We start from the raw sequence: 52687 nt of genomic DNA, 5'->3' as shown, positions 1-52687 counted from the left end.
TACCTAGCAACTTACATTGGAATGGGTTTTACCCACCTACCAGCGAGGAAGAATGTAGTGTGAATGTGTAGCGCAAGAAACAGAGATGAGCCAGAAAGAGACTTCCAGTGTCTGCCAAGTTGGCAGGCCAGCAGAGCGGCTGGCTCCCTTTCCCAAATCCAGGCTGGAGAAACTACAAAGGGAAACAGGGACTCCAGGAATCAACAACAAAAATAAAATAGCAGCAAGGTATGGAAAAACCCCTGGAGAGATGGCTCAGATAAGGGCCTGGCCTTGGGCACTTTCCTGTACACAGTACCAGACTCAGCAGCCTGTGCCCCCGGGGATACACACTCCAGAGTGGGCGCTCACTCCTTCCGAAGAGAAACAGCGAAGCACACCAGCCATTCGTGCGATCTCCTGTGATCTGAAACAAGGGTTAGAACAAGCACAAATAGACCAAAAACCTAAAACAAGCCTCAAGTAGAATTAAAGAGATAAGACAGAAGCAATATGAAACAAGAAATTTAAAGGACAAGTAGAAATATTGGGTATAAAAACTCTAATAATAGTGAATAACAGGCACTGATCCAGGCTTGGACTGAAACCAAGGACCAGGCAAAAGAGAGAACAAAGTAGGCGTGGAGAGGCAGGTTGTGGAGGTGCGCTCACCACCCCATCCTTCCCTGACCCAAGTCTGGGGTTTGCCTTGAGAACTTTCTCAGAAAAGGGGTTGATGGAGAAGCTAGTATAAGATTCAAAACAAGGCAGCCTGGTACATGCCTATGTAGTATGTGGATTATTTTGAGCCAAAGGCAACCAAAGCCCTACAGGTTCACAAAAAACTTTGACCTCCCCCTTAAAGAACTTATATTAGGAACCTTGCCCGTGGTAAGAGTTATCACCAGAAATACATTTTTTTGACCTATCATAGGGAGGGGCAGACTACTGATTACTGAACATCTGCTCTTCTTATCGTCCTGCAATGACCCTCTGAAGCCCCAGTGTGCCTCACCTCCCCACGCTGAGCTCGAACATCACGTGTTCCTCATTTTCCCTTTCTGTCCGTGAACCTCTCACACAAGTGCGGTTTCTGACTCTCTCATATATGCACATGAATACATAGGTGATTAAATTTGATTATTTTCTCTTGTTAATCTGTCTTGTGTCAATTTCAATATTAGACCAACCAAAAGAACCTTGAAGGGTAGAGGGACATTTGCTCTCCCCCCACACTGTCATCCCCTGTCTCCAGGGCAGTTGCTCTGCTTTGCTCGCTGCCACTGGACCTGCAACCTGGGGGTCCCTCTCCCTTTCCACCTGGCTCGTTAACCCAATGAATTCAGGTAGAATTTCTTCCTTCTGATACCCTACAGGTAGGACTGGCCACAAAATCTGTAGGTCCCAGTGTGAAATAAAAATACAAGGCCCTTTGTTTGAAAAAATTATTAAGAATTTTAAGATGGCAACAGGGGAGCATTAAACCAAGCATGGGACCCTTCGGGCTCAGGGCCCTCTGCAACTACAGGAAACCTACTCAGCCCACAAGGTCTGGGAGGGGGTTGCTGTCTGGCCCTGCCCCATCCCTATCCTCACAGTGAGGGTGGGGGTAGCCCATGGAATTATGACTTTGCTCTGTTAATGACTTCCTTTCATCCCCTTGGCCATGTGCCGGGAGCTATGAAAATCCATTCTCCTTGCAGGATTCAGGCCAAAACCTCACCAGAAATTTCTTTCCTTCTCTCACCAGCCTCACTCAGACCCACTTATCCGCCCTGCCCCTCCCCACCCCCCACCAACAGCAGGGGCAGCAGACTGCCAGCAGCCATTGGGGTGGGGTGGGGGGTCTCATTACCAAGAAAAGGAATAAAAAAGAAGACTCATCTTCATTAGGGATGCCAGTCCACAAAACTGCACTATCGAAAAGTCACCAGGCTTAGAAAGGACCCCAGTGAAAAATTCTGAGTCAGGCTAGAGAACTTGTTTCTTTGATAATTTTTTTTAAAGTAGAAAATGATACAGTAAGTAGTTCAGAATGTGATTAAACCCCACAGCGAAAATCTAAGGCCTGGTAATCTGCATCCTGTAAGAGTGGTTTCTGATTTGGGCAGTGAAAAGGCTATTGTGTTGGGGATGGGGAGGAGGCAAAATATACACATGTAAAATTTTGCTATTTTAACCAATTCAGTGGCACTAAGTACAACCATACCGTTATGCAACATTACTGCTATCCATTTCCAGATCCTTTTCCAGCAACGTTACCGCTACCCCAAAACTGAATTTCTGTACCCATTAAACAGTAATTCCCCACCCCCCACCCACCAGCCTTTGACTAACCTCTAGTCTATGTCTCTACAAACTTGTCTATTATCCCATGTAAGTAAAATCATGTAATATTTATCCTTTGATGCCTGGCTTATTTCACTTACCATTATGTTTTCATTTAGCAGACATGTGGTAGCGTGTGTCAGATTTCATTCCTTTTTATGGATGAATAATATTCCATCATATGTACATATCACATTTTGTTTATGCATTCATCTGTTGATGGACAACTGGGTTATCCCATCTTTTGGCTATTGTGGATAATGCTGCAATGCACATTGGCGTACAAGTATATGTTTGAGTCCCTGATTTCAGTTCTTTGGGTGTATACTTTGCAGTGGAATTGCTGACTCGTACAGTAATTCTATATTTAACATTTTGAGGCATCGTCAAACCATTTTTCTCAGTGGCAGCACGAGTGGACATCCCACCTGCAAAATACAATGGTTCCAATTTCTCGATATGCTCACCAACACTTATTTTCCACTTTTTTGATTATAGGCACCCTAATGAGTGTGGAGTGGTATCATATTGTGATTTTAATTTGGAGAAATACCTACATTTTGTCCATTTTTGAACTGTACTGTTTTGTTGTTGAATTATAGTTCTTTATATATTCTGGATATTAGTTCCTTATTAAATATATGATTTGCCAATATTTTCTCCTATTTGGGGGTTGTCTTTTCACTCACTCGATAGTGTCCTTTAACACACACAGCGGGAAGCTTTTGAGGATGTAATACTACCTTGGCAGACTACTGCTCCTGGAAAGCTGCAAGAAACTTTTCACTGCTCCTACCCCTCCGATCCACTCCTCACCCTCTGCTGCCCTGTTCCAGGCTCCAAGCGGCTGGCCTCTGCGGACAGCCGCACCAGGCTCCCTTGCCCTCTGGCTCCCCCATTAGGTTAAGCAACAGGAGTCACCATCAGGGCACCCGCAGGGCCACAGGTTGGCTGTACCTCTATCAAAGATGACACATCACTCCGGTAAGGTGACCCAACGATTTCCAGGTTCTGGTAACTGCTTCACCCTCTTGCACAAGGTTGGTTATACAGACTTCTCGGCTCCAGATTCCTTATCTCTAGTGATAAGAATGTCTTCCTTCTGGTACAGCGAGGATACCTGTCACATGGGAGTTTTATGATCTGCTTCAGGGTGGGAGGGGAGGGGAAGGGGGGAGGTCAGAGTGCCCTTCCTATTTCTGCCATTTTCTCAAACTCTTTCAGCTTAAGATATTCGATATGCCAAGGTGCTATATTTTGAGATGTGTGTGTGTGTGTGTGTGTGTGTGTGTGTATCTCCTATACCCCATCACCTGCCCACAGTTTTGAAGTTAGCTGCTTTGTTACATGCTTCTCAACTACTCCATTTGAGCATTTCCTGCTGGAACACTGACTGATACCACTGAAAACACTTTAGAGCCAGGAAGACAGAAGTTGCATCCTGGCTTTACTCCTCAGTAGCTGTGTGACCTGGGACAGATGCATCTCTCTGAGCCGCCCCTTGTCCGACGGTCAGGTGGAGACACTGACACCCATCAAATAGGGTTGGGAGGATGAAATGAAAGAGCCAACGTGAATACCCAGCACACAGTACGTGCTCAATAACTGCTAATCACTCATCCTTTGCTGGACAAAGTTGGTCTTTGGCCCGTCTCCCAGCTTCCTTCTGCTTCCCTGATTCTGCTGCCCCTGACTACCTAAAGTTCCCTCACTTGGTGCTCCATCCTTGGTCTGGTCAGTCCTCAAAATCTTGTCTCTTCCTTGCCACCTAAGTAGCCCCATACACCTCCTCACAGATCCTGTTTAAAGCCAGCACACCCGATTGTCCCATTCCTTTAGGAGTCTTTCTGCCTGAAGATGTAGCTGAAAAGATGTTTTCCAACAAGCTCATCTCACCCCTTTACTCATGCAAACAGTACAGTCCCAGGTAAGAAACTTGCTTCATTCAATTAAAATTCCAGCTCCTTGAAGTACGAGGTTGAGCAGAACTGGTCAGGACACTTGGCTAGGAATTTTCCCAGGGGCTAGGCTATTACGGCTTCAGAAATCCTGCCAGACAGGTGCTGGAGTCCTGGGAGGCATCACAGCAAAGAACCGGGGCTGGGAGTGGGACCCTCTGGAGTCAGTCTGCCTGGGCTTAAATGTCAGCATTCCCCATCACTAGCTGTGTGACTTAGGCAAAGAACTAAGCCACTCTGACCCTTGGTTTCCTCACCTACAAAATCAGGGTGTTCATAACAACTTCATGGGACTGGGGTGGTAGTTACTAAAAGAATCCATGCAGAGTGCTCTGTACGGTCCTGGGAGTGTGATTCATACTCAACACAAAGTCAGGTTTTTGTGGGACGTTTTCCATTTCTACTCCATACTAATATACTTAGGTGGATCTACAAGGGGACACAGAGCAGGCAGGGACTCCTGGCGGATATTTTATTGAATTTTTTTTAAATAAGGTTCTTTTTTGTTAGAAAAGTAATGAATAATCATTGTGTAAACTTTAGAAACTATAAAAATGTATAAAGAAGAAAATAACAGTCACCTGTAATCTTAATGCACAAATAAAACCATTCATTCTTTTGGGTGACTTTCCTTCCAAACTGACATACATTTCATTTCTTTCATTTCTTTCATATGTGTATATATATTTACAGTTCAACAGTTTTTATGGACCAAACACTTTTATACTGATTTATAACTGCCATGACCTTTTCCCCCACATCACTGGTCTTCTAAAACATGATTTTTAACTTAAACCATACATTACTTTTGTTGCACATACATCTTTAAAATCACATGCTGTATAAAATAACATACTGAGGTAGAAATAAGACTTGCTTCCACTTCCCCATTTCATGACCTAACTACTCAAACTCTTCTCGTGTCTCTTTCACATTAGTGTCTCTGTCAGTTTCTGGAGTACATTACCTTCTCTTCCTTCTCCGTTGTTTTGAGTTACAGCACTTTCTGAATCTATTTACTGTCACTGGAAATTTTATTCTAAACCACAAGTGGAACAGTTAGTTCCCCCTAAAAGAGTCACGTTTTTCTTTTTAAATACAGTGTTAACTAATAGGTAGATTTTTCATGTGCCAGGGGTGTCTACAACATACCGTAACCATTTACAGTTTTGTGGGTTTCTTCTTAATGTTATGTTTCTAACAACTATTACACAGACATGAAACAATATTCAAAAGGAAAGAATTTTTCATTGACCCATAATTTTCCTTCTTAAGGGAAATATACTTTATTACTGGATATTTAGGTTGTTTTCCATCTTTCATGGAGTTTATTTTTTAAACGGCTTGGAGAGGAACTGAAAGAGAAAACAAATCAGAATCCACTTCAAGATAACTTCTGTTTGACTGTTCTCAGCAGCATCTCTCCACCCTCCCTCCAACCCCTTTAGAACCGTTCTTGTTCTTTAACTCTAACTGGAGCTCAGGGGGCTAGAGGCCCAGGCCCAGGTCCAGGCATTACTGGGGCGTGGGGCAGGCCAATAATTCTTGAACCAGCTTCTGCTCACCCCCGCTAAATGCTAGGTGCCCAGAGGGTACCAAACAAAGGGCACTCTTTCAACTCAGCAGGGAATTTGGCCGGTGGGGTATGTTCAAGCCTACTCATCCCAGAGTTTCTGCAGGTCAGCTTCCCACTGCAGGGAAAGTTCTTCATAAAATATAAATCAAGGTCTCAGGCCTCCAGGGAGTTGCCAGCTGAAGACAAGTCAGGACTGAAAAAGGAAAGAGAATTGGAACAGGGATAGCCAAGGAGAGGCCTCTAGCTTGACAATGTGACATCCAGGATTGGAATATCCCAACAGAAAAATTCACCCTTGACAGGGGACAATGAGGGAGATTGACAATTGACACTTTGGAGTCTGGGCAGGGGGTGTACAGACCACCTCTCTCCTGAAAAATTCTCCACAGTTACTTAATATCTCAAGAATCTGCTCAGTTGCTTTTGTAGGAGTCATCTAAACCTAGCAGAGAAGTGGGTAATAAATTTTTCCTGGTGATTGAGAATTCAGAATGCTCGGAATGAAGTTAGAGCACAGAAGCTGTTGAGGAAGTTGGGGGTCTGCCCAGTGGTATGTTGGTGAATGTTTAACAACAGGCTCTCAAAGGAGAGAGTCTGCCAGTTTTCAAGGTGTAAAAACTCCCACCAGGCAATTTCAAGCTGTGAACACGATGTCACTAAATGCAGAGTTGTGAAGAGATGTGCATTATATAGCTTTTCTGCCACACAGATACAATAAATATAAAGAACTTCAAGAGCATAGATAATAGTAAAATGTAGTAAAATATTTAAGATGTGATAAGTTATAATATAATTGATTTAACTATAAGCTTATACAATTTGATATTTAATAATGGGTATATAACTGACAGCTCATAAAATTCCTTAGCCAGCCCACCATTCTGCCTTCCACTGTCCCCTGTCACTAACATGTCCTTAGTCCCCATTTCCCCGCATAGTCAGGAGAACAACCTTGAGCAGGGTGGAAAGGTCATGTTGAATGTGAATGGCGTTTGGACACTTCCCTCATTTTTTCATTTCTCTGATGACCCAACCGTACTAGCCAGAGAAACAAAAACAATAAGATAGATAGATGATAGATAGATAGATAGATAGATAGATACGTAAGATTTATTATAGGAATTAGCACACAGGTTATGGAGGCCAAAAAGTCCAACAATCAGCCATCTGCAAGCTGGACCACCAGGAAAGCAGGTGGTATAATTCAGTCGGAGTCTGTAGGCCGAGAACCAGGGAGCCACTGGTGTAAGTCCAGAGTCCCAAGGCCCTACACCAGGAGCTCCAATGTTCAAGGGCAGGAGAAGATGGATGTCCCAGCTGAAGAACAGAGAGAATATTCATTCTTCCTTGACCTTTTTCTTCCATTCAGGTACCCAGTGGATTGGATAATGCCTTCCCACAGCGGTGAGAGGGGAGTCTTCACTCAGTCTACTGAACAAAATGATAATCTCTTCCAGAAACACCCTCACAGACACAACCAGAAATAACACTTTACTAGCTCTCTGGGCATCCTTTAGGCCAGCCCAGCTGGCACATAAAATTAACCATCACACAACCCTAAACCTTTCTTTAAAATTTGTTTTAATTATAAAGTATGGAAGATATGCAAATAAAAAAGGCATAGACAATGATACAATGAGCATTTGTGAACTGCCCAGTTTGAAAAGACAAGACATTATAAATTCACCTGAAGCTTCCGTGTGTCCTCCTTGTCACACCCCCTTTCTCCTCCTCAGAGGTGACCACTGTCCTGAATTTGTTGTTTACTATTCCCCACTCTTATCTTCATAAGTTTAGTATATGTGACATAGTACATATGTATGTGTGTATATGTGCATATTTCCACACATGTATATACATATGTATGTGTAGATATAATATGTTTCCAGTCTCTTTTTACAGATAGGAAAACACAGAGAACTCAGAGTCCAACTTGCTTGAATAAAGATCTCCTGTCATTAATTTTCTCTAAGTTTCTAATTTTGAAGAAAGGACTTAGAGGTGAAACCGGCACTTCTACTTCTGGCGAAGGGCAGTTCAGAGGGATGGGTGCATGGCTGCCTGTTTCAGGGCTGGATCAATGGGGACGAGCCCAGGGGCGTCTTTTTTAAGACTTCCAGATGATGGCCTCTCCTCTGTGTCCCTGTGAATGTCATCAGGAGGAGACCATGGTTGCCACCAAAGATTCCATAGTCTGACTTTTCCTGGTCATTCTTTATAAATGCCGCTAAGAAGATGTCTTATTCAATGAGTCTTTCTTAACAGTAATTTCCATCCAACAGATAAGAGCTTACATAGTATTTCTATTTTCTTGCTTTTTAAAAATGACAAATATTGACAAACATCACGGCAGGAAATGTTATTTACTGAGATCGCTATAAGCTAAAAATCACAGATGGAGATGTGTGCTTCTTTATCGGACTTGATTATGAAAGTTTTTATTGAGCACTGTCAGATTCGTAAGCTGGAGAAAGAGTTCGGATTTATAACTTGGCCCTAAATGGGCAACAGCAGATATAAAATCTCAAAATTTAATATCAGCTTTGAAAATGTTAAATGGAGAGTTCGAGCCGTTTTCACTTTATGAACTGGCACATTACAGAATGCAAAGGCTGTATTGATTTCTGACAGAAAGGGCTGTCTCTAAAATGGAATTGAGCCTGTTCATATTCCATCTCATTCTACAGGCATGGTTTAAGCAACGTCCTCTTCATTTCCATTTAGTGTGTGAGACATAGTTGAAGAAGAAAGAAAACAGCTTTACAGAGAAGGACCTCTTCCTGAGAGCCTGTTGGGGTCACCGCAGGGGTGGAGAATGGAACTAAGGAAATCTGCCAAATGACATGAAGCTCAAGTCATGAATTATTTCCCCCCCAAGTATTCCAGTTCAAAGCAGATTCAAAGCTCCTTCCTCAGGCTACTTTTGCTATGGAGTGCCAAGAGGAAAGGTGTCCTTTGTGTCACTTCTTAATTTTTCTTGCCCATCACCCCTGCCTGGAGAGGCCTCCCTGCCACCTCTGCCTGCCTCTTTCGCTGGCCTTCCTGGGAATCTGGGGCTCTCGACTCGGGAAGGAAGAGGCCCCAACCACGCCAGGCCCGCTGAGCACTGAAGCACAAGGTCTGGGAACACGCTTATCGGGGTAGAACCCCACTTTAGCATCAGTCGTGTATGTCATGGGACCACATTCATCTTTCTGCTCAGGATTTCCAGTTCACCGGTGCCTGTGCAGAGACCCAAAGTTGGCCGGAGGGAGAAAAGCATCCTAAGAAGTTTTCAGGCAACCTGTGATCATAGGATGTTGGAAAGGAGCCTCTACCCCCAAAATATCCTCTGTGTGAGTTTTCTGTGACTTCTGACACAAATTGCTACACATTTAGCTGCTTAAAAGAACACACGTTTATTCTCTTACAGTACTGAAGGCCAGAAGTCTGAAATGTGTCTTACAGGCTGAATACCCAAGGCTATGTTTCCTTCTGGAGGCTCTCGGTGAAAACCATTGCCTTTTCTAGCTTCTAGGGGCCTCCTGTACTTCTTGGTTCGTGGCCCCTTCTCCTTCATCCTCAAAGGACATCAATCCAACCTCTGCTTCTGTCGTCACATCTCTGTCAGCCTCTGACCCTCCTGCCTGCCTCTCATATAAGAACCCTGGTAGTTACACTGATCCTACCCAGATAATCCAGGATAATCCCCACATCTCAAGATCCTTCATTTAATCACACTGCAAAATCCCTTTTTCATATAAGGCAACATATTCGATAGGTTCTGGGGATTGGGATGTGTACAGCTTTTGGGCAGGGGGGGAGGTCTATTACCCAGCCCATCACACCTCCCCACTACTAAATTGAAACTTTGCCATTTGAGACCATTTGAGAGACATTCCTTTGGGTCTTAAATCTCATATGTTTAAGAGTCCTTTTAAAAATGCACACACTCCTAGTAAATGTGATGCCAAGAGTATTTGAGAGAGCCCTGACCTGCTCTTGAGTTCCCTCTGCCCTTAACTCTTCTATCCAATGAGGCTGAATTAGGCTGGCTTACGGAGGCTCCTGTGAGGTGCCCACACTCTGGCCCTCAAAACCGTGAGAAAACAAGGAAGAACATAAGAATACATTAATGAATTCATCACTTAACTGATCAGAGCAGAGATGCTTGGAGTCATCTTAAAGAGAGAAAATGGCTCTCGGTGCAGGGAGAACCCTTTGTAAACAGATCCCAGGAATTACTCCTGAATGTTTCAGGCAGTAGCGGGTGGTCTTGCAAGGAAGCATGGGAGAGAGGGGACCTAATGCTTGCAAGCCCATGTGCCAGGGATCTCTGCCCATCTACATCCTCTCTCTGCCTCTTCTGCTTTGCTCTGTGATCTGAGAGGCTGGCCTCTACCAACAGCATCGAGCCTCCTTGCTTCCAGTTGTGTTCAGCCAACAAGAAGCACAAGCAGGATCAGAGGACAGTGGGACAGAGAAGCCAGAGTATTTCTTCCCCTTGTCCCCTCCTGGCCAGACTGTTTTGACAATGGCTGCTACCTCTACCAAAGGTCACAGATCCTGTGGAAATGCCCTTCCTTAGAGCCACAGCTACAGCTCTCTCCAGATTCTGGTAACTGCTTTCTCCTTTTGCCCTGGGGACAGTAATTACTTGCAGGGTTGCTAGATTGGGACTAGCTGGGGAGTGATCCATTATCCCTTGCTGGTTTTGAAATACATGGAAAAGAATCCCTTCTTTAAACTCTCTGCAATCACTACTCCCTTTTGAATGTGTTATTTCCTTGCTGAACCTGGTCTGATACCTGCCATATCCTAACATTGTCCAGGAGAGAGTATGCCTAGTTTGACAGGCGCATGCGCCTTGCCATTGTGGAGGGGGCAGCCCCAGACCTTAGCGCTCAGTGCCATTAAATTCTGGTCTTCTCTACCTAACTTCCCTTGCACTGCTGCCAGGAGCCCTGAACGAGCACTTGCTACCTGATTCTCCACATATCTCCTCACCCCACAAGACAGAAGGCACTGGTCAGGTGAAAGTCAACTTAGCAGATTTATGTCTTACTGAACATTAATATATTGGCTTTTATTGTTTGTGCTTCTTTCTTTGAGCTTTGTGGCTCTAAGTCACCATTGCTGTATCTGGTCAAAGTTGGGGCATCAGAAGACAGAGGGTCTGGACTAGCAAGGCTGGGAACGGACCAGATGTTTTACCATAGTGAATGCCCCAAGGGAAATGCCACCTTGCAAGGCTGCCGCATGGCCAGGCCTTCTGACATCTCCTGCAATGTCTGTCTTGGGACACAGCTGCATTCAGACTTCTCCAGCCTTTAATATCCTCTGCTGGGCTACCATTTTGTGATCTTCCCATGGACTCTTATCAGCTAACACCTTGCAGGGATTACAGCTGGCTCAGAGCAGGAACACATAGTAATGGAACACAACTCGACTGCTTGCAGACAGAGGGAGGTGGGAGGGGAAAGGTGGGGTGAATTTGAGGAGGCGGAGGCCGACAAGAAAGGGGCAGTCTACTTGACTTGCTTTACTCCTTTACAACTGTCCCTGGCACACTCAACCCCTGTATCCCCTCTGTGGGTCCAGGTTCTAGTCATAGCTCTACCAGGAAACACCCGTGTGACCCTTGTCTTCAACTAAACAAGGAAGGTTAAAATCCATGGGTCTGACCTACATACATGTGGCATGTTTTCTTCAAGCATTTTGTTACAAATACATCCCAGTAGTGTTTAGTTGGGAAGATTCTATTTGACCATGTGTTATTTAGGCTTCAGGTTTTGGGCACAGTAGATCAAATGCATGTAGGCTTGGAATCCAGCTCCACCACTTACTGTGTGACCCTGAGCAAGTTATTTAACCTCTCCGAGGCTTAAATTCCCCACCTCTAAAACAAGTATCATGCTGCCCACCTTGCATAATTGTAAGATTAGTCATTAATCTAAATTAGTCTAAATATTAGACTAATATTAGACTAAAAATCTAAGATTAGTCTAAATATTAATGACTAATCTTACAATTATGGACAGGCACCCCAGACTTAAGCCAGGACCCCTTATCACCCAGTCTCTACGTGGAGTTACATCTGAAGATGGTTCTAAGACCAAATGTAATTTATAAAGTTTTCTAATCTCACTAGCATCACTCGAAGAACATTAAAGGGAATCCAATTTATAAATCACAATATTTGTTAAAATATCTTTTCCTCTTCTGCCCAATTCTTCCCCCTACCCACCTACTGCTCCAGAATCTCAACTCCAGAAACCTCACCCAACTCTCCCCAACACTAGACTAGCCAAATTTAGCAAAACAAACAACAGAAAGAGTGCCAGTGCCCAGTTGCATTTGACTTTCAGAAACGTGACAAATCTCTTTTTCAGTCTAAATATTTCCCATGCAATATTTGGGACATATCTGGTGTTTGTCTGAATTTCAAATGCAACTGGTGTCCTGTATTTTATCTGGAAATCCTACCTAACCCACAGATTTTTTTTTTCCGCTTTCATTTCTCTGCATCCCATATTTGTTATGTAGGTTTACTTGTCGCACTCAGTAAGTTTCTCTCATTCGACTTTTAAACGTTTATGTACACTTTGCCCACTACCAGCATTCCCACAACAAAGGAGAGCTTCGGAGCTGCACCAGCAAGAAGAATCTTTCCCCTGGCTCCCACCCCACCCCGCCTCTCCAGTCCTTCCTCTCTATAACCCAATCCCCCTGGCTCCATACCTTCAAAAGCTCAATAGCCAGGAAAACCCTGAGAGGGCAGGAGAGAGAAAAAAGCTAACTGGCAAAGAGTAAATTTTGTTAGTGTGAGTGAGTGAAGGCATTGCTCTCACACTTTAATAAGTAAGGTACTTAGCCCAGAGTCTGGAATATAGTAAACACAGAATGCCTGCTCTTACTCTTGCTCCTCCTCTTCATTACTGCTGGGTAGACATCCTTTCCCAACCTCCCATCCCAAATTGAAGTCCTCATCCCTTAGAGCACACTCCAGAGAGCTTAAAAGCTTAAAAGAAGTCTGCCCACCCTTCTGCTGCCACAGAGATACTGTGCTGGCCCCAAGCCCCTGAGTCAGGATCTGGTTTCCTCCACTCCAAGAACATCCCAGCTCCATTACTTGGAAGCCCCAGATAATCACAGCATTACTCTGTTTACAAGGTCCCACAATCCCCTCTCCTGGCCACCTAGAAGTTTAAGATTTGCAAAGGCCCCCAGTGAGCCAGGGCTCCCTTCCAGGACAATGGCCTTGGCTCTCTTTAAAGATGCTGCAGCCCCACTGCTGCTAAAGGCTGTAATAGTCCCGCATTTGGGAACACCGAGGGAGTTAAATTCCCATTACAAAAACAAAGCCCACTGAACTGGAAGAGAGTTGGTCCTGAGAGCCAGCAAGAGCCTTGCCTCATTCCCAAAGGGGTGCTGGGTCCATTAAAGCTTTTCACAGCTGACTGCTCACCTGTTCTTCATTTCCCACTTTGATCGGTGCACTAAACGGTGTCCTGGAGAGAAAGACCCAGCAGAACAAACCAATAAAATTGAACATTTCCCCCCTCAATCCTCTTTGAATCAGCCCCTCCAGGCTGACTAGATGGTAGATGCAGCTTCATTTCTTTCCCTCCTTCCTTCCAAGAATGGGAATTTAATCTGGGACAGATAAGACTCAGGGCTTAAAAAAAAATGGCACCACATTCATTTTCCTGTATAACTACCAAGAGGTTTCTCTATGGTTCTTTCTTCCTATATCATTGCTACTTCCCAAAAAGCATCACATAAGAAATGGGGGGGGGGTGCTAAAAAAATAGGCTGAGTGAGATGAGACATTTTCCAATTTCAATTCCCTTCAACAAACATTTGCTCTGTGGGACCAACTCACAGGGGGAGATGGAGCACAGGAAAGCCAGCACCCGCCCTCCCGAGGCCCACAGTTTCGTGAGAGACTCACCCATAAGCAGCACAAACCAGGCCAACTGGCCACCACAGAACAGAGCCGTGAGCACCAGGGGAACGAACAGGGTAGGGCCGAGAGCTGGACTGAAGGCCTCCCAAAGAGGGTCAGTGTTGTGTGGGTGTGTGTTTTGTAATTGTTGTGTTTTGGTTTTTTGTTCTGTTTTCACTTTCTCTAGTTTTCTATCCCGCCACTCCCTTATCACCAAGTTCATCCTCCAGGCTGCTGGAATGGCCAAACTTGATTTTCACGATCCAAACCCTCAACATTTCCTCCCACCTCTGACTCTAGAAAGCAGATGGTTTTGTCTTTTCTATTCATAAGAGGTGCAGCATGCAATACGTATGTATGTGTGTACATACTTCTTAACTGAGCACTTATTGTGGTAAGCATTGGGAAAATGGCCCTGGAAACAGCCGTGAGCAAAATGCCTAGACCCCACCTTCACGGAGCTGAGAGAGCAGTGGTGGAGCACCGAGTTAGGGTTTTAAGTGCACATACTTTGCAATTTGAAAGAGCTGGGTTGTTTTACCATGAGACTAGATGCAATTAAATTCTCCGTGACTCAGTTTGCTGATGTGTAAAATGGGGACAATAATATGTAACCATAGGTTTGGTAAACAAAATGTGCATAAGTGCTTGGGCCCGTCAGCATCTACTGAGTAGTGCTGGTTGTGGATTACAGCATCACCCACTTTGGCACCTAATGATAATACTGACAGCATTGCGTGCTTTGCTGTTTTCAGATTGTTCTACATGTGTCTGTTTCATTGCACCAACCACATTATAAGCCTCTTGAGGGTATGACAAAACAAAGCCTATCGTAAGTATTCAACAAATAGCTGTTGAGTTTAGGTTTCAGAGATCATAAAATTTTTCTATAAAGCCACTGAGGTTTCCGTTCTAGGAGAGAGCAAGGGGGCTGGAGAATTTCCACGGCTGAAGTGCCAAATGCACGTGTTTGCTCAGTGAAGAGGGCAAAGGGAAAGATAAAGTGAGTTCTAATTGGGCTGTGACAACCTCCTGTGACAGATACCCTGCGGAGCAGAGGAGAACAGAGCTGAATAAACCCGGATGTAAAGAGAAATGAGTGCAGCCCGGGGGGACACTCAGCAGGATGAAAGATAGTAGACGGGTGGTAGACTAGAAAGGAAACTTCCGTTACTGCCCAGAGAGAGGCAGGGGCTGCTCTGGAGGTGGAGTGGTGGGCAGGGAATTTCAGAACATGGTCGCATGGGGATCGAATGAAACAGCTACTATATATCAACTACCAGCCTGGAGGGTGGAGAATGTAGGTGCTTAATAAATGCATAATTAAGCAGAAGGATGCTTCTCCCCACCTCCCATCAGTCCCCTGTCACCCCTTACCCCTCTCCTACCTACCTTGAAGAGAGAGCTGGGCTGTGGCCACTGGAGAGAAACCTGCGTGATACTGAGAGATTGGAAGATGTTTCTTTTGCTGAGAGATGTCTCCAGGTGCCTGGCAGATGGAACGTGGTCAATAAACACTTGCAGTGATTATGCGAGTCCTGAGAATCGGAAACCTGTAACGCAGCGGTAGAAGGGGACTATGCCACTTCCTTCATTCTGTCGTGTGGACACTGGCATCCAGAGAAGTGACGTGACTTGCCCAAGGCTGTGCAGGTACTGAAGAAGCTGAGGATCAGAGCTCGGCTCTCCCGAGGGTGGGCTCACCGCTCACGCTTCGGGCAAACCTATCTGCCATTAGCAGTGTCCTGCTGCTCGCTGCAGGAGTCCCAGCTGCAGCTAGACCCTCATTCCAGCTAGGACGACTTCAACTTGGTGCTGTCCTTCTCCCAAGTTCTCTTCCAACCTGGGCAACGTGGTTGCTTTGGCCTTGTTCCCACCCCTTGGACTCTAACCACATATCTTTCAAAGCTGAAGATAACTTAGCAATGAGCCACTATTCCTCCCTTCGCAGAGCAGAAGACTCAGTCGAGCTCTGCTCTTGTTATTAATACTGTCATTATCGATATTATTATTTGGTCACCAACCACTGGCTAGGCCCAGGCAGTGCCGCGTTCACAGCTAAGCTGGCCCCTATGCCGGCGCCGAAAGCAGACCTGCCCCTCTGTCCGTAGTCAGACCCTGCAGACCTCCCGAAGCCTCCTGCAGCCAGGCCCAGGAAGAGAAGGAGCAAGCCCACGCTGGCCTGGGCTGAGTCATCAAGACTCGAGACTCGGAGGGGAAAGTCTGAGGGAAGGCGACAGGAGCACTGGGGCTTGGTGGGCGAACAGCTCAGACAGAGGCTGTAGGAGAGTCGCCAGTGTAGAAGACGGAGCCCCCAGGTGATCTGCAGCGTGCAGGGTGCGCCAGGGCTCCTCAAACTGGCATTTTATTGCTGATTTGAAAAAACTGCTGGTCATCACCAATTCTCTGTTTTATATCTTTTAATTGTTTTAAATTGTGTGCTCTGTGCCCTGAGGCACTTTGAACACCAAGGGTAGCACTTCATAGAATAAACAGATAAGGAGCTGTTTTCACCTCCCTGTGGGATGGGGATGGTGGAGCAGGAGCCACATGGGAGGAGACACACACACAGGAGTGTTCTGAGGGTTTGCAGGCAGGGCCGGGCTCCTGCCAGGACCCTCCGCCCCCATTTCCCCTGCAGTGCCATGCTGGGCTTCCGAGCACCAGAAGAAGCCAGGACATTGGAAGCTAGAAAATTGCCCGTGTCATATAGAACCATCTGGGAGCTTCGCTGCTTCCCAGGCCAGCCAGGCAGCGCCAGCTTGAGAAATAGGGTACTCCGATGGAGTGTGTCCTTCATAGGGTTCTACAGAACACAGCCCCATACTCAGGGGCATGTGCTCACCACCTAGAACCAGGTGATGAGGTCATTCCATCCCCAACCCCATAAACGGAATGCGGGGAGGTGGTTCCCTAAGAAGAAAGGCAGGGTGATGTTTCCAACAGGAGGGGGAAGGAGCTGCTGGGTGGCAGATGTCCACTGTTGGCAGATTTGACTATTATATTTTCTGGTAGGATGTAGGGGAAAGAAACGAGAGCCAGACAAAAAGTCTCACAGAGCCACCGGACACTTGGTGGTCTGTGGTTCAATCAACACTTTTTTTCCCTGGAAAACTCTGCCTGGTAATATGGCTTCAGGAAAATGAAGGTCCTGGTCCATTTGAGGGAGGGAGCCCTACTGTTGCTGAGAGACACAGCAATAAATGATAAAGGGAAAGAGAACTCTACTTCCTGACTCATTAAAGCAAGAGAATGTTTCATAAATACCATTTGATGATAAAGTTCTGACAAGGTCATTCGCTTAATAACCATGATTCTGACTCTGTTTCCTATTCCACTTAAGACTCTGCATGATGCCCTGACTGGCGTGGCTCGGTGGGTTGGGCGTCATCCTGTGGACCAAAAGGTCACTGGCTCAATTCCAGGTCAGTGCACATGCCTGGGCTGTGGTCCAGGTCCCCAGATTGGAGGGCGGGGCGGGAGGGGTGGTGTCGGAGGCAACCAATCAATATTTCTCTCTCACACATTGATGTTCTCTTTCTCTTTCTCTTCCCCTCTCTCTAAATACAAATAAAGTTTAAAAAATGATTTTTAAAAAGAATCTGCATGTGCCCAGATTTCAGCTGCTACTAATAGAAGCCATGTGGTGCGCAAGCTGCTAAAGAGGTTCTGTGCATGCGAGGGCAAGCACCTGATGGGGGCCCCAAGAAACCACAGGTATTTCAGTCTCTGTCACAGCGTCATTTCAGCCCAGTTCCACTTCCCTCCGGGGCCTGACAGACTTTCTGCCATCCCATCCCTACGCCGCCTCCTCAGCATTTCTCTTACTGTCGTTACCATATTAGAAAAGCTATGTACATACGGCAAAAACATCCCCTAATGTTGTCAGTAGGCTGTGTGAACTTTAAGGAAGAGGACACATAATGAAACCAATGCCACCATAGGCTAAGTGGCATAAATAAGAGTTTAGTTCCTATGGCATCTCAACAACATTATCATGAAGTGACATTGAAGGAAATAATGTTATTTCTTTGAGGACCTGCTGTACTTAATTCAGGCAACTCAAATAAATGCATAGGGTCCACATATCCTCTGCAACCTTGTTGCAAACCCTCACATCGTTTTCTAGGAATACATGATTGTTGTATATAAAATTTTTAAATGGCATCTTATTGTTTCATAACATATACTGGGAATATCTCTCTATGCCTCTGATACCCTTCTATAGCATCCATTTTAATAAATTTAAGTTTTTTTTATTATATGGATGTTCTATAAATTATTTACCCAGTCCCCTAGTGTTAAACAGCTAGATTGTTTACAAATGTTACTATTATGATATTCTCTGGAGACATTTAAAAGTAAAGGACAGCACCCCTGGAGACTGGGATTACAGCAGGGAATACAATGGCCAAAGAGTCAGGTTGGGATCTGGGGCACAGTACAGAAAATGGACTATAAGAGAGAAGAGTTCCTCTCAGAAAAAATAGTATTTCTGTCTGACATCACACAGACCACAGTTGGAATTCTGGAGTTTCTCCGGGCTCTGCTTCTAGCTTAGTGGAGTTTTTGCCATTTGAAGGACATAAAGAAGCCTTTATCCATCTGGGTCCAGTTGTTTCTGTGTGGTAGTGATAGGTAGTGTTTCCTAATTCCATGAGGTTTGATTGTACACATTTCAGTTGACTAACTAGATAGTAAATTACCCCAAAACCTACTGGCTTAAACCAACCACCTTATTTGATTTTAATTCTGTGGGTCAGCAATTTGGATGGTTATTCTTTTCTATATGCCATTGGCTGGGGTTAGTCCCTTGGCTTCATTTACTTGGTGGCTGAACCAGCAGGTCTGAGAAGGTCCCTTGCACCCTGGCCGGGTAGCTCAGGTGGTTAGAGCGTCATCCTGATACGCCAAGGTCGAGGGTTTGATTCCCACTCAGGTCACATATGAGAATCAACCCATGAATGCAAAAGTAAGTGGGAAGACAAAAATCAGTGTTTTCCTCTTTCTCTCTTTCTAAAAAAATCAATCAACAAATTAAAAAAATAATATTAAAAAAAGAATCACTCGCATGTCTGGCATCTCAGTGCTTCTCCACACGGCCTCTCTCTCCACTTGGGTACTTGGGCTTCTTCACAGCACAGAAGTCTCAGGGCGGCCAGACTTCTGACATGGCAACTGCTTGCACAGGGGACAAACTGGGAGATGCTGACGTCTTAAGGCCCAGCCCTTAAAAGTTACACTGTGTTTCTCCCAGGGCATCCTGTTGTCAAAGCCACTGTCAGGTCAGTCTAGATTCGAAGAATGAAGAAAGAGACTCTACCTCTTAATGGATGAGAGGCAAAGAATTTGCAGCCATCTTTAACCCGCCACAGTAAATATGATGAAGTCAAAAGGGTTATAGAGTTCTTCTGTAATCGAGAAACATGGAACATTATTGTGTTGCAAACCACTAAGTCCCAGGTGTGGACTCAACCAGCCAGAAGGGTTTGCCCCTCCCAGGTCAGAGCAATAAACAAAAGAGAGCGTTGCCAGGTGGCATGTGGGAAATGGGATCCCTGGCAAAGCTCACACCTGGTAGACAACAGTGACACTCACCCTGACCTGCAGTCCCCACCCACAGTGCTGGAGAAGGACACCGGGACTTGGACATCTCCGCCCAGCCCCTCCCTCTGCTCAGAGCTTCACTGGCCCCTGGGGTCTGGCAGGGCACCTGCCCCTCCTTTCACAGATTCCTCTCTCCTTAAATATAGTAATTCTTTCCCAAGCCTGGGTTATGTGAGTGTTGAGATCTTTGTGAGAATCTTTCTGCTGGAATTATAAACATTGGCTCTGAAAGTGTTAATACACTGCCTCAGACTGGCAAAAGAAAAGAAGGTACAGGGTACCCCATGAAAATAATGAATTTCCCATGTAAGAGTTAATAATATAACATGGGCTGGCGTGGCTCAGTTGGCTGGAGCATTGTCCCACAGACTGAAAGGTTGCGGGTTTGATTCCTGGTCAGGACACATGCCTAGATTGCGGGTTCAATCCTCAGTCAGGGTGCATACAAGAAAGTGACTCATCAATGTTTCTCTCTCACATCAATGTTTCGCTCTCTCTTCCTCTCTCTCTAAAACCAATGAAAACAAATGATCTCGGGTAAGGATAAAAAACATTTTGTTTAAGATTTAATAATGTCTTTTACATGGGGCCTTGAAAAATCTAAAATCCCTCTCATGTCCTCGGGACCTAGCGGTCTGAGGGAGTCGGCAGGTGGAAAGATCCTGGCTATCCCATCACAGTTACTGTGATGACACAAGGAATTTCTCGGTCACACCCACTGCCATTGGAAAGCTAGTTTTATTGGGGTTTTTTTACAGGCTTGGCCAGGTACTAGGCATGGCCTAAATTTAATATGAAGCCATTCATTGCCTCATTCCCACTGAGGGGTACAATAAGCCGCTATCTGGTATGTAGTATTTGTGAAACAAACCCATGCAGGGAGGGGGCTGTATGTGGGCCAATGGGCCACACGATGGGGAGAAGGTTGGATCCTCACAATCTATACACAACCTTGGGCCCAGCCATGGAGGTCTGCATTCTCCGCGGAAGCATACACACTGTGGCCTCTTTTAAAAAAGGGGGCTTAGTGTCTTTATTTTCCCTCTAAATGGATCAGGTCAGGGCTGACCAGCTCTTAAATATTTAAAGTTTCTTTTTCACAGCCCAGCCTGCAGCCTTGTGCCTGCTTCATATGTACAACTCATATCTGGCTGATGTCGGCAGATTGAGGCATATCATCTTTTCAGAACTGAAAATGACTTCATTTTTTTCCTCTGTCCCTGTGCCTTTTTCTAACCATGAAGCAGTATTCTAAAAGCTGGGGTTAGGACAGGTGCCCACTTGCAGGGGGGAGGAGCTTATCCCCAACCCCATTCCTTAGGTCTCTCTTGTTATTATGATTCCAAGACCACTGAGAAGGAATCAAGACATTATTTCACTTGATCAGGATCATTTATAAATAGCAGAGCCTCTTTCTGCTTCACTGCATCTCACAATATAGAAATGAGCGAGTTAAAAGGAAACGGCTATTGGAGAAAGTAAAGGAGTGGGTTTTAAAGTAGAATTTGGCAAACCTACCTTCCGAATCTTTTCACGTCACGCCCATTGTGTGAGCACTGGCTTAAGCACTTCAGGACGTGCACATGGGGTCCTTGTACCTGGACACAAGGCTCTGAACTCGCCCAACTACACATGGGTGTGGGGGAGGCAGTGCTCGGCCTCAGAGTTAGTGCATTTCAATATAAGGAGCCTCAGTTCTGTGTCCCCAGAGGAAGAAAGCACCTGCTTCTGTGGAGAGATGTTCTGTCCCTGATAGAAATGCCCCTTCACCAGGTACCACAGTGTTAGAAAGATTCTAGGAAAGGAGAGGAAAGAGGTGTGTGTGTGTGTGTGTGTGTGTGTGAGAGAGAGAGAGAGAGAGAGAGAGAGAGAGAGAGAGAGAGAGAGAGAGAGAGAGAGAGACATAGCTCAGTCCTGGGCTTTCTCGCATCGCAGGCTGGCTCTTGGCTCTCGCAGAGCTGGGTCAGCACCTCCACCCAGGCCACACCCTCCTGAAACCTGAGAGGAGTCATCAAGGGGCCTTTGACTCCATTCACTGGTCTGGTTTGGGCATTGTAACAAAGGACTTTATCCTGCCTTTCTGTGGCACCCTGAAGGAGTAGCTGCCTCTTCTTGCACACACACACACACACACACACACACACACGCTCACTTACACACACCCTCCTCCTCGTACTCCACAGTTAGGGTAGGAGCCTCCTGCTCTGTGCAGGGCACACTGTGAGGACCTAAATACTCAGCTGTGGCTTCAGTGTAGGGAATTGAAAGTAGTGGGAAGAAAACGCACTCAAAAGGACTTTGAGTCTGCAGATGAGGCTATTTTTTCATCTCTATTTTAAAATCATTTCAGACTTACAGAAAAGTACTTTTTACAGAAAACACAAAATGCACAGAGTTCCTATCCACGTTTTACCTCATTTACTTATCACTCTCTCTATGTATGTAATGTAGTTTTTTTTCACAAACTTGTTGAAAATAAGTTGCAGATACAATGCCTTGTTATCTCTAAATATTTGAGCATATATTTCCTTTGAAAAGGACATTCTTTCATAACGCCAAGAAGTGATCAAAATCAGGAAATTAATATTGATACAATACCTTTATCTAAACTACACATCTTTCTCAAATTTTATAACAATGTTCTTTATACAAGAGATAAAAAAATTTTTTTGAGCCAGAATACAGTCCAAGATCATGCATTGTCTTGTCTCTTTAGGTTCCTTCAGTCAGAATAGTTCTTCAATCTTCGTCTTTCATGACATCAACTTTTTGAAGAGTATACGCCCCGCACTGCACAGACTGCCCCTCATTTTGGGATTGTCTGACGTTTCCTCACAGTTAGATCCAGGTGGTGCACTTGTCACAGGAATACCTCAGGGCAGCTCTTGGGTCCTCCTTAGCTCATCCCATCAGGACACGTGCGACAATGCCGTGTCCAGTCCGTCTGTCCTTTGCGATGTTAACTTTGACCACTCGGTTCAGGGAAGGTCTGTCTAGGCTCTCCACTATAAAGTTACTCTTTTTCTCTTAGAAATCAGTAAGTATTTTGTGAGAAAATACTTTAACATTATATAAGAACACTGTTTCTCACCAGACGTCTACCCCCTGGCTTTATAGATCCGTTGATCATTTTTGCCCAAATGAGTTATTACTGTGGATGCTGCCCGATGGTGAGTTCCTAATTCCATCATTTCTTCTTCATTTATTCATTGGAATCTTACTGTAAAAAGGGGCCTTTTCTGTTCTTCCATGTATGTGTTTGTTTATATCAGTATAAACTTTTATTTCTATTTTATTCAGTGGATTATAAAACGCTACTATGATTATTTTTTTGAAGATCAGATTGTCCCAGATTTGGCCAGTGGAGTTTCTTGCAGCTGTCTTTTTTTTTTTTCCTTTTTCTTTTTTTTAAATCACAGAGCCCTGAATCCCATGTGTCCAGGCAGAGCTATTACTAATTTTTTTACCTTTAATTATTTTCTTTTTAATTCAATTTACTGGAGTGACATTGGTTAATAAAATTATATAGGTCTCAGGTGTACAATTCTGCGGTACATCGTCTGTTTATTGCCCTGTGTGCCCACCACCCAAAGTCAGATCTCTTCCATCATCACATATTTGACCCCCTTTACCCTTTACTACTCCCATCCCCCTTTCCCCTGGTAACCACCGTACTGTTGTCTGTGTCTGGAGTTTTTGTTTATTTGTTTTTCTTGTTTGCTCACTTGTTGCTTTCAGTTTTACACCCCACATAGCAGTGAGGTCATATGGTTCTTGACTTTTTCTGCCTGAGTTACTTCACTTAGCACAATATTCTCAAGCATGTAGCTGCAAATGGCAGTATTTCATTTTTTATGGCTGAGTCGTACTCCATTGTACATATGTACCACACCTTCTTTATCCAGCCATCTAGCAAAGGACACCTTGGTTATTCCCATGTCTTGGCCACTGTGACTAATATTGCAATGAACGTGAGGGTGCGTATATCTTCGTGAATAAATGTTTTCAACGTTTTCAGGTAAATATCCAGAAGAGGGGTTGCTGCATCATATAGTAACTATTTTTGTCTCCTGGTAACTCTATACTTAATTTTTTGAGGAAGCTCTATACTGTTTTCCACAGTGGCTCTACCAGTGTACATTCCCACCAGCAGTGAATGAGGGTTTTTTTTCCCTCCACAACCTCTCCAACACTTGTCATTACCTGTCTTGTTTGATTATAGCCATTCTAACAGGTGTGAGGTGGTATCTCATTGTAGTTTTGATTTGTATTTACCGAATAGTTAGTGACACTGAGCATATTTTCATATATGTGTTGGCCATGTGTATGTCTTCTTGGGAGAGTGTCTGTTCAGGTCCTCTGCCCACTTTTTAATTGGATTGCTTGTTTGTTTGGTATTGAGTTGTATGAGTTCCTCATATATTTTGGACACTAACCCCTTGTTTGGAGTTGTTGTTTGCAAATGTCTTCTCCCATTCAGTTGGATGTCTTTTTGTTCGTTGGCAGTTTCTCTAGCTGTGCAGCCGCTTTTTAGTTTAATATAGTCCCATTTATTTATTTTTCAGGCAGGGCTATTTTTGAGAGAGGATGCTCTGGAACCCTGGTCCAGAATATTTTCTCCAAATCATGAAAGTTTAAATAGCATTCAAGAATCTCATTTTTAATATTATAACAAAACACACATTAGATGACAATGAACTTTAGAGTTCCAATAGAACAACAACATATTCGTTTACATGCATGTCGTTGTCTTTCTCTACAGCAGACTCATTTGGCTTGACCCCCAGTTGCATCTCCTAGTCCTGACCTGAGGCCAGTCCATTTCACAGGGGACCTACTAAGGAAATAGCAGGGGAGAAAAAAAAGAGTCAGAAAGTGAGGGAAGGGCAGAAGAAGAGGGGAAAGAAAGAAGGGAGGAGGAGCTCCTCTCCTCATCATTCAGACTGGTCTCGTACCTACAGCTCCTCAGGTCCCTCATTCATACTGACCCCTCCAGGAAGTCAGCCTCCTGCTGGGGCAGGCGTTTGTGCAGGAAGTACACAGCATATCGTGTCAGAGGTCAGGAACAGTCATCTCAGAAAAGTGGCTTTCTGGGTTTTACTGAGGGAACTTAAGTTTCCTCACCATAGAGCACCAGTCGCAGGGATGGAGGAGAGAACACTGGGTTTGGGATGTGCCCACCCCTCCCCTCGCTGGGACCTGGCGCCACAGGCCAGATGTGCTTCTGGCAGAACTGCGTGCTAGGGAAAGCCTGCAATAACTCAGCTCTGTCTTTACTAGCCAGGGGTTGCTATGGGGATAGGAATACACTGTAGGGTTTAAGAGATGTAATTTTCTGTGATTCACTGTGTATTTTTAGCCATTTTTCTTCCTGTATTATCTCCCTGTGGCAATTGCCTATTAATGTTGGTCTGCACCAAGGTTGGACTAAATGGTCCATTCTAGAAATGATGAAAACCCTGGAGATCAGTAAGTACAAGAAGGTTATGGCCTGTAGACCTAGGGGGTAGCCCGGAGAACAATTGGGTTGGTTCAGGACACAGATTAATGTGGGCCACGCCACATATCAAGTCAGAGGGAAACTAGGACCCAGGTTCCCGAACAAGGAACTATGAAAACATACAATCCTTTTGTTAATTAAGCTCGAGTCTAACTACTATTTATTATCCTTTCCTTTTCCTTCTTCCTTTCTGTTTTCCTTCCTCCCTTTAATTATATTCATTTTTTTCAAGACTTGGAGGAGGGACTGAGAGGAGGTGAAAACTCAGTCAGTCTACTGGGCTATTTGTTAGTAGTTGTATCAGGAGTCTTCCCATTTCGGGCAACAGAAAACTCGACCTCAACTGTTAAAGCAGAAAGAGAACTCACTGTCTCTTGTAACTGAAAAGTCACGGGGTATGAGCTGGGCTCATGCACAGCTGTGTTCAGGAGACCGGATGACATCATCAACATCTGGACCCTTTGTCTCACCAAGTTCTACTGATGTTTTGGTGTTTTGGCTGCAAAAAAATAAAACTCAGCTAACGGAGGCCTCGACAGAGCGTGATTTGTTATTCTCACATAAGAAATCCAGGGACCGGTTTCTTTTTCTCAGATAACAAGTAGCCCGGAATAGGCACAGATGACAAGACCATGCAGCAGCTCAGTGATGTTATCAAGAACCCACACTCTCTCTTCACTTCTGCTCCGCCCTCTTCAGGATCCCAGGAGGACTGCCCCAGTTCCAGGCGTTCAAGGCAGAAAGAAGTAGCTGTGTCTGATTCTTTTATCCAGAAAAGCAAATCCTTCCCCTAAACCCCCGCTGATCTCTGCTTCCAGTTAATTAGATGTGTCAGTGTGACATGCACATAGCCGCTTAACCACTGAGGAGGCTAGGAAAGCGTGTTTTCAGGTTTTTCTGGACCCTACAGTAGAGGCAGGGGTTTTCTGTTTGTTCGTTTGTTTATTTTATTTTCTTCATATAGTGGTCAAAGAGAAGCCCATACCCAGGACTGTGGGATGATTCTGCCTTTGCATAACTGTGTCTGATTGTTGCTCCATTTTGTCATTTCCTAGCCAGGAGGGGAGAAAGTAGAAGAGAGGAGCAAGAAGCTTCTGTTTAAGCATGTGACACAGAAATTGCACTCATCAGTTCTCCTCTTCTGCTCACATCCCCTCGGCCAGAATCTAGTCACATGATTATAACGAGCTGCAAGGGAATCTGGGAAGTGCACAATCTGGGTATCCATATGTCTAGCTAAAACTTGGGGAGTTCTGTTTCTAACATGAAGGGTGGGTGGTGTATTGCAGGATAATTGGCAGCCTCCTCCAGAACAGTTATGGGAGAAAGGGTATGAACTGGTGTTGTGTTAGCCAACCAACTGTTTCTCCCTGCCTCTGCCTCATTCTTAAGGAGCTTACGTTTATGGAGGTAAGACAGTTTCAGCATCACCAGCCTCACACCCTCTGTGGTTCAAGCCCATTAGTAAAAGAGCCCAACATCTTTGCAGCTTTTCTGGCCAGTCTCGTTATATCTCCCTGGTTCTGAATGGGTCTCCTGCCCATCTGTGAACCAAGGGGATGCATTGCAATGATCTGATTGGTCATACCTGAGTCACTTGCTCCATTAAGTCACCAAGACCCTTCTGGGCCTTAGTTTGCTCATCTTTAAGATGACATAATAATAGAACCTCACTTGACCAATTTCACCTTAACAATGTCATTTTAGGCCCTGGCTGGTGTGGCTCAGTGGATTGAGCGCCAGCCTGCAAACCAAAGGGTCACAGGTTCAATTCCCAGTCAAGGCACATGCCTGGGTTGCAGGCCAGGTCCCCAGTAGGGCATGCAAGAGAGGCAACCACACATTGATGTTTCTCTCCCTGACTTTCTCCCTCCCTTCCCCTCTGTCTAAAAATAAATAAATAAAATCTTTTTTTTAAGATGATTTTTTTTTAAAAAAAGTCATTTTAGAAGATAAGACCTCTAAAAATAGGGGGGGGGTAATTGGATAGGTAGCCTATATTTCCTCTCATAGTACATTCCAAAGTAAAAATATTTATTCAGCCCTTGCAAGGTACGTGGCACCGTGCTAAGCACTTGACAGACGTCCTGTAATTCTCACAGCAACTCCGCAGGAAAGCTACTTTCACTATTTTTATTGAACAGGTAAGGATATTTAGCTCCTTACCTAAAGTCACAGCCAGCACAATGGCAGAGCCACAAACCTAGGACTAACATTGAACCCCACGCTCTGCTTTCTCTTTTTGTGTAAAATTAAGTAGCACCACACGTGTATGGAATCATGGAAATCTTGCTGATTGTGGCCAGTCATGAGAGAGCACTGTGACTCACTCCTTCCAAGTGAGAACCTGCCGCAAGGGTGCAGCGAGCTGACGGCCTTCAGCCACAGCAGCTTCAGGCTCCCTGCAGCGTTCACACGGAGGCCAGCACTTCCCAGCAGCCTGGCCAAGACTTTCTTGGAGCTGTGCTATAGTCTGAGGTTCTTGCTAGCCAGCTCTCTTTCCTGGCCTCCCTCCTTTGGCAAGTCGCAGGCTCGCATTGTTGCCTGAAGGCTCTCCTCTCCTCCCCTCCTCCCTCACGCTTCATCCCTCACAGGTGTTCTCCCCAGTACACTTACTGCATACCTAATTCCATCTTGGCATCGGTTTCTCAGAGGACCCAAAATGACACACTGCCTTGCCCTACTGTATGGACGGTGCCACAGATATGTGTGATTCCAAAGATTCTTGAATGTCAAATAACATTATAATTCAAAATTTGGGGCTGGGGTCGATTTAATGTAGAACAACAAGGAGGCTCCTGGTCTGGCCCTGAGAAACTGGAGCATTCTTCTCTAAGCAAGTTTCTGAAAAGCAGGGAGAACAGCCATTGCAGATCTTAACAGGGCAGAGACCCAGCTGCATGGGGTGTGTGGGTGGGAGAGGGTGGGAAGGGGCTAAAACTTGCCTAAAGGAACACCAGCGGGTCGCAGATGGATTCCACTCATTCCAATTCTCCCTCCAGAAGCTTCCAGCACTACAGAGACAAGGAATTGATTCTCTACAGAAAGAGCAAAGACTGCTACTTAACTCAGCCAAAGGGAGAAAATGATCAATTGAGCAAAATACACAGGCTTTCAGACCGGGCTCTCCAGACTGAAGTGGGATTACTTTTGTCACCCCTGGGAACACAGACCCCATCCTACCCCCACCGCCCCGCCCACCAAAAGGCTTCTCCAGCGATCGCTAACTGGTAGTCAGAGTGGATGCAGCCTACAGACACATTCGATGGGGTCTCCATGGTTAAGTTTGACAAAACTTAAAATTAGTTGACAAGAGCTATTAATTGGGATATTTCACATAAAAATATGGAGTCTGATTCTCTTGAAAAATCAGAAAACCTCACCACACCCAGCCACCTACCCACTTCCGACTTCACACAGGCCCGGAATCCCCACAATTTCCATTTATTGTGCCTGTCGGCACCGAAGTCAATGGTGTTCACCAGACCAGGCGTAGCCTGCCCAGGACGGTAAAACCACTTGATTTTGAGGCTCACACTCAGGTCAGAAGGCCTGGAGAGCACTAGCTTCAGTTAGCTGTGAGGTTTTTAAGGAAAACGAGTTACTAGGCAAATTACTAGCATATATGGCATTTCAAGGGGGGATTTTTAAAGAAGTAGTGTTCAAACACTTCAGCAGTAATGACAAGCATCATTAGCACATCTGGGAGATCTGTCAGCAGTGAAGCTGGAGGATGGGGGCAGGCACAGGCAGAGACCTGGGAAACGTGGGACTTGTGTCCTGCCCTCACCCTTACTAGTGACGTGACCTTCAGCGTTTCCTTCACGCTCGGATCAGGTGCCTGGTGTTGTAACAAGAATAGTAAGAGCTAACATCTGCTGAGGGCTTCTTACCTGCAAAGCAGCCTGCTAAGTGCCACGTGTGCATCTTCTCATTTCACCCCAAGCTCAAGGTCAAATGCTAGTGTTATGCCAAAGCACAGGAAGGTTTTGTGGTCTAAGTCAGAGAGTGGGTAATTGAGAGTCAAGGTCTGCAGCCCTGACACTGACCCCGGAGCCCACACATGCATCTGCTACACCGGGAGGCTTCCGCCTGCTGTGCAGGGTTGTCCTGAGAATTGCACAAGACGGTCTCGGCCAAGTGCTTTGTGTAAACTGTAAAGCACCACAGCATCCTTCACTGTTAGCACTTGAACCCTACTACTATGTTTAACTGATGCTTTACCTAAAAATCACCAATTCAGTTTGGCCCCCTCCCAATTCATTCTAATTAATGATTGTTTTTTCCTTTTAAAGAGAGAGTATCAGAGGGAGCTGTAAGTCCCACACCATCAGTCCTGTAGTGCCCTCTGCTGGCAACAGTCAGGAAAATTCTGAAATTCTAAGGCAGGTGATATCGATTTCCTCAACTCCCTTCCACAACTGTTCCTATGGTGCCTGCTTTGTCCTGGGCATTGTACTTGCTGCCACACAGTCCAGAAAGAGTAGAAATGGAGGACACAGCAGTCCCTTTCCAGCCAAGCTTACTCTCTGTGACTTAGGTATAGGAAAAGCAAAACAGAGAAAGCCACAGGCAAAGATGCCTCCACTTCCCATCATGACATCACAAGAGAGCAGCCACCCTCACATTGTTGTCATCATCTCCCTCTAAAGGCCACAGTGAACCCCCAAACCATGAGGTAAACTGGATTCCTGCCCAGCGGTGTTCAAGTAAGTGTTTAACACCAGCTCTCTGGCAGAGGGAAGCCCTGGTTTCTAGTGTCTGCCATTTTCCACGGTGTAAATACCCACGTTGTGACCAATTTCAAGCTTCTAACATGATGACTCATGACATGATTTCATGAAGATTGTTGACAATTTAACAATAAGCCTCTTGCAAGCTGGTGGAAGCTGGCCCCAATATATCACTTCTTTTATCTCAAGAAAAAAATATACCTCCTTCCCAATTAATGGGACTCCAGAATTATTCTATTTGGTGCACATGTGTGAACGGGGTGGGACAGATCAGCCTTACCCCAGCAAGGCGGACCCAAAAGAGAATGAGGGGTACCACCTGGAGTGTCCCCTCAGCATCCTCAGGTGGCTCTAGCCCATGGTCCACTTTCCCTCCTTCCCTCCCTCCCTCCCTCCCTCCTTCTTTCCATTTCTTTTCATTCCTAACCACCTGTGGAAAGAGGGAATGCCTGGAACATCATGACCCAGAACTGAAAGAACCTGCTCCACCTCATCTCCAAACTTCCTCCCCATGATTTGGGGTCCCAGGCCTGCCTGGGCCCAGAAGCACCCACTGCAGCAGAGGGCACCTCCTGGCTCCTGGAGGAGTCCCAGAATCTCCCAGTGTGAGGAAGCTGGCCAGCCCTGGACTCTGTGCCTCTCGTTTTGTCACACACACAAGGAAGGAGGCTCTGCTCTGGGCGCAGGAAAGGAGAAACGTGTAGAGCCATGCATGACCTGGGGAAGCAGTTCCCAATTGTGTCCAACTAGAGAGGAGAGCCAGACAGAACCAAACCCAGCTCCCCCAAGCCCCAGAGGACCGATCTCCTGAGGGCACTTTCTACTTAGCTGAGACATTTATAGGGCCGCCAAACAAAGCCAGAAGTATCGTGACTCCAGTTATCCAAAGGGCAGCTGCCAACCCTCCACCCCTCATGAGGGTAGCATTTCCCTTGCTTTCTCCCTCAACCTGCCCTCAAATTTCCCTCTGCAGCCTCAGCCCACTCCCCCCAAGATTCTAGTAGCCTGACGAGTGGGGAAAGCTGCAGTGAGAAGACTGGGTTCTATTCTGGCTCAGCTACTTGGAGTTGTGTGCCCTTGAGAAAGCTTCTAAACCTCCTGAGGTGTGTGTTCTGGAACCTAAATAGAAATAATCAGCAGAGACGGCTGTTGAGAGGATTAAATTAGAATGGGTGTGAAAAGGACTTTATAAATTAGAGTGTTATATAAATGTTTAGTTTTCTACCTAAGAGAGGTATTTACAATGTTTTCTTTTTCTCCTTATAAATGGAACCCGCATTCTTTGTGGAAATTTTGAAAAATACACTTGAGTATTTAAAAAAAACTCAAAGTCACCTAGAGTTAATCGCCATGCACAGCCGGTGTTTCCCCTGGGTTTCTTTTTTCTATGGGTGCATAGACAGACGGTTTTGTTCAAGGAAAGGATGAGGACACCATGCTTACGAGTCAAGCGTAGTGGTCTCTCCCTTCACCAACCTGCAGGCTTGAGAGTCGCTCAGCTTCCTCAGGGGGCTCCCTCCTGAGGATGGCATTTCTCTCCCTCTCTGAGTGAGAGAGGGTGGAGTTAGTCTCCCACTATTTAAAAAAACAAACAAACAGTGAAAACAAGGCTGAACCTTATAAGGAGACCTTGGAGCAGAACCTGTTCTTCCTGATGGGAGCCCTTCAAACTTTTTACTCTGCAAGCCAGTTGGAAGGATCATACGCCCTTATCAATCACCTTGTCTGCCTCTCCTAATTTGTCAGACTCATTCTTAAAAATTAAAATTGGGAAGCTTTCCACTTAGTAAAGCACATGTTGCTGCAGCCGTGGTGTTCAAATGCTCGTTCTCGGGACCTGTTCAGCGTGGAACTGAATCTGCTGGAAGAAATACTTTCGGAAAGCCTCAGACACTTTTTTCTGTGGCTGGCCCATGAATCACCAGAGGAACCCATGTAGAACAAAAGTGCAAATTTATTCCTCTGGCTTCTCTCAGTATCTGACAAAATGTCATCTTTCCATCCATGTTACCAAGATTTCCCCTCGAGTCAGCCCTCAAACAGGTGTTTCTGGACTGTCGGAAGCTGTGTGGGTCTCTCCTCCTCTGCGATGATAACAGCTGGCCCTCCCCGCCTGGGTCCCCCTGCCCCCGACTATTCCAGTATTCCTGTCCAACCCAGAGTAGGGGTAACTTCGTGTCTCCAAACCTTTGTGAGGGGCAGTGGCTGCCCACATGACATAAAGCGGCCTGTTGGGAGATGTCCTAAAGGCCAGGTCTGAAATGTCACTTCTGGTGGCTGCATGTACTAGGAGAGCTTGTGGCTAAATATTTCCAGACCAGATGTTTCAGGCCAGAAGGTGTGAAAACCAGGGCAGGCACCCTCCCTTCACATGCCTGGGACAAGTCCAGCAACTTCTTGCCGCTGCTTCTCTCCGGAGGCACAGAAGTGCAAGGAGCACAGGTCTTCTCTGCTACTACAAGAAAGAGTCTCTGTGACTTCTCTCTCCTAGGAGAATGTTGAGCCCCACCCGAGGACAGGTCCTGTCTTCCTTCTTCAGAGTCCTTCACAGGGTGTGACAGGTCACTAGTGTTTGTGATAAAAACAAAACAAAACAAAACTAAACCTGGGCCTTGACCTCAGGTTGACCTGGGCTTGAATCCTGGCTGCCCTGCTCCTCAGGAAGTTTGGCCTCAAGCAAGTGCCCCTCCCTCCTGAGCTTGAAGAAGGGGGTTGTGAGTGCCTCCCGAGATTATTTGTGAAAGAATGCTCGCAATTCCAGAGTACTGTCTGGGGTATACTAAGGGCTCGGGGAGCAGTAACGAGAGAGAAGGGGCTCATGAAACAGGCCACTCAACACTTGGCTCTGAGCGAAGCTGCAGCACTCTGACGGGCCAGACGGAGGGGTTCTCACTGCTCTCACTCCCCAGCTGCCAACGTCCCTTTCCACTGCAAGTTCATGGCCCCGTTGATTGTTGATCGCAGCCCTTCCAAAGTCAGCACCCACCAGCCAGGACTTTCCTCTCTGGTTGAGCTGAGGCCAACCCTGAGGCCTTCTCCCCTCTTAATCTCCTCAGGTTTTCCACCTAGATAAAGGTGTAGGGCCTTCTCCAGCTCAGTTCTGGGGAAAGCACATCACCTTCTTATCATCTACTCTTTGTAGGCTTGCTTCCCAGTGCCCAAGGACAGCAGGTGGGCCAGGGCTCCAGAACCTACTTCAAAACAGTTCCTCCCCCATCCCTACCAACATGTACTCAGCACCCCCTTCTGGAGCAGAAGTCAATGTAGAGGCAGGAGCTCCCACCCCTGAGATCATCAGGACAATTTAATGACATCCTTCAGCAGCCACCACCAGAACCCAGGAGGGACACTCATCCCTTATCCCCGATTCTCTCCTCCGTAAGGCCCACTGCCAGTGAGGCTGCCCCTGGAAAAGCACACCCTCCCCACTATCTCCCGTCTCCCTGAAGAACGCTAAGTCAGATTTTCCATGAAGAAAAGTTTTTAAAAAGCACTTTTTCCAAATTCTCCTGAGATGTGACTCAGCCAATGTCACCCTGCCAGCTTCTTAAGAGTCCTTCCCAACCCTCAGGAAACCAGACTTCCGGCCCCTCCCCCAGCCCTGGGAGCAGCCAGAGGCCTGTGGGGTCAGTAGAACCCCCCCAGGAAATGGCCATCAGTGGCCCTCGGACTCACATCTTCCGGGCCAGAACAACTGTTAAGGCAGAGTCTTCGTTAAAGATCCTGACCTGACAAATGGGGAGCCCCGTGAGCCCACTGAATGGTAATGAGGGATAAACCCTTGCTGGTTCCCCACCTTACACAGTCTCCTTCCTGGTGACCGAGAGCCAGCAGGCCTGCGCATGGGAAAGCAGCAGACCTGAGAGAAGTAGCTTCTGACTGCGAAACTGAAAGGAACCAAAAGCCAAAAAGCTCAGATGACTTGTAGGGGCTGGTCTGGGCGGCCACAGCCAATGCTTTCAGCTCAGAGGAGATGATGGAGAGGGTGTGGAGACCAGAAAGGGAGGCAGCCCTTTTGTTCCTCTGGCCTGCAAAGCCATGGCTGCTGATGCCCTGCTCAGCCACAGGAAGGAGGAAGTCACCTGCTACATCTGTTTTGAATACTTCCAAGTCCCAGTCATCACCGAGTGTGGCCACAGCTCTGCCAGGCCTGCCTCTCCCACTGCTGGGAAGGGGCCTCGCCCCTTCTGCCATCTTGTCCTCAATGCCACCAGAGCCTTCAAGCCGGGGGCTTCCAGCCAGCAGGCAGCTGGATGTCACCAGGCTGCTGCCGGAGCTGGAGGAGGCAGAGTCCTTGCACCTGCAGGGCTGTCAGCAGCACCTGGGGGACACAGGTGAGGAGGTGGCCTCTGCTCTGCAGGTTTTGCTCGGGCCGGCTGAACAAAGCAAGGAGGATTCCCGCTCACAGGGGCCAGCGGTGGTTTGGAGGACAGGGATGCACAAGGGGGTTTTAGCTGGAGACAGGCAGGGAGGGAGGGAGGGAGGGAAGGGAATCTGACAGGCAATGCCTACTTCTAGGAGACTGGACTACCCCCCAGTATAAACCACGAGAACATGTTCACAGAGTTACCAGTAAAAGCTTTACAAGGAAAAGTCAGTTTTTCAAGTGTCCTAGTGGTTAGAGTTAGGGAGCTGGAGTTAGTCATGCAGATTCAAATCCACGCTCCACCTCTTCACCCGAGGAGTCACCTGGGATAAGTATCTTAACTTCTCTAAATTTCCATCTCTTCATCTATAAAGTGAGAGTTCATACCTCTTAGGGTTGTTGTAAGGATTAAAAGAGGTGATGTTTATAAAGCATTTAGCACAGTGCCTGGTACATAGTAAACTGTTAATAATTGCTACTCTTATTGTTTATTTCTATTGTCATTAGGGGCGGATGAGCATCTGAATTAACAGAGCCTGGTTCCCCAAGGCTAGCCCTTATGGAAGATGCATCTCTAGTCCTAGGACAACTAAGACCCAGAAAACCAAAATTGAGAACTGCCGATGGTAGGGTGCTAATGGTTTCACCTGCAGTGTTCGGTGGACACAGCTCGATCTGAGAAGTCGGTAGCCAGACCCACTGGGAGCCCAGACCCTGTTCAGTCAGCCAAGGTGGCCCTCCTGGTCCTCCTACCACCACAACATGCTCCCTTGTGACAAAAGCAGACCATTTGATTTTCCTATTTCTTGTTTTCTTTCTTTCTTGTTTTCTGGTAAATTTTCTCTGCCTCCCTCTCAGACAGGATCTGCAAGGACTGGGACTCATGAATTCACAGGAAGGGCCAGCAGAAGCAGGGAGAGCATTACACAACATGGCCCAGTTTCCCAGACCTGCTCGTGGCTGTAACTTAGGCTACAGGCCTTCCCGCTCCTCCCAGAAGATGCATGGAAGGTGTGAGGATGCCACAGTGCACCTCACAGTCTGAGGGCTTGCCCATAGCGTCAGGTCACAGACCCAGCACTGGCGGCGTGAGGCTCCCTTTCAGCTCAGTTTTCACAGGGTGACCTTTCTATCTTCAAATCAAGACAGAATCACAGGTGCAATGCATCAGTGAGGAGCCCTTAACGCCACAGCATGAGTTTAGAGGTGCTGCAAGGTCTGCCCCCTGAATCTCCCTGCCACACCCCTGACCCAACACCTAGACCAAGAAGGTCATTCTTTGGGTCACAAAGATGGCAAATAGGTTTAATTGCAACTCCAAGTTTTTGAGAGCAATTTTTTTTTTCCTGAAAGGTTCTGAGGCCTTTTCTGAGCTCAGCAGGAGGACATTTGAATCAGTTAGCAAGCGTCCGTCATGGGCACTGGAAAAGAAGTGCCAGTAGTTTGCCATAGGTTGTTATCCTTGCAAAAAAAAAGTGTTGACATTTACAGTGCAACTGTATGTCCAGGAGAGAACACATGCACCTGTCCCGGCCAGCGACCACGTTGGCAGAGTCCTGAGGGTATAGGAGTCAGGACAGGGCTTTCTAATGAAAGGGTTTGAACATGGTGTGCTGCCGGAGACCTGGTGTGGGCAGTGGAGGAGGACAAGCCCAGATGGAAGTGCAGATGGGAAGCTGAGATGGCCCTGGAGCAGCCCCAGGCCTTGGGTTTCTGGGAAAGGAACCAAAATGGAAGTAGCAGCCTCCAAATAGGTCGCCAAGCAAATTCTAATGCAACGCCATATTTTCTGCCCCTGAGCTCTACCCTTTTGCCAGTTTCAGGCACTCCCATGCCCTCTCTCCAAAGCGGAGCAGCTAGGATTCTGCCTCCCACGAAAGTAGCATCGTGTGCCTTCCATCCTCCAGCTCCAAGCTTGGTGCTTCACACATACTATCCACATTTAACCCAATCCTAACTGGTAGGATTTCCCCAATTCTCCAATGTTATATGTTATTATACCTTTATTTTTTAAATGTCATGTGCTTATAATTTTTTAAAATTAAATAAGTCAGAAGAATCTAAGATGAAGAGTACTCTCTGAGCCCTGGTACCACTTTCCAGAGAAAACTACCCTGAAAAGTCTCTTACAGGACACCCAGGTTTTTAGCAACACTATTCACAAAAGCCAAAAGGTAGAGGCGACCCAGGTGTCCATCTCAGATGAATGGATTAACAAGGTGTGGCCTGTATAGAATATTATTTGTCCATAAAAAGGAATGAAATGTTGACACATGCTGTAGTATGGATGAACCTCGAGGACAGTGTACTACGTCAAACAAGCCAGACACAAAAGAACAAAGAGTGTTTGCTAGCACTTTATGAGGTACCGGGAGTAGACAAATCTGCAGAGACAGAAAGGAGAAAGGGCAGGAGGGAGAGGGCGATGGGGAGTTGTGTTTAATGGGCATGTTCAGTTTGGTACAATGCAAAAGCACGGGAGGTGAATAGTGGCGGTGGTTACAGAGCATTGGAAATGTGCTCTCATTAGTTATGCAGTTAAAATGGTTAAAATAGTGCATGTTATGTTATGTTACATATATTGTACCACAATTTAAAATGACGAGAGTCTAACACGCACTCTTCCCCAAGGAGACACAGGGAATCCTTAAAAATCACCGAGCACGCTGACACATTCAAAGAGACCTAAGGAGTAAATGGGAAGATCACGATTGTTCCGTGACCTTTAAATTTTTTGTGAAAACATTAAAAACCCTCTGTCAGTTATAAATGTAGAGAGGTATGTTTAAAATAGCAGCTCTAATATTTACATAATACATTGTTATTCAAAACATTAGAAATGTTGAGAATTAATGTGTTCTATTTCTTTGTAAAAAACCTTACCAAGAGTAGCTTGAATAGTCCTTGCTTCTTTTTCTCATTATATAATTATATAATTTAAACACAGAGTGAGCGCCATTTACATGCCCTGGTGAACTTTCCTACTGTTTCCGATCTTTCCATTATTTTATCCACTGCACTTTCAATGTTGTGAAATATCTCTGAGTTCCTTTAACGTCAATTTTTTTTGATGATGTCACATTCTCTGGGACATCTTCCTCATTCTTGTCACGACCACTTTCCTCATTTATTCCAAGTCCGCCTTCACTAAGTTCCTCTAACCTCATATGTAGAATCTCTCTCGTGATGGCAGTGTCAACGTTCCCCGTGGCCAGCTACTTTTTTCTCTAATTCCATTCAGATGAGATTCAAATCCTGCCGTTGTTTGCACAGTGGAGTAAAAGTTACTGCCCTGCCGCATGTATCTAAGTCGGAAGTAAACATTCCCCTTCCACCATAGGCAGCTTTCTCTTCCTAGTGCAACTGAAACTAAAAGATGTTGAAGCAACTTTAGCTCGCTTTTATATTCATCGGACTTTTTCAGTACAATTTATACCATACTTTCACTCAGGTTTCGATCTCATCCTATTTTTGCTCTGTTGTTGCCATATTCCAATCTTCAAATCACATCCAGTTTCACTTCTGGGGTTATCAGTTTTCATTTCTTTGCTGCGCTTGCATCTTCGCTGGCCAACGGCCTCTTCTGAATAACCATTTCTGCGAACTGTCCTTTGGGTTTATCATTGGGAGACAAGGAGGCAACGCACCCAGGTGCTTTGCTGTCTGTGCACAAACTAAATAACAGCGCCCAGTTATAACCAACAGACATAAAACAAGGGGCATAACTGTTCCCAGATCATGATGTCAACCATTGTTTACGTAGTGCTTTGTGGACTGAAGAGCCAGCAGCAAAGTTTGTACGTGATGCAATTACCCGCATTTAATACACAGTGACGACCAAAACTTGAGTTTCTACTATGTGCCAGGCACTGCGCCAGGTCTCAGGAATACAATGTCAATCCCTGCATTGGCACAGAGCGGCACCAGAGCAAGACATTGAAACAAAAGACAAAAGGTATATGCAAGCTAAGCCCGGTGCCTCATGAATGAACTGAATAAAAGTATTATATCAAAATAGCAACATATATAAAGAGAAAGTTTGGACTTTGATTACCATCAGGGCTGCATATACTGGGAACAGCACAAATCCAGAAGGTGTCATTCACATGGATCCCAGTGTAAATGGGGCCCCCTGGAGATGTGTAGTGGCCCTGGTGGAAGCCCAAAGGAGGAATATGAACTCATCCTGAGGGAGTACAGGAAGGCCTCTCAGAGGAAAACGTAGCTCAACTTAGTCTGGAAAGCTGAGTAAAAACTTTCTCAGGCTAATGAAGCAGGATAGGGTGTTCCAGGAGAAAAAACAACCTGAAAGAACGCAGTGTGTGCGAATCTAGAAAAAAGCAAGCGGTCTGTTAGAGCCCAGAGCATGGAGGGGTGAGCTACAGAAAATGAGGACAAGAAAGGGGCATAAGGGCAAAATGAGGGGCCCTGTGGGCCAGGCTAAGTAATTCGCATGTCATCTCAGACCTGCACTGTCCAATATAGTAGTCATTGGCCACATTCAGGTATTTAAATTCATTAAAATTAAGTAAAATTAAAAACTCCATTGCAAAGTCACACTAGCCATATTTCAGGTGCTCAATAACCACATGACTGACAGCTGTCATATTAGACATTGCCATTATCACAGAAAGTTCTTTTGGGCAAGCTGCTCTAGACTCTCAGTAGTCTCAGGGGTTTTAAGCAGAAGAGAGGCCGCGCCACCTCTTCATTTTAGAAACATCCCACCTCAGGGCACACAGCGCAGTAGACCACCGGGGCCAATGCAACGGCCCAAATGGAAAACTTGGACTGTGTGAAAACAGGCAGTGTCGGAGGGAAAGGGACGAAAGGGACGAAAGGGAAGGATTCAAGAGACACTCAGGTGATAGAACCTGGTGACAGGTTTATGTGGAGCTTAAACGAGGGGACAAATCCCAAATTTCTAGACAACCTGAATGGCTTCTGTAACTCCTGTGAAGTAGCAGGCAAGTCAGCTGCTGAGACATGGGTAGGACACTTGGACCAGACCTTTGTCCCCTCCAGAGCTGTTACTTTGCTATACAATAAAGAGGGTGAGCTGGATAATTTTTGTAAACATTCACTCTTTCATTTCAAATCACTTTTATTTAAATACCATTTTATTTTATAATGTTTTTAAAATATTATTTTGTATTAGTTGCAGGTATACAGCATAGTGGTTAGACAATTAAACTTTGCAAAGTGGTCACCCTGATATTTTAGGCACCCACCTGGCATCATACATAGTTATTACAATATTATTGATGATATTTCCTCTGCCATACTTTAAATCCCTGTGACTGTTTTGTGACTACCAGTCTGTACTTCTTAATCCCTTCACCTTTTTTACCCAGTCTTCCAAATCTCCTCCCCTCTGTCAACCATCTGTCTGTTTTCTGTATCTATGAGTCTGTTTCTATTTTGTTTGTTTATTTTGCTCTTTAGATTCCACGTATAAGTGAAATCATTTGGTATTTGTCTTTCTCTGTCTTATTTCTCTTTGCAAAATACCCTCTAGGTCCACCCATGCTGTCGCAAATGGTAAGATTTCATTCTTTTTATGGCTGAGTAACATTCCATTGATGTACCACATTTTTATACACTTGTCTGTTGCTGAGCACTTGAGTTGTTTTCCATATAGTGGTGACTGTAAATAATGTTCCAATGAACAGAGGGGACACATGTATTCTTTCAAATTAGTGTTTTGGATTTCTTCAGAATGTATACCTAGAAGTGGAATCGCTGGGTCATAAGGCAGTTCCACTTTTAATGTTGGGGGGGAACCTCCATACTGGTTTCCACATGGCTTCACCAATCTATACATTCCCATCAACAATGTACAAGGGTTCCCTTTTCTCCCCACCCCACCAGCACTTGTTCTTTGCTGATTTATTGATGACAGCCATTCTACATTCTGATAGGTATGAGGTGATATGTCATCGTAATACCATTTTGTTTTAAATCACAGATCAACTCAATAACAAATTATAGCCAAATATTTCCTTATAAGTTCTTATGTCCTAAACCAGCTCTATATCAACTTATTTACCAAAAGTTTCAAGAAGATGAACGACAATCTTAAGGCTCTTCTCTAAGCATTACATCCTTTAGCATTTACTGCATAAATGCTATGTGTAAGACACAGAGGATACGATGAGGCATTAGAGGCATGGTCTTAGCCCTCACTCTTTGAGGTAAACCACTTCAAATAAAAAATAATATTAGATACCAATGCCACTGATTCCCTCCATGGGCCCTATTTTCTCTTTGGTGTTTGGGAAAGTGGTTTGTCTTAGGTTACTACTATTAACCGAATTCTTAAGCGGCTACCGGACCTCCTGGATATGGATCCTTAAGGGTTCAAAGGGTTTCATCTCTTGGCAAAGGCCTGTATAAGCTCATTTTCTTGGACAGGACTGGAGAGGTTGGCCTTTGCAAGCACACAGACCTGGGTTTGTTCAGTACTTACTCTGCACTCACTGGCTGTGTGACCACAAACAAGTAAAACTTCTTAGAGCTTCAGTTTTCTCATCTGTAAAATAGGACATAATTCCCCTCATTCAATCAATGTGGCAGTTAAGTGAGATAATGCGTGAGAATGACTGGGCAGAAAGCCTGACACTGGCAAGTGTTAAATAAAGAGTGGTTTACAGTAGTTATTTATTTTTTATCTATTCAATGCCTTCAGACTCTGCAGGTGAGCTAAACATGGTCACCGCCCCTTTCCCCAGGTTCTCCATCCATCTATTCTGATCAAAGCCAGGTTGGTTGAGCAGATGTGATTCCACTCCCCCCTTGTCTTAGAAAAAACCTTTTTTTGTAAAACATAATTGTATATTCTTTATTTGGTGAGGGTGACTCTTGGCATACGGCCAGCTTCTCCCTCAAGTCACATGGAAACTGGGGCATAAAGTAGGAACCAGAAGTTAAGCTAAGATTTATTTCCATCTCTCTCTGCCAATTCCTGTCAGCAGTGATTAAAAGTGACAAGTAAAAGGAGCACAAGACCACAGTTAGCATAGAGAGAGAAATGCACACAGTAAAAATAGACTACTAAATATCCTCAGATGATTTTTACATATTTTTAACATGTTCCCCATAAGCATAAGTCACACTATGGGAAACCCAAGTGCTGGCCACCTGGCTGTCTCCACGTCATCCAGCTGGCTCTGGCCACTCGCGTGGTTGGAAACCCACAATGTCTGCGTGCTCCCAGTGGGACTGCGTTCTCACGGCCACCTCTTGCCCATTTCTTGTTTATGCTGAAATCTGAGTCTCCTAGGCTTGCCTGTTTACTACTGTTTTGTTTCCTCAGCTGGCATGGACCCAAAGAGGGAAATCAGTCCTTTTGCTTTTAATTTGCCAAGGCAACTGCTGGTCCAACACAGGGCTGTTCATGCAGCAGGGTTGTTGTTTTTTTGGTTTTTTGTTTTTTTTTTTACCAAGGGTGTGGAAATAAAGGTGTGGGGCTAATTTCTTTTAAAAAAGTAAAAGTGGTCAGGCATCAGCAGAGCTGGCCTCATGGGTATGCACCTAATGCATTCTCACAAGGCCCTGTGCTCACAAGGGTCCTGAATTTGCAGTTCCACGCTCTGTGGTCATCGTGAAATGCTTAACAAGCTTACCTTGGAATTTGTGTTTGCACATGAAGTCTGATAGGTTAATGGTGCACGTGCCGAGGGCTTGGAGCTTGTACTCACACTCAGGCCTGACTCCCACCAACTCCCTGTCTTCCTGGTTAGACCCCTCACTCCCAACCAACAAGCTCCCATCTCTGCCTGATGTCCCAGCCCCTCCCCACCTTCAGCCAATGACCTACCCTCCACTCCCTGCCTCTCCCCAGCCCACCATGGTTTGGAGGCGGTACAAGGGAAGGGGAGATGCTGGGTCTGACTTCCACACGCCCCACTCTGCTCCCATGGAGCAGAGCATCTCCACGCAGAGGCTGGTGAGAGGGGCAGCCTACTGCCTGTGGATGACAGGTGCAGGCACCGAATCACAGCACAGGAACGAACCCCAGGGCCTGGAAGAATCTGCGCTCCTGGATTCCGTATGCCCGAGGAAGCATGATATTAAATAGCAAATTAAAAACAGCATGACAGATCGAGAGAGAGACTGCAGCTGAAAGAGAAAGCTTCCTATCTTAGTACCGCTAACAGCACCTTTTGCTGCATTTGAACATTTTCATTTTGCAGCGGGCTCCGCAAATTACCTAGCCGGTCTTGGCCATTGTTGCTCTACTGTGTAGCCTTCTCTGCCGTAGAGCATTTATCACTGGCCATCCTGACCCACAAGGCTTCTTTGATTCTTCTCAAGCTCCCATGTCCCATTCTCAGCACCCTTTTCCCATCCTGTTCACCTCTCAATCCGTCCTTCTAGACTAGCCCCAACCTTCCAAATTGCCCTCTGTACCACGCAGAACTGTTTAACACTCTCTCTGTTTTCATTTTCCATCTTCCAGATCGAGTTTCTTGAACCTTAACTTTTCATGACCAAATGACCTTCCAATGTGTTTTGTGAAACAACAACAACAAAAAAATAGGTTTCCCTCTGAGAGAAATTCTACCAGTTTTTTAAGTAGCAGGGTTTTCCCCCCTCCCCATTGAGTATATATAAATCACCAATTATATTTCAGCAGGATTTACCAGCAAGTCATGTTCCCTGGAACATCAGTGCCACAGAAGTGCCCTTAAGAAAGAGGGAGAAAGAAAAAGAAAAAGAGCTCATAGCCATTAAGTGTGGGAAACACCAAATATTCTGTTTCCCTCCTCCCCCACTCTTTTTGTAGATTTTCATGTTGCATTAGCTTATTAATGAGTCTGGTTCAATTTTATTTAAAATAGCATTTCCCAATCTATATGTCAACAGAACCCGTTTTTCAGGGAGCAGCTACTAACTGCCCACTTTGCAAGAATCGCCTTAGATCAGGCCAACGTTTTCTATAAAGGACCACAAGTAAATATTTTAGGCTTTTGAGGACCATCTGGTCCCTGTGCGACCACTCACCTCTGCTCTGGTAGTTCGAAAGCAGCCACAGACAACACGAAACTGAACGGGCATGGCCGTGTGCCAATAAAACTTCACTTACGGGCACTGAAATAGGAACTTCTTATCATTCTCACATGTTATAAGATTTTCTTCTTTTGATTTTTTAACCATTTAAAAACCTTTCTGAGCTCAAGGGCCAAACAAAACCAGGCAGTGGGGCAGCCCTTGGCTAGCAGGCAGTGGTCTGCCAATCCCCAACTCAGAAGATAACCAAGAAAAAAAGTTACTTGTAACAAGACCCAAGCTGGAGATGGTTTCTCTACCTTAATGGTTATCAATTCTGAATTTTTCCCAATTGATCATTTTATATTTGGGATATATTTTTAAAAGGCATTATAACTTCTTGTGCTTCAGATGGTTTCGGCTCCTGATACTTCAGCCCTTGGTGGTCAATAATTATCTCATGTCTGCTACTATTCTCAGCATACGCCCTCGTGGCTCAAGCAGATTAGCCCTCTGGAATGCCTGCCTTCTGCCTTTTATATCCCCTCTTCCGTCTCCATACTGGAGTCATGATGTTATTTGTCAGGAGCAGAGTCTGGACACAGCAGTACTAGTCATGTTCTTTGCACTCTTCCCATTTGTGCATGTTTAAGATAGATATCCTCCCCTGGAGCCCAACGCCAGAGCCAAGGAACTGGGCCACAAAGCAGACATTCACATGCGTTATAGCGCAACTCACTCATTCCCGGTCTTTTCGTAATTATACCCACAGACACATGTTCTTGATTCCGTGACACGTCCCATTCTCCTCTTAGGAACAAATGGGTGCATCTGTGTTTTGAACTGAAGTGAATTAAAATTAATTTTCTGAGACATACGTAATTAAGATGAGCCCCGAGATAGCTGGAAATATCCTCAGAATTGCAAAAACTCAGTTTGAAATCACATTGCATGACATACACTTTAAAGTCCTAAGTATGTTTATGCTTTGTCGCTCTTTTTAAATTCCCTTAGAGTGGGTATGTGATGGGAATAGAACCAAAGGGGAAATTATAGGGCAGCATCTGTGGGCAATGATGAAAAGGGAAGATGCATGTGATCGCTTTAGTGTTCACGTGACTACTTATCTCTATCTAGTTTAGAAACAAATAGAAATTGCATGACTTGCCCTGGCTGGTGTGGCTCAGTGCATTGAATGCCGGCCTATAAACCAAAGGGTCACCGGTTCAATTCCCGGTCTGGAGCACATGCCTGGGTTGCAGGCCAGGGGGCACACAAGAGGCAACCACACATTGATGTTTCTCTCCCTCTCTTTCTCCCTCCATTTACCTCTGTCTAAAAATAAATAAATAAAAATTCTTAAAAAAGAAATGGCGTGACAGAAAGTCACCTATAAGTTTGAGAACCTCCATCAGTTCCTGGAGGACAAAGAACAAAGCCTTCTGCTCCAAATGAGGGACATTGACGAAACCATTTTAAGAAACCAACATGAAAATGTGAATATAGTCTTAAAGGAGAGGGAGATCTCTCCTCAACCAGCCACACTCGGGCAATAAAGTCTTAAAGGTGGATATGCTGGGGGACTGAGAATCAGGATGGTGGCAGTGGGTGGGTGGGTGGCTAGTGACACTCCTCATTAGGCAACTCTAAGTGTGTGGTTTGGCTGATCTGTGGGAAGATGTACGAGGGGCAGCCGTCAAAGCAACACTCCAGGAGGGAAGCCCGAGTATTGTTCCTGTCCCAAAGCTCCCCAAAGACCTCAGACCTCACTCTAAGGAAAGGGAAGTTGATTACCTGACTCCTTGATTGCTTTTGACATAGCACTCTTAAAGTACTATTGTGCTTCAGTACACAGTGTGTACTTTAGCACACGTTAAAGTACTGAAGTACACAGTGTACAGCAGCACAGCCAGCGCCACCGGCTGGGGCACTGGGTGGTGAGTCAGAAGACATAGACTTTTGCTCTGGCAGTGCCAGTGTCTTGCTGGCAATTTCCCTCTCCAAGTTCTACTTCAGCCATCATCATTGCCAGATGCTTATTAGCATATCAAGGCCTTGTGCTTTAGTGGTTGAGAGCATGGGCCCTGAGGCGGAACTCTGCATTCAAATCCTGTCTTTCACCTGCAAGCTGGGAGACCTTCTTCATGTTACTTAGTATCCATCTCTGTGTTTGGTTCCCTCTTCTGGAAGCACTTCACAAATATTTGTTATTCTTGTGAAGATCAAGAAATACCCAAATCTCTTCCTAGCTCTAGCCAAAGGGGTGAAGAGGGAGCCAGGTCTAGTGCAGGTGACAATGAAGATCTAGGAATTTGGGGGATGAGAGCTGACAACCCTGATGCATGAGACACTGACAACAAGGAGGAGACTACATGCTTCCTGAGAGCTGATGATGCTCCTTTCATGTGGTCTCTTATGCACACAAAAACTCTGTATAGGTGGTTATTTTGATTCTTATTAGCTCTGTTTTGCAGATGAGTAAACCAAGACTTAAAGAGATCAGGCAAACTGTTCAATGACCCAGAGCTAGCAAAAGGCAGAGCCAATATCCCGACTCAGGTTCCTTGGCTCCAAAGTGTATTCACGTAAACACTGTGCAAGCTCAGGATCGACATGCCTGGAAACGGGAAGCTGGTGCTTAATGGGGACAGAGTTTCTCACGGGTGGTGAAAAAGTGCTGGAAATAGTGGTGATGGTTACACAACACCGTGCCGCTAAATTGTAGGCTTATAATGGTAAATTATACGCTCGGTATATTTTACACACACATATACACAACAAGTGCCAAGAGAACGGTTGAGAGGGCCCTTCAGCTCCCTGGGATCAAAGGCAGATATGGAAGTCAGGGACAAACCTACGAGTTAGCGACTGAGACAAATTACAATGTATTTTTGTCCCTCCCTTGCACAGAAGATAGTTTGTAAAACTACGGAGCAATAATAAACGTCAGTCTATTGCTTGAAGAAAGCATTTTTCACCCTTGGAAGCCCACAGGCTCAAACACACCACTCTTATGAACTAATTCTAGGGCTTCGTAGAAAGAGCATATTTAAAAAACTGGAGATCTACCAAGGGGGAGAAACCCTATCTTTTAAATAAGGAAATCCTTAATCAATACAGTAAGGGCTGTGTCTGTGGGACAATATTTCTTTCTTATATAATTATGACTTAAAATTCAAAATGTCCTTACTGAGTGATGAATAAAGTTAAATAAATGTGTGAAAGAGCCAGAAAAACAGAACAGACGACACCTCTGTAAGTCCCACAGGAGAGATTTACAATAAGCAAGTTATTTCCAGTCGTAAAACAGCCTATAAAACAAAGGTGCTGGGTGAATGCAGGGCTGCTTAGTTAAGGAGGCTGAGGATTATCTAGGAAGCGTCAGGAAGTCTCCTGTAGGATGGGGCTGGAGTCGGCATTCAAAAACTACATGAGCTCTCCTTGTTTTCTTTATAGACTAGCAGGAGCATCTCAAACAGGTACTTGAGGGGAGGTGGGCCAAGGGGAGAGGACAGTGGTATCATCGCCACATCTTGCTTTTGCTTCCTATCAAGAGAGCAAAACGGTCTGAAGATGAGGAATTAGCCTGGCAGGCCCAGACATGATTAACAGCATTCCCTCTGCCTCTGTTCCATACAGGCATTTGGCTAGGTCCCCTAGAAGCTGAGAACGGCCGTGTTTCCATTGGGGTAGTGGCTCCAATCCAATGCACTGGTCATTAGCAATTACGGGAGGCCTGGGAGCTGATATGAAGTTGGGTTACTGAATTCTTTGTACCATGTGGCATTGGACTCTGTCCCAATGCCTCCCTACTGGCCTCTTCCCTGGTGGATGGAGTACATGTGAGTACATGGACCTGGAGAAGACTGTGTCTTCACAGAAGTGGAAGGTCCTAGAAAGGGAGCTGTTTATTCCTAGAAGTACTGACCTTACCCCTGAGCAAGAGGCACTCCTGCCGTGGGTCCCATGCTCTAAAAATCCCCTCTCCGGCCTTCCACTGGGCACTGCCCTGTCTCAGGCCAAAGTGACGTGCTCACTGCACACCCAAGTCCCAGCCCCCTCTTCTAGGCAACATTCCCAGCACTTCTTGCTCAAACAGCCTTGAGCCCACTTCCAGGGCCTGCACCGTCCCCTTCTCTGGGTGTAAGGACCTCCACATAAGCAGATGTTCCCAAAACGCAAGGGGTGGCTAAGGGGCAACACATGGATGGAGCTTGGATATGTGGGCTGGGGTGCCTACACCGCAGTGCACAGGCCCCTCCCAAAGCAGAGCAGAGACGGGGTGGGAGAGAAGGGGGTAGGTGGGAGCTGGGCAGGCATTCCCTGGGCTGCTGTATCTCTGTGCAGAACCCTGAGAACTCTGAGAATTCTCCATCTGAACCTGACCTTCAAAGTTGTTATGAAAGTACACATGTCAAGGTAGGAGGACACAATTTATTTCATTAATCATTTTGTTGGCTTGATATGTAACTTTTAAAAACACAGGCCTCCATTTGTTCTCTTGCCCCAGGCCCTGCAAATGTGAGGGCTGGGCCAGCTCCCAGATTGCATCCCTCTCCTGCACGAGAGCTCTCTCTTACACCTAAGGGGTAAATCAGCTCATCTGTGATTAACAAAAACCTGTATCTACTTCTAGGCACGAAAACATTAAAGCCAAACCATTAGTCCCTAAGTTAACCGAACTGGTCCAGAGAACTCCAGGAGGAGTAAACAACTCAATCACAGTGTGCACTCAAAGGCAATGGAGAGTGCTGCTCTCTCTTGGGGAGGTCATTGCTGATCCAAAACAGAGGTGGGAGGCCAGGCTTCTCCCTGCAGCTGGGAAGGAGCTCAGGCTTTTTTTTTTTTTTTTTTTTTTTTTTAGCTTGAAAGGAAGATAGATACATGTGGAAAGTACCTGTTGGCTGGGAGCTCAAAGCATTTTCCTTTTTCTGTCCCTGGAGAACTTACTGACCACCCTGGAGGAGACAAGAGGTAAATTGCTCAGAATAACAAGCCCGCTGAGAGAATCTAAATGGGCATCAGCCAGTGTTACTTCTAGAAAGCGAGAGGGGATGGAAGGTCGGACAGGCCCAGGAGGTCTGGAGCCAGGTTTGCTGCCGTGAGGGCGCAGACAGGGTGCCAGGCAGGACTTCGTCCCCCAGTCCTTGTCATCCTAAAGTGTCTCAAAATTCTTCAGGAAAACACTAGTTAAGGTTGTTGACACTCGTGGTGGAGAGGGAAGGTGGAAGGGAATCCAGCCAGGGAGGAGGGAAGTGGGAGCAGTGGGTCTGGACAAGTTGTCAGGCGGAGCTTGGCCAGTGGCCTCAGGATGGCAGTAAAACTTAAGCCTGAGAAACGTTCTCCTGCCTCCCAACTCAGCCCAGTGTTGGGGAGAGGGGCCAGAACTCCGGGAGTGGGAGTGGACACTTGTCTGACCCTAAGAGGGAGGACCTCCTTAAACTCAATGTCTGAGGCACCTCACTAGTCCACCCTCATCCTAGCCCAACTGGTCCAGCAGGTAGTTCTGAGGGCCCTATGACTACATCCTCACTGGCAACTGAGTCACACCGGGGTTTCCCAAGATTTTCCTGTCTTCAGAGAGGAAAAGGCAGGCCAGTTAGAAGTGTTTCTCCACCAGCCAATGGTTCACTCTGAGCCTGCAGCAGGCCTGGCTCCCTTTCTCTGGGAGAGTTGGGGAGGGCCCCCAGCCAGCCGGGACTCAAAGCCACTTGCCCAGACTGACCTCATCCCTTCCCTCAGCTGCCCTCCCAACACTCTCTCATTCCTTCTCTCCTCAGACAATGAGACTCTGGACCCAGAAACTGCCAGTGCTTACCTCCGAGTAGCAGGTAACCTGAGTAGAACAAACACAGGGTGAAACCACCTGTGCCTCCCAACCCAGAGAGGCTCTCCTACTCCTCCAGCATGCCGGGCCCTGGGGTCTCACCGGGCAGATGCTCCTGCCATGTGGAGGTGGCTGCAGGGGGCTCAGCAGGGTCAAAGACTCCGTGCATAGGAAAGAGTGGTTTGAAATGAAACCTGAAGACGCCTGGGCCACAGAGCTCTACCAAAGCCGCCGCCAGACTCCCACCTACCTCTGCGCTGCCATCTTAAAAGACAGGCCCGGGAAAACCTGAATGTCTCCACTACAAGGGGGGAACAAGAGTCACTGCAGAACATGAAGGATCTGACCCCTACTTTCACCTTTTCAGCCAGTTACTGAGAAAATCTTTCCTTTCCTCTGGTTGTCCTCAAAATGGGCCTTAAAAACACTCTGCCCACCATAGGAAGCCCCTTCTGAGACTCTCTTCCTAAGAAACTCAGGGTGTGGGCACGAGCCTCCAGGAGCTGCTCCTTCAGCCGTCTGTGCTGATGCCAGGGGGGCACCAGGCTTCTGTTGCCTCTGGGGCTATCGGTGGGGCTGGCGAAGTGGGAGAAACAAAATGAACAGATACCCCTATGCGCGCACCCGGTCCTAGAAGTAGCCAAGCAAAACTTTGCAGAGCTCATTCTTTTCTTCTACTTTCATCTTCATCAAACGCCGTTTGAAACTCTAATTCAGCCTCTCAAATAAAACCCAGCACATCTGCTCGAAAAACTCTCCTCCAAACAGTGACAGGGACAACAGGCAAAGGTCACCGTGTATCCACAGAAAAACCTTTATAACAAAGGCTTTATCCTACCAAGAAATGACTGCATAGGGTGGTCTTGGGCCCCACAGGGGATTTCCTAAGGGTCTTCCGTAACAGAAGCTCGAAGACTTATAATGTCAGAATCGCAGAGCTGAACAAAGTCAGAGTTGAGACCACTCCTGATGTGGACCCTTACCTTAGAGAAATCTACACAAAAGTCACCCTCAAGCCCAGTACAAATTGAATTACCCCCAGAAACTATTATAAACAGTAATTATTTTAGCCAAAGAAGTTTAAATTGCTTATACTTCGAATTGGGCTTTACAGCTATGTCTGTGTTGAGTTGGACAGAAGCACAATTGGTTTCTAAAAATAATTTATTAAGGTGATAGTGACACAGTTGATTTTTAAATCTCTTTTTAAATTTTTACTTATTTATTTATTTTTAGAGAGAGGGGAAAAGAGGGAGAGAGAGCACCTACGTGCGAGAGAATCATCAATTGGTTGCCTCTCACATGCCCCCAACTGGGGACCTGGCCCGAAACCCAGGCACGTGCCCACATAAGGAGCTGAACTGACAGCCTTTCGGTTCACAGGATGATGCTCAACCCACTGAGCCACACCAGTTGGGGCTGTTCTTTAATTCTTTAAACCACCTAGTTGAGAGAAGAACTTGAAAGAGTATCTTCAAGCTTTTTCACCTGCTTACGGACAATGCTACTCCCAGGCTTACTCAATGTGTACCCTGCAGGCAAGATTTTACCACCCACTTAGTAAATGAGGATGACCTTCCTCAATACTATAAATGTACTAATTCAGCTGTATGAATGGAATGCTTACTATGTGGTTATTATATTGCAAGGAAAATTTTTACAAGACCCTTCCTTGTGTGTTGGGACTCATTTGAGTGAATCATCACTGAATGTTTCTAAGGTGGACAGAGCCAAAGACATAAGTAGGAAGTACTTAAACGTGTCCATCAGTACTACCTGGCAGCTCTACTGTGAACTAGGTGTGCCCTTATACTTGTACGAACAGGGGTGTCCAACCCGCAGCCCACGGGCCACATGCCACCCAGGATGGCTATGAATGCTGCCCAACACAAACTCATACATTTACTTTAAGGCCTTTTTTTTTTTTTTGCTCATCCGTTTTCATTAGTGTTTGTGTATTTAATGTGTGACCCAAGACAACTCTTCTTCCAGTGTGGCCGAGAAACATCAGAAGTTTGGACACCCCTGTCTAGAAGAAAATGAGAGGCTTCTAGAGGTTCTAGAAGGTTGAGTTTTAATGGAGTTGGAGTTTGTCCTTACATGGAGCAAGATGTATTCACTGCTCCTGGCCAGCTTCCCTGCACCAGGAAACAATGTGGCACCCAGACACCACATCGCTAAGGGGCCGGCGGAACAACTGGGAGGGTGGGGAGCCACACCTGATGCCTGCAAAGTTATGCTAGGTCTTTAAGAAGAGCAGGGAAACATAGTGCTATGAACAGATCTTAGATATTTTCACATAATTTTTAAAAATAAAAAATCCAGACATGGGCAGCTTAATTTTTATGTTAATGACCAGGCATTATTATCTTTATATATTCTCTTGGTTTTTCATAAATAAGTTTTGTTCATGTTAACTTCTTCAGCTCTATTAAAGGAGTTTTACTCATGCTTCCCCTGGAGTGAATAGGGGTGCATTTTACCCCTAGGCTCCTGGACAGTGGGGAAAGAACAATAAAAATGGAAAGAGGTTAAAGGAAAGGCAAAAACTCAGGGGGAAATATACGTATTTTGTCAGCTAAGCATCAACCTGGCTCAATTCTCTGAGCAGAGGGTTCAGTCTGGCTCAGCTCTCAGAAAATAGCCTTGCCTTTGCTTCCCATGACTCTCCCTTCTTCAAAATCCACCTCACGGCAGGACCTTCTGGCTACGCCCCACTTGTGTGGTCTCTCTGCCTTACCCAGTGCCGGTCTTTCTTTCTTTCTTTCCTCTCATGTCCTCAAACACTGTCTTTTTTATGGCTGCAGTTTACTCATAAGTGTGTGTTTCTTCTGTACTGTTTTTATAAGTATTCTGTAACACAGCAATAATGCTTACATTGTTATATTCAGTTGGAAGTTCTTTGAAAGTGAACAGCTTCTATCTCCTTTGTGGCGATACCATTCTTTATAGCAAAAGGATTCAACCCAGGTTTCTGTCACGTTTATATTAAAAGGTTCATCAAAAGTAAAATATTTTTATTGTGGTTTTTGAAGTATGGACTTCTTAAAAGTCCAAACGGTACAAAAAATAAGAAAATTCATAACTTCATCCCAAAGGGATAACACCCATTAACAGTTTGGAATATATCCTTCGCCACACCTTGGTCTATGCACGAACATAAATGACCAAGAAAGGGCTCTTACTTCATATTACATTTCACATCTTTCTTCTTTTATTTTTATGTTTGTACACAGACCCACTTTATTTCTCTGAATAGGAATGTAATATTCCAAGGCATAGATATTTCATAAACTTATTTGTTTATTAATATTTAGGTTATTCCAAATGGATTTTTAGGTTATGAAAAAGCTGTCAAAAGATGACTCCCTTGTTTCAAGCTGGAGTTTCTGGATAGATGGTGGTAATACCAATCAAGATAGAGAATACCAGAGAAGCAGCAGGCCTTGGGCATAGAAATTGTTTCTTTTCCCTAGTTATTTTGTCATTAAGATAATATAACCATTAAAATCAGGAAGCAGCATCTCATTGTCATACCCCATTCCACTTTCACTAGCTTTCCCAACACCATTCTTTACTACAGCAAAAGCATTCATTCAATCCAGGGCCATGTAGAACATTTACTCTTCAATTTGCTTCAGTCTGAAATAACTCCCCACTCATTCCTGACCTTTAATGGCTGTGAAACTTTTGAAGATTCCAGTCCAGGTGCTTTCTAGAAAGTGACTTATTTGGGGTTTGTCTGATGTTTTCTTGCGACTAGATTTAGGTTATGCATTTGTGTCAGGGTCGTCACAGAAGAGATGCTGGGTGTTTTTCGCTGCATTCTACCCAGAAATGCTTAGCGTGGATGTCCCATTGCTTGTGATGTTAACCTTGATTGCTTGATTAGGTG

General features: G+C 45.6%; 1 long non-coding RNA gene across 1 annotated transcript; it reads left to right on the top strand.

Annotated features, from left to right (window-relative positions):
- The first annotated feature begins 33632 nt into the window (after positions 1-33632).
- Positions 33633-50077, top strand: LOC123480532 (uncharacterized). Its single transcript, XR_006656579.3, has 3 exons — positions 33633-33942; positions 47830-47939; positions 48746-50077. It is a non-coding gene; the product is annotated as an uncharacterized lncRNA (long non-coding RNA).
- Positions 50078-52687: the final 2610 nt, after the last annotated feature.

Source organism: Desmodus rotundus, chromosome 7, assembly GCF_022682495.2.
Source record: "Desmodus rotundus isolate HL8 chromosome 7, HLdesRot8A.1, whole genome shotgun sequence".
Taxonomy (NCBI): Eukaryota; Metazoa; Chordata; class Mammalia; order Chiroptera; family Phyllostomidae; genus Desmodus; species Desmodus rotundus.
This window is presented reverse-complemented; position numbering and strand designations above follow the sequence as displayed.